A 72,089-nucleotide genomic window follows, 5' to 3' on the forward strand; every position below is an offset into this window, starting at 1 on the left:
GAAGAGCCCCCATCTTCAAAGCAGCTCATGGATGTGGATGAGTGGCATCTGAGTGGCTCAGTAGCCCTTCACGTGCTTTTACCGTGCCTAGGGTGTGCTATCCACTAGATAGACGTAACACTCCTTGGGAGATGATGTGACATATGTGATCATGGCCACGCTGACTCTTTTTCTTTCAACAGTGTTTTGGGTTTACAAGGCAAGGTTTTGGTAGTGGGGGGCCTCTGTGAGCAGAGCCCATCAGCTGCCCCATGTCAAATCAGAGCCAGCTCCAGCTGGCTCCAAAAGGGACCTGCTGCTGGTCAGAGCCAAGCCAGGGAGTGACACTGGGTGGGCCTCTGGGAGAGCAGGTTTAATGGAAGGGAAAAACAACAACAACAACCTTCTGTGCAACAGAAGCTGGGAGAGAAGCGTGAGAAAAACTGAGAGAAGCAGCCCTGCAGTCCCCCAGGCCAGTGCAGCAGGAGGGCAGGAGGTGCTCCAGGCAGGCAGCAGCAGTTCCCCTGCGGCCTGTGGAGAGGCCCCTGGTGGAGCAGGCTGTCCCCCTGCAGCCCATGGGTCCCACATGGAGCAGATCTCCACGCTGCAGCCCCTGGAGGAGCCCCCGCAGGAGCAGGTGGATGTGGCCTGGAGGAGGCTGCAGCCCATGGAGAGCCCCAGCAGGAGCAGGCCCCGGGCCAGAGCTGCAGCCCGTGGAGAGGAGCCCACGCAGGAGCAGGGGTCTGGGGGGAGCTGCCACCCGTGGGGGACCCGTGCTGGGGCAGTTTGCTCCTGGGGGATGGACCCCGTGGTACGGAGCCGTGTGGGAGCTGGTCTTGAGCTGCTGCCTGTGGGCAGCCCCCACAGGCTCAGTTGGGGAAGGACAGCATCTACGTGGGAGGGACCCCAATAAATTATATGAATTTGCCTATACTGAGTTTGTTTTGCCCATGATGATAATTATTGAGTGATCTCCCTGTCATTATGTCAACCCTTGAGTCCTTTTCCATCATATTTTCTCCCCCTTTTCCTTTGATGAAGGGGAGTGAGAGAATGGTTGTGGTAGCGTTTGGATGTCCATGAGGGTGAAACCACCACAAAGAGTCATGTCAGAAGTGGGTTTGAGAAGAAAAGAAGCACCAGCTGCAAGGAGGGATGTGGCACCTTGTGGTGAAGAGAAAGCTTGTACAGAAGAGAGCTGAGGCTGACACAGGCAGAATGGCAGGGTCTGAATGCAACATGAGTTACCTGTGCAGGTATGGGTACAGGATCCTAAAGGGGAAGACAGAAGGGTTGATTTTAATGTGGAAGAAAAGGAACAACAGATGTAGGGTACAGAAGAAGGTTGACAAAATAAAAATTGCAGGTAAAATAACATTTGAAGAGTATGTCTTCTGAGGAGGCCAGCTGGTTGATGGGTGAGGTCTTCAGGGTTATGGGTATATGAACTCACTGCAAAGCACTGTCTGCTTTCTAAGAGAGAATATTCCCTGAAGATCTGGAGCACATGCAAGAGAGAGTAAAAACTGGCAGATACCAACACCCATGACCACAAGAATCTTGATAACAGCACTGAAACCAGGGCTGAGATGGGAGGAGAGCGTGGAGCCTTGTTCCAGCAGGACCACATTAAATTTGGGATTAGAGGGAGTCAGAAATCCAAAGGTGGATTGGGGGTGCAAATGTAGTAGGAAACAGTACCCACTGAGAGTATGCAGCCTGCTGTAGAGAGTGGGGATTGATGTGGAGAGAAACCTTTCAAGACAGACAGGAAGAAAGGTAGGAAGAGAACTGAGCAAGGGGACCATCAGGGAAAATACGACTTTGAGGAGAAAAGACGTTTCAGAGAGGCTAAGGTGGATGTTGGGTGAAGGTCATGGGTGTTTCATGAAGAGCTTGCTGGGAGGAGCTTGCATTGCAGGGCATAGTGTGGCTGCGCCCAGTCCAGGACAGGGATGAATGAGTAATTGCCACGGACAAGAAGTCTATGTTCAGGAAATGTCTCCAAACCTTTTGTAAAATCAGCAAATACTTAATACAAAGAAAAATAAAAAAGCTTGCCAAATAATGGTGCCAGACTAGCAAAGGTTTTTATTTCCATCAGATAACAGGTAATTTCTGGTCAAGTTAAATTGTTATATGTAAACAGTACTTTAAACTGTTCCTGACTTTGTGCGTGTGGAAAATGTACAGGACATCTTCATTAGTCTAGTGGCATTTGTTAGAAAACATAGCTCTGTGTTTAGCTAATGACTTAATTAGAAAAGCAGTAGTCAGCTGGCAGTGAATGGTGAGTCTTTATTTAACAGGGAAGCACGAAAATTAGCCAGCCATCTGTTTTTTCCTGTTAATTACCTCTAAATATTAAATCTAAACACAGTCTTCAACCTGACACTGATGGGTGGTTTGAGTGATAATAGTGCAGATCAGATAGCAGAAGGACTGCTAGAAACGAAAATAATGCAGCCCCTCTATTTTACAGCTTTCATACCTGTCTGAAATATGTCTACCTACCTGCAGCAGCTTCTACGGAGATCATGCTCATCACTTCTGGTCCTTCAACCATTTTTTCCCTAATAGCGTAAGTACTCCGTGAAGCTGCTTTGGGAGTTACACAGATGGGCAGGGTCAGGCCACTACTCCCAGCTTCAGCTGACAGTTTCCATCTCCAGCAAGTTGAGAAAGGGAAAAACCATTATGGATCTCTGGGCTTCCACATTGGAAGACATTCTCAGTGGTTGGGATGATTGTTTTTTTCCCTCTTTTTAGTTATTAATAATAATTAGTAGGGAACCCAAAGGCAGATGGGGAAGACAGCAGTGATGACAGCTTCAGAAGGGCAGCTGGAGATAAGCCTCCTAAATCTAGGCATGGGAAACTTGTAGTCCTTGAAGCAGAGTCCCACTGAATGTGGGTAAGCAGTAGGTCACACTTTTGTCACCTTCAGATTTGATTTACACTCGGCTTGCAGAACTGCATCTTTCCAACTGAACGCTTTCCTTCAGAAATAAGGATGTAATTTCTCAGCTCCATCTGGAGTTTATTACTCATGTTACTTACACTTCCTTGACTCTTGATAAGAAAAATGATCGTTGTGCTGTAAATTTTCAAAACATTTTTCAGGGCTGGCTTCCAGTGCTGTTACAACATTTCTGCTACCTCTAATATTTGTTTTGATGGATTTGGAGCTGCCATGCTGTAGTTCACTGTTATTGCATGTCAGCTTGATATATGTGATATTTTCTATATGGTATATTGGTTTAATTCAAAAAGAATTTGTCCAGAAAAATGGGCAGAGGAGAAGATTATGGTGCAAGATAAGTAATCAATACCTAAGCAGTATTTAGGATATACCAATGGACAGTACCAGATTCTTAGTTTTGATTTTGTCTCTTCCCAGCCTGATTTCCAAAATGTTTGAACCAGGGCATTTTAACATCCATAAGCACAGAAGACAGCATACAAAGGATTCTGTCTTTGTCTGGACAAGGGAAGAAACTCCTTGGTGGACTGCCAAAACAAGAAATTCTGCTAGAGGACTTGATCATAGGTTAAGTTTCAAGAATGCCATTGTGAATTGTAAGATGAAGATAATACAGACATGCATACTGCTGTTTTAAAGTTCTAAGTTTTAAAAAGTTCTTTTCCCTATCTTTTTTTTTTTTTCTTTATTTATTTTTCTGCTGATGCTGTTCAAATAGAAAGTAATTAGTTTTTTTTTAGATGATATTTCTGAACACCATACATTACTGGCCTTCTGAGAAGGCACACGTCTCTCTGAGTCTGTGGGGTAAGGTTGCTCGATCCATGGGGTTGTGCACTGCAAGGTCCACAGGAAGTGGGGAAAAACTGAATAATTACCACCCCACAGGTGTCACCCACCAAGGCACAAGGCTTGAGCCCTGAAGAAATGCCGTAATTAATAGCAGTATTAAAAGGTGACCAGTCAGATGTGCAGCTGGTCGTACAAGCATGACACCTGATAGTTGCGTTTTCTCAGTTGTTAAACAAACTTCAGACTCTGTCCAATACTTTTAACATAAATCAGGCAACGTGCACAATAAAAAGAGCCACTTAAATGATTATTTTGGACTACAAAATGGGATCTGCTTTTAGAAGACATGAACTGAACTTTGTTTTTTGTTTTGGCAGTGTATTTCTGTGGGGCTAAGAAGAATAGAATGGTTTATTTTGCTGTAATCTGTTCTGGAAATGGTGGCTTCTGTCCTAAAAAAACTGTTACAGTTTTTTTTCAAAATGCCACAGTAAAGATTTTTTTGTTAGATGTTATGACCATGAAGTGTTTATTAATTTTTGAATGCATATATATGGGATTCAGTTTATAAGTCTTCATATTACTACAGTGCATGTTAAGTTAGACATTCACTTCTTAAATTAAAAAAGTATAAAAGAAATGTGAATATTGTTGTTTTCTTCTCAAGTCGTTGATTACACAGAATGCCGTAAACATGACTATCTAATGTTTTGTTTGTTTCATTGCTAAAAAATCTGTTTCTTTGTAGAATAAATTTATTCAAATTCTTTACCGTGAATAACACCAGAGGTAAAAAAAACAGCAAAACAAATTTACAGGCTAAAGAGAAGTCGAGCAAAGAGGCAAACACAAACATCCCTTTTTCCCTTTGTCAAGGGAAATGACAGTAGTCAAATTATTTTTCTCATTCTTAAGGCCAGGAGTAGTGTCATCATCATCATCTCCCAGTACTTTTAAGAATGTTCTCGACACCTGATGAGCTTTCTGAAGGCCAGTTTGAAATCTTCATTAAAGCTAGTGTACAGCAAAGGGTTGATAAGGGAGTTGACATATCCAAGCCAGGTCAAGAAATCTGCTACTTCTGGAGACACAGTGCAAACGTGGAGGCCCACCAGCAGCTCCTTGATGAAAAAGGGCAACCAGGACAAAATGAAAGCACCCAAGATCAGTCCCAAAATGCGAGCAGCCTTTCGCTCCCGTGTGGTGGAAATCTGCTGCCGGTCACCAGCCAGGTCCAGGTCATTCTCAAAAGGAGGGATCCTCACGGACGCGTTGATTTTATCAAACTCCGTGGTTGGGTCGGAGGTGGAGAAGTCCGAGACGCAGAACGTCTGTGTGAGCTTACAGCTGGCAAAAGAGTTTTGGCTGTCGGTGCTCCTGTTGCTGAGGTGGCGGCTCGAACCCCGCTTCTGGTAAAGGCTCTTTGCAGCGTGGTAGATCCTGTAGTACAGAATCAGGATCAAAGTCAAAGGTATATAAAATGCCCCGAATGTGGAATAAATAGTGTAGATGACGTGATCGTGCTGAATGCGGCACTCACTGGGAATATTGACGCTGTGGTGATTTCTCCAAAACAAAGGGGGCATGGATATGAAAATGGAGATAGTCCACACGGTGACTATCATCAGCCCAGCCCTTTTGGCTGTTCTTTTCCTGGCATATTCGATGGCATCTGTGATTGCCCAGTACCTGTCCAGAGCAATGACACACAGGTGAAGAATCGAACACGTGCAACAGGTCATGTCGACGCTAAGCCAGATCTCACAGATGAAGTATCCCAAAGTCCATTTGTCTATCATTATGTAAGTGATACTCAAGGGCATGACAAGGACAGCAACAAGGAGATCTGTCACAGCTAGCGAACATATTAAATAATTTGCTGGCTGGTGGAGCTTCTTGGTTGTGGAGATTGCTGCAATCACAGCAGAATTCAGCAGCATAGTCAGGGTTGTGATTGTGGCCAAGGTCAGGGTAACAAGCATCTTTTCAGTTACAGTTTTTGGCTTTGCAGCCACGTTGGCTTCAGTGGTGCAATTTGTGAAATTCATTTTGCCCCCGCAGGATGCACAGTGAAGGAAGTGGCTGCTGCAGGTAGCGGGTAGTTCCAGCTTCAGATGTCACCCATTGGAAAGAGGGACAGAGATGCTCCAGGTACAAAAGTTTTTATATCTCCATATTCAACAGCACAGCAAAAAGCTTCCAGGTTTTCTCCTGCTCATTGTTTTCCTAGAAGACAAAAATACATGCTTTAGCAAATCTATGTTTTAGCAAATCTCACTTTTTGGCAAAAATCTCACACTTCTAATATTAGCACCTCAAATAAGAATTTTGCTCATTTTTCCTCCTTCTCTTCTCTCTTTCCTTTTCTTCCCCTTTTCCTCTCCTTTATTTCTTTCTCATTTCTAAAGGGCATTTTGGGCCAGATTTTCCTGCTGGTGTGAAGTGTTTATTTCTCCTTTGACTCTGAAGATCTCAGCTGAAGTGGGAGGTTAGACTAGAAGACCTCCAGAGATCCCTTCCAACAAACATTTCTGTGATCTCTGTTAATTATTGATACCAGCAGCTAGTCTTTGCCTGCTTGTCAAATAGGCTCCAGCAGATGAAGAGTTTAGGAAATCTGCCTTTTCACTTTAATTGCTGTATGAAAGAGATCAAATCCTTCTATATATCACCTGTGAAAAAGAGAAACAGAGCAGCCTACATCAGCAAAGACATGCCAGAATTTCATAGTTTTCTATTCTGCTTTTTCTTATCCATGACTTTATTAATATCTTGGAAACAGTACTTAAAAATTACTCAGGTTACCTTTAACATGCAGCTTTCAAGCAATGTTTAAAGCTTTATGGTGAACACTTAGTTTTACACAGCACATTGGTGTTGCTAGGAGCTTATATAGTTTTGGCTAATTATTCCTGACATTTCACATATCCCACTGTGTGTGTCTTTGGAGGAGACAGACAAAAAGCTTTTGCATTTGCTTTGAGATTTCTATTGAATTTTGCTGCCTGTCAGGCAGTCCACCACAGTGCAATATACAAATAATATATATATACACATTTAAAAAGGTTTACTTTTGTTTCAGGTGTTTATTTTGTGAAAACATGTGAGTCCTCTCCATGCATCCCAAATGCTGACTGAGGCCAGAGTTAGCAACCTGTGGGATGCACCTTGAGATACCTTCCAGCGCCTTGCGTTCTTGTTTGTAATTTATCTCCTCATAAAAGGTGTAGTAGACTGAAAGCCTGAATTGTTTACCGTTAAAATAAACCACAAGATTCCTTTCCCTGGCTTCACTTATCCAAAAGTAAGGCGTCCTCTAGGCTAATTGTGTAGGCTCCCTTGATGAGGAGTAGATTGAGATAGCTGCTGCCAGAAACATATTTGTCCCCTCTCCAGACAAGTCTGTAAAGCAGATGGTATGAATCACCCCCTGGAAACATTGATCTTTCTCAATTTTGACTACAAGTGGCTCTTCCATACTTGCTCTTAGAATACATGCCTGATTTTTAGATGGCTAAATTTGATAGGTAAAACCCATTCTCATTGACACCAGTGGGACTTGGGTTAGGCTCTGAGAGAGAGTTTGCATATGCAAGCTAATGAGGAATTAAGAGTCTGAATGAGAAATTATGAATGTAAATGTAGTCAGCTGCTTCGGTCTGTACATACACTCTTATTCAGAAATTGGAGTGCCATCTTCTCAATGAGCCGAATGAGGAACAATCAAAAATAGAAACTTAAAAAAAAAAAAAGCAAGAAAAAAGCGCTGTACTTTGCAGATCAGCCCTAGGAAAGAAGATCTGCTTCATTGCACCATTGCAGACTGTAGGCAAGCAGAACGTGAGTTGAAAATCCCCAGATGGCCTTTCATACCAACATAACCTTTCTGAGCTCTGCCCTCCCTTTTTGCACCACCACAAAGATACTCTGAAAAAAATAAATTGTTTTCTTCCTTAATGAACTTGTCTTTAAACAAAACCCATCACACTTTGTCAGGCTCAAGTGCAGTGGTTTCCATTAGAAAAAAGGATGCTGCTGATTGCATGGGGGAGTTTGTTTAAGTCTGCTCACTGCTCAGCAGGTATGATTTTTTTTTTTCCCCTTGGAAAATCACTGCAATAATTAAAGTCAGGGTAGAAATATAAACAAAGCATCCTCCTTGCAGAAGAAAAGCTTGCAGGTACCTCAGACCAGGCAGTCGCAGCGTGCCATGTCAAAGACCAACACAGAAGAGTTATTTGATTTTAATTCCCACATTCTTTATAGGAAACGAGCCCTTAGCAATTCAGACAATATAAACACCACAGACAAGAACTGGATTAAACCAATGTTATTAGGGAAGTATTTTTAAATGCTGAAAAATCTGGAGATGTCAGGCTAAAGATTTCCTCTATGGCTCAAGTCTGCCCCTCTTCTCATCCCTTTCACACGTTATGAGGCATTCTTACGGTGTGGGCATTTCTACTCATGGTAGAGGCACATCAGAGAGGTCCTGGCCTGGTGCAGACAGGTCCTGGCATCACCAGCCAGTTCTCACCAAGGTGAGGGCACAGCAGACAGTTTTTTGGCTGAGTCAGAGCGTTTGGAACTGTTGCACAGGTTGCTCAGGGTGGTGGCAAAGCTGGAGGCACTGGTGAGCTCCCATCCTCAGGACAGACCAGCACTACTTTGCTTAGACCGAGTGCTTCCCACCACACTCCCAGTGGGATGGAGCAACAGAAATGTTCTTTCTCCTGCTGCTAAGCCCCTTGCTGCTCCCCATTTTCCAAGCCATCTTTGTTGGATGCAAGCATCCTACAGAATCTAATCACAACCCCTGCCTCCCAGAGCATGTGCAGTCCCTTAGCCCTCAGCTCCCTGTGCCAGACCAGCCTGAGACTCCCCTGACCTTCTGCTGCAGCCTCAGCCTCTACCTTCAGCAGTTCAGCCAGGTTCAGTGTGCATACCCCATCCCTCACTGTCCTCGCTTGTCCAGCTTTCATCTCTTTGCCTTTGAATTAGAAGGCACCCTATACAAAGTATCTTGGCCCAGAAAAGAGGTGGGGTTCTAAATTGGGAAGTGACTTTTCTAGATGGCAGAGACTGACCTTGCTTATTAACATAGGGCAGGATTAAATGCTACTTATCATTAATCTTTAAAAATGCAGGTGTGATTGTGGTCACACATTTTGTAGATCTCGTATTTTAATTCTTTGTTTGCTGTCTTTTGAGGTACCTGTCAACCCCTGACCAGTGCCAGGGACCACATAGTTGCTATATATAGTATTACTATCACTACAGTGATCGACTGTGGGTTTATAAGTCACTTCTGGGAAGCGTCATTAATAACATAGTTATCTTATTTAAAGTCCTCTCACTAAAAGCACTGCCATGCTTATGGCTTGTGCTTGTATCCCTTCAGGCTGTCAGTCATCTCACACAGAGACTGATTTTACTGGTTTGGTGGGAGAAGCTTGTGGGAGTTCCTCCAAATGAGAATCAATCACATTGCGTATTAGCTGATTATTGGTAATGGCACTGAGTGCTGTCTGGGAGGGAGAAGGGGAGAAAAGGATGATTAATTGTTCCCTAAAAACAACAGGACAGGTTTAAGCTGTGAGATGGCAATGTCCATGTCTGCTCTTGCCAGGAAATATCTCCATCATCTCAACAGAGAAATAATATTTTGCCACATGGCGGAATACTCGGAATTTCTAATAGACAAGTGGATGAGCTGACTCCAACTCCTTGCCCACTGAACTTTTCACTGTTTCATGAGAAATAGAATAATATCACTTGCAGAGAACAGGGAGAGTTAGCATTGCATGTGTGCATGTACCTGTGTGCATGTGCATGCACATGTGTGTGCAGAAGGGTTAGTTCCTTTATATCCATGACCTTACACTGCCTTTAAGCAATTCAGGCACTGTGCAGTTATGGTACTTCATGCTTTTGGCAGCAATAGATCAATATGACTTTGTTACACTCTGAATTGGTCTGAGTGCTTTTCACTTTCAGTATTTCCATTTTCATAGTTGTGAAGAGCAAGACCTGTGATGTGCTTTGTGAAACAGGTGGTTAGCTTATGGGAAATATTACTTAGCACATTTATGATAATGTTGATATTTCAAGCTATGGAAAGATGTTAAACTTCCAATATTCCGTCTTATTATCTCAAAGAGGTTGGCTCTTCCAAGTTCAACACAAAAAGCACTGAAATCCAAGCATTTCACTTTGAAGATAGATTACAAGATTTTGCAACTCTCCAGATCATTCTTGTACTTCACTCTTGTAAAGTCAAGACTTTCTGGACTCCTTCATAGCCAACTGATAGAGCTGATTTTAATTGAGGATTATAGGTTCCAAGTACCTTGTATTGTATTCTGGCATGCTGTTTTTTCTCTGGGTTTCTGAGGACCTCAGTGCTGCAGAGGTAATGCTACAGCAGCAGTCTTAATTAACTACAATTTATATAGCCACTTGATGCTGATTATAACATCATATTGCAAAAAGTGGTACCCCAGAGCTGACCAAATGGAGGTGGTCAGAATCACACCAACCCGTGGAAGGACTGCCAGCAAGATAAAATTCTGCAGTCACCAACAGCTCGTATTCACACTCACAGCATGAGGTTTCTGATGCTGACTGTATTGAAGGTAAACTATCAGAAGGTGGGCTGAGACTGCCTCACAGCAGAGTAAACCGAGATAGATAGGAGAATAAATGAAGTGGCTGTTTTTGTGCTAGATCAGAAATTTTCAGCCTGTCTATGGGAAGTTCCTAGCTGCATTATGGGCCTCAGGTTTAGGGATGCAGCTTTCTTCAACGCAGACTGAATAAGGCCCAGAACAAAATTACTATAACATTTGTATGAACTGCAGTGGTGACCTGAGCAGCATGCAGTTTCGTCAGAGGGGCTCAGCACCAAGCAAGGTATGTGGAGGCTTGGCTATTTGTCTATTTGTCTCTCTGACTATCTGACTAATGCTGATATATATACTCACCCTGACATAAATAACCAGGGTGCAGTACATTACAATCAAGGCTATAATGGCCTGCAGCCTGTTCTCCAGCACCCTTCTGTAGTGAAGATTTCTAGGGCTGTGGGGACCCTTAGGAGTCCACAGCCTTGCAAGATCCACAGCAGCTTGGTCACCACATCACTAACTGAACGTATGGCTGAGCTGTTCTACGAAACTGTATCAGAAATACCAGATTTGGGTGTGGATGTTGCCAAACTGGGACCAAGGTGCAGAAGGTAATTCAGGCAGGGTTGTCCATATTGGAGGAGACTGGGATGGAGGAAAGGACGTTCAAGGCTTGTGAAAAGGAGGGACAGGAAGTGGGAGAAGATATAACAAGTATAAAAGGGGCACATATTGCTTGCCCACAGTCACAATTGATAAGCCAAGCTGTTGCTCAGAACAGAGCATGTGAGTCAAACCCACCTCTATGGGCCAGCCTGGCGACCTGGGGGTGGAGGAATCCAGCACCCTGGTGTCATGGTGTCAATGTCTGCACCAGACCTGGTGGCACTGGCAGCTAGTGACCACCTCCTCAAAGTGACGAGGTGCTGACCATGGCCTCTTGCCGGTCAAAGGGCAAAACCAAGTGCTCATACAGGCCATTTGGGGGTGTGCATGCTTTCTCCAAGGGCAAGGTATGCAGCTTTCTACAGACTCTTCCCAACCACATCATAAATGCTTGTGTCATATTGGCAATGCTCAAGATCAAGATATTTTGAAAACAATTGCACTCTAGCCTGAAATACTGACTATATGAAACTGTTAGTCAAATACCTTAGGGTGGGCTTATTCATTTGTTTTCAACAGGTCATAAACCTACTTAAGTCAAATTGATGTACACCGGTTTTAAGCTCATTCATGAATCTCCAGGATGAGTTTTACAGTGACGTTTGAAAATGCACCCTCTTGCCTAATCATTGCAAATCAGGGCCTGAATCAATCCGATCTGTAGTCAATGAAAGACCCCAGGCAGGGAGATTTGCGAGGCAATTTTTAAAGAAATCCTTTCAGGATCACACTTCAGAGCTAAGGTTTTCTGGTGTAGATCTTGGCACATGCAAATGAGAAACAATAATGAGTGACGATCGTCAAACCATGCTTCCTCCCACAAGCAGCAGTATAATTATCATTCAGAGATGACTACTCATTTTTATCTACTTTTAATACAAAAATTACTCAATCTTAGGCAGTGCAAGCTCATAAGACGGTGCTGAGCTGCAATCTGATACCAACTAACCGACTCAATGTGGATTTCATCGTGTCTTTAGTTAAATATATGTAAAATCCTCTGTGCAGGTAAAATACCCAGATTTCTCATGAACATCTCGAGGAGATGCCTCAGTTGGAATAATTTGCTTTAAAGAGACTATCAAATTAAAAAAAATGACTTTAAAACTCATCACCACTTGTCATAACACTTTAGACTCTTAACACTGTACATTTAAGACTTTTTTTTTTTTTTTTTTTTTACTGTACACAAAATACTTACTTAAGTTTCAGCTCATTCATTGCAGCTGACTTCATGTTCCCCTTTCCTGCACTAACTTAAATCCTGAGTTGTTTAACCCTATGAACACCACAGGCTGTATCTCCCCATATGCTGGAGCCAGGAGACATGGGTAGCTGGATCCTGCAAACTTTTTTTTGGACAGAATTTGTAATAATCAGTTGCATAAGCGTATATTGCCAAAACTTTAAAGTGCTGCCTTTCATGTTAAGCTGTGGCAGAGAGACCTCATTATGTCTCTGCTTTCTTGAAAGATGAGTTATGGATATTTGGAGCTGCTATTTGGCACAAGGAGCAGGACCGAGGAAGTAAAAATTGGTGTAAATGATGAGAAACAGCCCTGTCATGTGAACTAACCTGATGAAAGCTAGCTGACAAGCCCTTCCCTGGTACACAGGGCATCTGTTAGCAGAAGCACACCAGCTTGTTTTGATTGCCCTAAGGCAACAGCCTTCAGAGCTGTGCTTATCAGCAGATCTTGCCTCAGTGCAGAGAAGGGGCTCTTGATCCTTGCTGACTTCCTAATTTAGTAGATAGCTATAGCCAGGAGACATGTAACCTGCACACTTAACCTCTCGTCTGGGAAAGAAAAATACGGTCTGTGCAGGTTGCTGACTCTTGCAATGTTCACACCTAGCTGTTACTCTCACACAGACAGGTTGTTCTCTGATTTATTTATTTATTTATAGAAACCCTCTGGTTTAGACCATCTTACCTACATTTCTAAATGTTTTTCATCACTAAAGAAGCCCTTTTCTCTGAATTTTCCGTTTTACCTCTCTTTGTGCATGCATCTTTAAAATATTCTGGGTTGCCAACATTCCTTCTCCTGTGTTTTTTAATTATTTTTTTGACACTGTTTAACTTTTTTCCCTTATGTTGTTTCATAAGACTGACCACGGCACTGATCTCTGAGTGGTTTTACTGAATGGCGTAGAAGGACACATACACATGCAGAAGGAAAGAGCGCCCATGCTGAGCATTGGTGGATCTGTGGGGCCCTCCACAACCCGTCCTCCTACTGCTCCAACTTCCATTCAGACTGTTTATTCATTGACTGCATGACTAAGATCAGCAATCAGATAAAATACAGGTGGGAGGACAGCTCAGATAATGAGATGCCACGTTAGACATTGCCAGCTAAGTGTAATTCGTGGAAGGGAGGGAAGAGGACCGTGCCATTTCCAGCACCTACAGCCCTCCTTAGGGAGGCAGCAGCTAGGATGCAGCTCCATCCACGAGTCCCAGCAACATTTTCCCAAAGACAAATGAAATGCAATCACATTTGCCTTCAAAAACCATAGCCAAAGATGCTAACTGTTGGGGCTATGCTGTCATGAAACTGGAAGGCCACTGGAAGAGATCCCCATTTCCTAGCTGGGAAGAGGCTAGACAGTGTCTTGGTGTTTTGGGGAAACAGAGTATGATGCATCAAGGAGCTGGAGGACTTGGGAGGAGAGGAGTTCACTTTATTATTTTCTGGAAACAAACAAACAAACAAACAAACAAAAACCACAACTTCAAAAAATAGACCCAGGGACAAAATATTTCAGTGTCCCCTTGGTCACTAGCAGATTAATCTCTCTAAGCAAGAAATCTTTTTCTCCCTTTCAAATGGACTTACAAAAAGAAAATCCAGTATTTAAAACCTTTTGATTAATGACTTACTCTTTTTTCTTAATTCTTAGCCAGTTTTCTGGAGAATGGAAGCTCATCCATAGAGCTTCAGGAACCATAACTTTTTAAATAATGAGTGATTTTGAAGGTTAGTATTCTTTGAACTAATGCAATGTTTTGTTTGTTTTGTAACTAGAAGCAGAACTGTCTAGCTGTGACTCTCCTCCCATAGCCCTTTTGGAACAAAAGTCATGCATTGTAAAATTGTTGTAAATAAAGCCAATTTTGCTAGGGAAAAATCCTATGAGGGAAAAAAAAGTATATATATATATTTTAAATCCTTTGTTAGAAAGAAGCTTGTTTCATTTGAAAACTATTAAAGCACCACACTGGAACATCTTAAAAAAGTGCCCTGAGGCATAAGAGAACTACAGCTAATATAGCTAGGAAAAGTCATTGAAGGATCTACAGCTGGGTTTTTTCCCCAGATGACAATCCTTTCTCTTACTCCTTGAGTTGAAGCTCCTGATGAGGCTTGCAAGCCTAATGCTTCACCTACTGCCCACAAGCTGTTGTAAGGATGAGGGGACTGACCCGTCCTGCAGCCCCTCATGCCCGAATGCTGAGTGAGCACTGGAAATTCAGCTGCAACATAGCCCCTTGATGAACTGTGCTCCTGTTGTCCTGTCTGAAATCCTACTTCATCCTCAGTGGTTTATAGCCTTTCTTAAAGAGAACGTAGATTTCTGACACTGCACCTCTTAGGGAACAGTTGCTGGCTATGGTGCACAGTTGTCAGTTGTCACCTAGCCACCTTCCCTGTGTCACCTGTGGTTTTAAGGTCTCTGTTGCCATCAGCTGGACTTCAGTCTTTTCCCTCCTACCTACAGGGTCTGAGTCTGTGCACTCATTCACAAAAACTCAGACTCCTAGAATGGTTGAGGCTGGCAGGGCCCTCTGGAGGCCACCTGCTCCAACCCCTGCCCAAGCAGGGCCACCCAGAGCAGGCTGCCCAGGGCCACGTCCAGGTGGCTTCTGAAGGTCCCAAGGATGGAGACTCCACAACCTCTCTGGGCAACCTGTGCCAGCACTCTGTTACCCTCACAGTCAAGGAATGTTTCCTGATGTTCAAAAGGAATCTCCTGTGCTCCAGTTTGTGCCCATTGCCTCTTGTCCTGGCACTGGGCAACACTGAAAAAAGAGCCTGGCTCCATCCTTTTTGCTTCCTCCCCTCAGGTATTTATAGACATTTGTAAGATCCCCTGAAGCCTCCTCTTCTCCAGGCTGAGGAGTCCCAGCTCTCTCAGCCTCTCCTCACAGTAAAGGTGCTCCAGTCCCTTCATCATCTTAGTGGCCTTCTGCTGAAGACTCTTTCCAGTCTGTCCAGGTCTGTCTTGTACTGAGGGGCCCAGAACTGGACCCAGTACTCCAGGTGTGGCCTCACCAATGCTGAGTAGAGTGGAAGGACCACCTTCCTTGACCTGCTCACAATGCTTTGTCTCATACAGAACTTCCTCTTACAGAGGAATAAGCCCATTATACAAGAGTTACATTGTTAAAGGTGCCTAAGTCACTTAACTCCAATTGAGAAGAAACCCTGGTCCATGAAAACCCTAACTCTCATAGAAAGATTGTGAAACACTGGCTGGTGGGTGCATAAATCCTTTCTGAAAACAGGAACGAAGCCTCTGAATTACTTGGATGCTTTAGGTTTTCTACCTGAGGAGTGTTTCCAGGCTTGCAGCTTGCAGTATAACACAGCATGAGTGGTGGGATCAGGAAACTTTTGGCAGGAGCCTATTATGCCATGGTCTGTTGTAATTTTGTTATGTCACATTTCAACCAATATCTAGGAAATGAAGCATCTGCTTATCGAGGTCTCCCAAATGCGTTGAGAAAAACTGTGAGGAAAAAAAAAATCTACACTGAATTCTCACCTGCAAATGCATTTTCGATCTCAATTTATCATCTTGCTGCTTAGAGATATGTCAGAGACACACAAATATTTGCTGATGAATATCATTTATTCAGCTCTGGGGAAATGGTGCTATTTGTATTTATATGGAGACAATCACTTTATTCAAGCTAGATGTCACTGTAAATGCATTGTTTTTCAAGTCATTATTTGCTTCTTGCTGCTATTCCTGTCAGGAGACTGATGTCAATGCGTTTATTTGATCTCCACGTGACTTGGTTCTGTACACATCTGTTCTGCAGTCCATAATGGCCCAAATGAAGAAACCTGGCAGACTAAAACTTAATGGTGTATTAAAGATGTTGAAGATTGATCCAAGGCCCTGTGAAATCAATGGAAATGTTTCTGCTGTGAGCAAAAGATTTCAAATTAAGCCTTAGTGAATATATGTCCGATTTCTAGCTGATTAAAAAAAAAAGCAAATGACTCATACAATGGCTCCAGACTTGCTTTGGAAGGAAAATTTTGTGACAGAACAAATAGTTTTATCATAGCAGAAGGCAACTGCGAGTCCTTCCTAACATTGAATAATGTCTCGTGACGGTGAGAGCTTTGTGCTAGTGGCACGAGACTGCTGCTGGGGGCTGCCAGCGTGGGATTTCCATCTGGCCGGCACGCTCGCTGCAAGTGCAGGAGAAATGAATTACTGACAGCCCACCTGGTGTACAACACCCAGCAGGTCAAGGACAGGCTCCTGCTTAGTATGACACTGCTGCAGCAAAATTGCTGGCGATGGCCATGGAACCTTGGGAGGAGGCAGTTTTTCATCATATTTGCCAAGTGCGGGTCAGCAGGGCCAGGTTTCCTGTACTGGAGCATCATGGTGAAGTCTGCGTATTCACTGAGTGGAGTCAGACAGAGTGGGGAAGCGGTGTCCCTAGCAATATGCCTAGCTAAGAACAGGAATCACCAGCTAAACCCGGTCAATAGCGCCAGAGAAATCATATGAAAAAGAGAATTGCTTTTGTTTCCAAACTTTGTTGTTGTTGGGAACCAATAGATCAGATATTCATTGAGCTGACAGCACATAGGGAGAATGTTTTGGTTAACAATATGATACAGTGACTATTGTCATACGTTACGTTATTTGGAGTCCTAGCAGTAACTAGTTCTAGCTGTAGCTTTCATACGAAGACCCTTCAATACCTACAACCAAACTAACGTGCTTAATTTTGTCCATTGCCTGGGATAATCCATATCTTTGCTTTTGGAAACTTTTAACTTTGTCTAAGCTCACATAACTGGCACTGTAACTACATGTCTGGATCAATTACCAGGTAGGTACAGGATAAGTAAAATATAGCATTATGAAACTAATTCAATATCAGACATGTCATTATATGAATTAGTGGCAATTAGCTGTCAAAACCCATAAGCGCTATATAATTAACCCACAAATACAACATAAATACAGAGTAATTATGAAAGTTCATCCACTGCAAAGACTGAGTTGTCTTTTAACAGGTGTAATGAAATGTGATGAACGAAACTCTGCTGGAAGTAACGTATATTTTGACAGCAGGTGTTTGCGTGTGTGTTGGAGAAACAGAAAGACAGAGAGGAGGACAGCATTTGGCTGTCATTCTCTATGAAGTGCCATGGGAAGACATGCATTTTTCAGCTATGTGCTACATATACCATATTTCCATTTTCCCTGTTTGTAGTAGATTGGTTATGATGAGTACAGAAGACTGTGGGTCACACTCAAAACATCCGATGACTACTGCTACATCACATCCCTCTATTAAACAGAAGACTCCTAATGTGGATGTTTGTCCTGCCCTTGGTTGGGTTTTGCTGCAGCAGCTAATAGTCTTAATAAATAAGAAGTCTTAACATTGTGCTAACAAAGGAAATGTCACAAACAGACACATACACACCAAAAAATGACAAAAAAATATATATAAAAAATCAACCATAGTCTCCTCTACTGCTCCCCCCAGGTGCCTGTCTCAGTGGCAGAAGACTGATTTAAAAGGCAAGATAGATTTCATACCTACTGTGTGCATTTCAAATATGTTTTTCTCATTAAGAACAATATTAAATTCTGGAATAAACCAGAGTGCTTTAATCATCACCATAAGCAAAGCCTTGATTTATGCTGCCTCAGAAAACGAATGAGATGATGAGGGGGTAGAAGATGAAAAGTGCATGCCTCATTCACTTTACCAGACGTCTGCTTCAGCAAGCTACAGATGCTTGCTTGGGTAGAACTCACTGTGGGATCAGAGGTGACTCTAACGAAGCAAAGTGTTTTAAAATTCATCAGTTGTATAAAATTCAAACAGCATATATTCTTTAAGTCATACATGGGCTGAAAATGTGCATGTGCATGTGCATGCACAAATACCATGAGACTGTATAAAACAGTATGCTATTCCTTAAAATCTTGTTGAAAGTTTGAGGAGTTTTGACAAATGCCACCACTGTACTGACTCACCTACCTCGGAAGCGATAAAAGCAAAGGAGCTGACACTGCGCGACTTGTATCACCCAGCGAGAGCTGAACGACACTTTCTTGGTGTTTGAGGCTTCCTCATCCCACATGGTAAGTCTTGCTGGCTCCCTTTCTGGATCATGTCAGCTTTGCAGCTGAAACCCAGCCCAGCATTGCTTGCAGTGAGAGATGCTGGGCAGCATCCAGCTGTAGAGTGCTGATCCTTTTCAGACAGGCTGCTAGGCCTGACTCCTCTCCTGTTCTCTTAAACGTGGACATTGCCCACCAGGAAACACTCCTCTGTCTCTAAACTGAGCTCATACAGGCCTGAGGGACATCAGCTGGAAGGAGAGTTTCTGAGGGACTATCCTGAAAACCTACCAGACCAAGTAAATTTTTCTCTGTCAAAAGCTGTGCAAGGTAAATATTCCTATTTCATTTAGTTGAGACTGTGGGACACTAACAATGCAAAAGAGCAGAGCTTGGGGTAGGAGAAGGGGCTGCTGTAGTTCTGTGTCACTGTTATGCAAGTTTATTTCTGGGCTGACGTGATACTAATCATCATGAGGAATTCAGAATTTGATAATCAAGAAACAGAATAGATCCAAAGGAATGGTATAGGAAATAAACAGAAATACCTGTTCCCAAACAGAAATCCTCTTTGATGGCAGTTTAATTACAGGTATAGAAGAACCAGATCCCCAGAATTTATGAGCGAGTTTATTTTCTAAATTAATATTCAGAGGAGTAGTGAGAGAAACCTTTGCAGAAAATACAGGGCTAAGTAGCTAAGAGATTAATTTCTCTCCTACCTGTTTACCTGTGGTGGTCTGGTGGATGGTCTGAATTTGGGCTCTTCAGATAAGGAGAGGAATTGGTCTGGCTTGGCCTAGGTATTTTTTATGGATACTGGTCAAGAACAAGCAGCCTGTCTGTCTGGGCCTCTACACCTTCAGGCTAGAGTAATAGATAAATCTGGCAGGGTCCAGCAATCTAATATCATTTCTGAGGATATCCAAACCACCACTAAGTTGTACACACAGGTTCTGGAGGAAGTGAAGATCATCTTCTGAAGATCATCATAACCTAGCAAGGAGCAGAAACATTCCTCAACACTCAACAGCATCACTGAGGTGAATGACTGCTCTGAGGGTCATGACTGGGAGGAGAACAGGACCAACATTTCTTTTTATAGAAGGACAAGCTCAGTGTCAGAGAGGTGAAGTGCTTCTGCAGTCACGCAAAGCGCTCCTGGAAGAGTTGGGCTGGAAGGCCAGGTTTTCTACTTCCGTTGCTCTACCTGATCCTCACAATCATGTACAGCCAGGAAATTTGGCCAGTGAGAGCTACATCATCAAGTATGCAATGTACAATTTTATTCTCAATATTAAAGTTACTGGGTTCAGACAAAGCAAGCTTTATTGATAGGCACATAAAGTAGTTCCCACCATTACCTCCTACCAGGCTTTAGCAAGCTCTGGTTTAAGCTTCTAGTCTAAGCTTGCCACCAAAGCTCCTTCTATAGTCAAAGACAAGACAGAGATCTCTCTGGAGGGCAATTTCTCCTTCCTGCCTTCCATCACTTCTGAGCTGTGCAAGTGCTTGCACCATGTGGGAGAAATTAAACTTCTTCCCTACTAGCAAAACAGCAGGAGCTGATGTTCTTGCTCAGACTTAAAAACAGTCACATGGAGGCTGAAACATGGGAATTCTCAGCCTACAGGGGAAATACGAGTAGCTGCAGAGGGTGAGGTCTGACTGACAGGAGGTCAGACCTTGTCCACAGCAATAATCTTCATAATCAGGTGTTGACTCTTGCCCCTAATGGCACCATTGCTTTGGACAGCACAGTGCAGAAGTGCTAAGGAGTCAATGAGTGGAAAAAGCAAAAATGGAACATTTTTGATCCTACACACCTGCTCTCTGTCAACATGCCACAACAGTCACCTCTGGCCCGCAAATCCCACTGCTGATGTACACAGTGAAAGATTTATAATGGAAGCATCCAAAAGGTGTAATCTTTTATCTTTTAGCATCATTTTAGCATTTTTTTTTTTTTATCACGAACTTCATATATCCATTTCTTTACTCTGTGTAGAAGTAGACTGCATTTATGAAATACAACCTAAAAATGCTGCTTGTGCGTACTTCTGTGTTGTGACCTCACAAGAAAGAGCTCTATGAAAATCTGACTTACATGGAAAACCTTTTATTTTAGTGCCACCACTTTTGTCATCTTTGGTGCTGAAAATCAGTGGCACACAAACAAATGTATGTCTACAGCTGTGGAACACAAAACATCTTTCTTCTATCACTTCTGAGTACAGATTAATTAAACTTCCAGATACCCTCAGACATGCTGGTTTCATTCATTCTCACTCTGCGTTACCTGCCAGATAATGCAGATAATGCACAGGAGTGCATTATTCTGACTGCTACTATGAATGAGAAAAGTTAATTTGCAAGACTATCTAGTTCTCAGGGTATAGTAGCTCCATAAACTCACTACCAATACATAGTATCCCCCAGTTGGTGTAACAATCATGCTACACCATGATCGTTACAGTCAGCTAAAGATCAGACTGGAAAGCAGATTGAAGTCCTCATTCGTTCCCCTCTTGACCCTGGGCTTCTTATGTATATTTAGATAAAATCTAACTTAGGATCTCTAATACATCATTCTCAGTTTACATTTTCCATGCTATCCCTAACTGTACAGCAGCAATCAAGACCCTACCATGTCCTGTACTGGCAGCCAGTAACCAAACCTGTGAATGAGCCAACACACTCTCACAGCAGCTAATGTTGAATCTTACTGCACCAAAAATGCTCTTCTTGTTCTAGAGCTCAGGACACTGTAAATGTTTCCAGCTGCTGCCTCCATAGTCCCGCCAGCCCCATGCTGTGCCCATACTGCAGTGCCCGATGCTGAATTTCTCAGGTAGGTCTATTCCTTTCATCTTTCATCCCCTGCCCCGCTGCAGCCACTTGCCAAGTGCTGAGGCACATGGTGCCATGTCCCTCCGAGCAAGGCTGGGAAGCCAGACCCAAGACCTGTGACTCCCCAGCCCCTCAAGAAGCCACCTCTCACCATCCTGGGGGGACCAGTGAATCCCTGCTCTAGCACTAAAACACCATCATGGGGCACAGATGGCATAGTGTGCTAGTGAATCACATCCCTCCCAAACCACAAAACAGGACAGGAGGTTGTGTCTGGAGAAAGCCCGCTGAGATGCACCAACCTGCTGCGCAGCCCAAGCGCTCCCAAAGTTCTTGCCCCAGAGGCGGTCACTCGGTCTTTGTGGGGACAGCCAGGCCCCGGGGTGCCTCCTGCCTCTCCCCACGGCAGTTTCAGATGCCCAGTAAAAGGTGAGGGACCCTCTGAAAGCTCTGAAGGCATCACACTGCTCTGTCAGTGCTGAGGTGCTGGTGACGCAGGGACCCCGTGGCTGGGACAGCATCTCTCAGGGTTGTGAGAGGGAGGCTGAAACAGCTTGGATGGCTGTAGGTTGCTTCAGCAAATGATATATGACGAAACACAGTAGACAGTTTTATATGCTCTATTCACTGTATTAGACCTCCTAATCAGAATAAAGTATCACTGGATTCCACACCGCAGATGTGAAGGGCCAAACCTCCTCTGGTTCAGGTCCTTTCCATAGGCCTTTGGTAGTAGATACATCCAGTTCGAGTTACCAGGAGGTGGAATTTAATCTGGAGGCTATCCCAGCATTAACAAGGAGAATGAAATTGTCTGTTTCTCACCACACTTTGCCCAGTTTGAATACTGCCCGGGACCGCCAGGCTGCCTCACGGAGGTGAGGCCTGCAGAAGCCGATGAGCAGTGGAGAAGCAGCTGGAGCCCTTACTCCTCATTCTCTTCTGCCACGTTGGCACTGCCTGCGCTCTGGGTAGGAAATACCCGATCCAAAATGGTGTTGCAGTTCGCTGGAGCCTGTCCATCACCTCTTCATCTCAGTGACCACATGAGAGGTATTCCATATTACAAACCAGGTCGAACTGCTTTTCACCTAGCACTGGTTGAGAAGATGGTCTCCCACTGACTGTTGCACCTACTCAGCCTGGTGGAGTCACTGCCAGCTTCATCCATTGCTGAGCGGTGGCAAACACGCCCCTGGGCTGACAGTCTGCAGCAGGAAAATGAGGGAATTCAGGAGACTATCTGCACATATCCCGTGCCTCTTGCAGCGGCTGCAGGCAGGAATGTTGTGCTGCTCCTCACGCTCCTCTGCATCAGGATATGGAGATGCTCACCTCTGATGGATGATTACTGCTGGATGAGCTTGCTAATGGCTCCAGTTCTGTCATTCTTGAAGCTGATCTTTGCGATTCCTGAAAGACCCCATTAACACTGCATTAGAATCCTGATGGCTTTCACTTGCTGAATTATTTAATTACTTAAATTTTTTAAACATTTCAGAATACCTTCCAAGCAAAACGTGACCTCTTGGTCTTCCATGAGGGGGGCTGACCTTGAGTGCGCTTCAATGCGCTGTTGCAGCCTCGCTTTTCTCTTCACACACACTCTCCCTACAGCACTCAGCCTTGTACCTTCAGAAAAAGGTGTTATTGAGGGAAGCAGCTTGCTAAGTGGTTTTCTTTTTTGTGATTTATCCAAGTGCCTGTTTGCTCCCACATGCTGTGAGTGGATAATAGCAGTTCTCAATCAAAGTTAAAATTACTAATGCTCTTGTCTGTGGAAAATTTAGTGCAGCTACAAAAAAAAAAAAAAAGAAAGAAAAAAAAAAAGAAAAAAAAAAGGTTAATGATGCTGCTATACTACTGATTGTACTATGGCTTGTCATATCTTCATGGTGCACCCTCGTGCAGCATTATTTTGTTTGCTGTTTATTCCAGTCCAGATCTCCACTGAAACTGGTATGAGACAACTGTATCTGATATCTGATACTCTGCTATAATGGTGAAAGTAGTGTAAAAAACCACCATGTGAAAAACAACAGAAAAATAGTGGTTTTTTAGACATTATGTACACTATCTGGTGACACTGACAATTCAACAGGATGCTGACAACGATTAGCACAGAGCATTACTCTGTCCTCCTCTTGAATATATGTTTATAGCAACAAATTTTGGCTACGTATTTCATCACAACTGGAAGCTGTTGAAATTATTTTTGCATGGGATGTTGAAGCAGTCTGAAAAAAACTGAGCAACAACAGCAAACTCTCTTGCTTCAAGTTACTGGCACTTCAGTGGTTGCCTGCAGTTCAGACATACAGAGACAATATACCACTAATTCTCTTTTTCTAATTGTGTTCACTCAAGGGTCTTTTGTGACTCACAAGTTATTATTAGTTTTTAGTTGTAGTCTACTATGATTTTTTGTCAGTCTAAAAGGGCAGAGAGCTGATTCCTTTCACTTATATATTCCCAGCTTTCTACTGAACACATTTATTTTATGGAAACCGAGGGACTAGAAAACGGGACAGCATTAAAGTTTCATATATTCATGTACAAGGTCATTGGTGGTTGAGATAGATGAACTCTGATGGATCATGCAGGGTCAAATTTTATGCCTGTGCCTGACACTGATGTAGTGATGGAGTGGTTTGGCCATGTCACTGTAGGATCATTATCTGAATAGGTCTTGTATTAGGCATCTGAAACCATTCTCAGGTACTTAATCAAAACCAGTCTGGTTTGCAGGGTTGGTCAGCATGCATGGGTCACTGCCTAAATTACTCCCTCTGTATGGGGATAACTGACATAATAACTGACATGACTGCTTGTTAGGTGGTCTGGGATCAAGTCACCCTTTAGCGGAGTGTGTGGTCTCTGAGACACCACAGACTTCAGTGGATGGGTGAAATTATCCTTTGGGTGCCTCAGGTCTGATCAGAGCCCCATCAGATACTGCTAGATCCTTGTGACTCTGCAGAGAAACATCAGCAAACTGCAAAATTTACTCTTAAGATATAGTTCTGCCCTAGGGTTGTCCTGTTTAGTTCCCTGTGAATCAACCTCCACAACCATCAGCCAACAGCCAGCATGGGCATGGGCTCAGGGATTAAGGCCATGAGCCAAGCATGCAAGGTGCTGCCCTAACAGGTACAAGACCTGGCCCTTTCCCTGACACCTTACAGTTCTGGGCGTGTTGCCTTAGGAGCAAAAGGAGAGCTAACTTAATGCATTTGATCAGGCCCCTCTAAGACACTTCTTGTTTTAATTGTATTTGCACAGGAATAAAATCGAGCAGAATGAAAACTCCACTATCATCAGCACAGTTTGACATTCCCAGTGCATTAGCACATGAAATGATCTGGTGACAGAGTAAATAAGACTTGAATTACTGTTAAAAAGCTTTTGCAACAAATGCTAAGATGCTTCCATCTCAACGGTGACCTGTAATTGTTAACAATTTGCAAAGAGAACCACATAAATGAAGATGAGGTTTGCAATGCTATTATTACAAATGCTTCAAATAATCAAGTTAAAGTACTCAGCACAACTGACTTCAAATACGCCTTTTCATTTCCAGCTAAGGCCCTCTGACAACTGGGCTGGCTGGGTGCTCGCAGCCAGCAGCAAATGTCTCTGCGGGAGCCCTCTGCTTTTGCACAGCTTGCACAGCTTCACTGCCGAGCTCAGCAGTTCTTGTGAGTCCCTCGGAGATGCCCAACACCCTAACCCTTCTGAACATCCCCTGCTCTGAAGCTGGGGGGATGCTGGTTCAAGGCAGCTACTGCAGTCAGGTCTGCTGGCAACAGCACATGCTTGTCCCGTTGCATTCTGGATGAGGGCTTCAACATCTTGATGGGATTTTAAATAGCTTTTATTGCCAGCCTCATATTATACCCACCACAGCCAGCGATTTATTTAATTTAGAACAGCTTTATTCAGAGATGTTTACCCACAGAGTGTCCCAGTCTGGCGGTGCAGGAAAGGAGGTCACTTACAATTTATTTAATTCTTTTTCTGTTTATTTTCAGCATTCCTCTATTCAAAATAACTTGGAGCTGTGCATAGAGGCTGATTATCAAACCTATCTAGGAGATGCAGTCACCCAGCTGTGCATCTAAGTCTTCTCAACTGTGTTTCAACAGCCTCAAACACGTGATGTTAAACTGGAGATGGGACTTTGGATGATAGATGGGGAAATGGAAGGGAGAGCAATTAAACACAGGTATGACTTGCACAGGGCAACTCAGGGCTGGGGTTGGACTATGAATGGTGGCACGGAGAAAGGATCTCCTTGGCCTGAAAAAAACTAATAGCATAGGCTGTACCAGGCTTTGTTAAACTCTCAGAGAAGTGTGTGCCAGGACAGCAGCTCAGCTCTTAAAAATACAGCATATTTTTCCCCTGGGCACTTTTGCATTTGCCCGTTTTATACTGTTGGAAGCACCTGAGGATGGCACACGTTGCTTTTGGAAAAATTGTCTTGACCTAAAAGAACAGAGACCCAGTGCTGACATAATTTCCTTACTAAGGTGAAATCCACACAGTGGAGCTATCCTTTCTCCCCCCCAAACCCAGCCTCTCAGATTATTTTGACATGTTTTCTCCACCCTGAGGGTTTTAACTTCAATAGTAACGCTAGCTTTTAATCTGGAAACATTGCTGCTTTTCTCTGCAGACTCTAGCCAAAAATTTGGGGGGTGGAGGTTGGGTGGGGGGCGGTGAAGAAGGAAGAGCTGATTTCCAGACACTTACGAGTACTGGAATTGTTCACGTGCTGAAGTCAATGCAAGCAGTATCAGCTGATAAGTGGGAGGCTGAAATATTAAAAATCTCAGTGCAGCAAGACAACGATTTGAAGAGGCCTTCTCTCTTCCGATTACTACTGAGAAAGGATGATATTACAATGAACCTTGTTAAGATGTAATATTCCCACTGGAGAATAATTGATGCTAAGCTGGTGTCAAATTGAAGATCTGAAAGGGACTAATTACTTTTTCTGCTAGGAAGAACTTTCCATTTTGTCACTGCTTCGATACCTGAGCAATTCCGTTAATATCAGATGTCTGAATCCCAGCTCCCATGCTTAATTTCTACTGGGAATTGAGGGAAACCGCAAAAACAGCCATACCAGAACTTACAGTAACTGAACGTGATGTACTTAAGTCAGAAGAAGGCGTCAGATTGTAACTCTGGACAATCTCTTTAAATTCATTTTTAAGGAGCATGCAGGTAGAAGAAGGTGAGTCCAGCTTTGTCTTTCATGTAGGAAACCATTCCTGGTTCTTCTGCATGCCCTGCCCATAAGCACTTCCATGGCTAACATCTCCTCTTAGTGTCAGCAGTCCGATGCCCCAGTGGGTTGGCACACCAGCTGGAAACAACAGTGCACAGTGCATCCCTCCTGCCAGGGAGCAGGGTGTCTCCCCGTGGGTGCTGGTTTGGGTATGCACTGCTGGGATGGGGAGCAAGGATCCTACCCGCAGGCTCCTGCATGGTGTGCGCCTTCCCTGATTATCGTGCAAAGAATGAGAGAGAAGTTGGATGAACAGTTTTCAGACAACATGCCACTCTGCGAGAATTTTGCCAGACTGTTTAAAATCAGCAAGATGAAATAAGTTTAATTGCTAAGAGCTTAGAGGAGGGACATTAAACAACATTTCATTATTCTCCATAATAAAATGAGAGCTTTGCTAGCCTCCTTTGAAGAGTGTGAAGATGCTACTTATGTGATGCTTTAAAAATCCAGGAGCTAAATCACATTAGAAGCACCATGCTGGAAGGGAGCTCAGGAGTTGATGTGACCTGGCCCCTCCATGAAACAAGGTTATCCAGAGCAGCCCTAGTGTGGGAATGCAGTGCTGTGTTAGCCCATGTCTTCTCTTACCAAGGGCTGGGTTTTCAGGACCAGTGCACATGGCGGTAAGTGGCCCTCCTGCTTGTCTGCAAAGAGTGACCAGGCACCATAGGACTAGGGGAAAATGAGAAAGATCCCACTTTTTCAATACTGGGGTCATTCAAAGTCCCACCAAAGTTAGAAATCTATAAAGGGGCTGGAAAACCGGAACAGATCTAGATTTACACTCTGTCTTGGCATCCTGGAAAGACTCATGGCTCTGAGGCACCTAGGGAGTAGAAGAGGGCTGGTTCAACTGAAGGCCACCAGCAAGAGCTCCTACCAAACCCAGACCCTTTCCTTGGGTGTAGACCCAGAAGCAATTTGCACAAGAGAAACACTTTATAGTAACTAGAGAAAAGAGGTGCTCTGGACAACAGAACCCACATTTGAGCCCTATCAGAACCAGAAGAAAGGGCTTTCTCCTCAGCAAGATTATGTCTGGAATGAGACATCAGGAAAATGCAACTTTTTTGGTGCTATAGGAAGCATATACATTTGGCTGGATGATATTGGCTTCGCAAAAGAGCCTACAGATGACTCTGTAGAGGTCTCTGCATGATCAGAGGTGCTTCGATTATTTCCAAAGTTGCTGGCTACATCCACACCTACTCGTGAATTCAGTGCAAAGGGTAATGCACCTGGGGACAAGTGTTGGCACAAGAAGATTAACACTACAGGTAGGCAACTGTTTCAAGATACCTGCCCAAATAGATAAGGAAGGACTGAAAGTGCCCTGGAAATGCCTTCAGGGGAAGTTTGTGCCTAAACAAGCTGTCAAAATAAGCAATTTGGGATGTTTTTTTTGTTGCACACCTGACAGGTACAAAACAGAAATTTAATACAAATTTTGAGAGGACAAAGAAACGAGGTTAAGAGATACCATTTCTGAGATCCACTAGTAGCTAGCTGTCCAGGGTTGTTTCTAAAGACAAAGCTGGTTCAACAAGAAACAAAGATGATCTCTGTGTGTTGGAGCTTCAGTACAGAGTCAGATGCCATCAATGAATGGTTGGCAATTTAATTCCATCATATTAGGGATGGGTAGATGGACAGGATGAAGCACCTATCAGTGGGCATAGCCTGTTGACAAATTTCTTCCCATCTTCTGGCTTCAGTGTCCATGGCAGGCTTTTACATATATTGCACATTTCAAGCTCTTTTGACAGCCTAACATTTTTTTTTTTTTTTAAATATATCTCTATCTGCCGAAAAATGTTCCAGTATAATTGAAAATTCAGAATGATTGATTTTCAGGATCATTTTCAAGATCACGCAGTATTGCTCAGCCTTGTGCTGCACACAGTTTCAACCACATATGCAAGAATTCTTGCCTCATGGAACATCTTAAAATGTTCTATTTAATATGGCCCCAAATTAGATCAATGTTGGTACTGCTGTACTAGATAGTGAAATTATTTAAATGCTGTTACTTGAAAAGGTCCATTAAGATATTTATTGTTGAATGAACAATGTAAAATCATTATGCTTAAAATAGTCAAAATAAAATTACTTGCATGCTTTGCCTGTTGAAGAAAATACTTTTAAAAAACAGTTCCAGAGAGAAAGCGTATTTTTCTGAAAATAGACTATCATATCAACAATATCAGGAAATAAATACAGAAGTAGGAGAGATATTCTGTGCAGCCAAAGTATAATTTCTGAAAGAACTATAATATATATTTTTTCTCTTGAACCATTCCCACTGCATGCCTGGGTAGAAAACAATAGCTTGGTTATGAAATAATGGAAATTTTATCCATGTAAATGCCACCCTCACATTAAAATCATCACACAGCTCACAGCCTGCAACCTTCTCAGGTATAAAGTTAGCAATAACTAGGGACTATTTTGCTATGGCTCTTAACCTCACAGGAACATCTTATTAAATGATTGTTTAGAATGTGCTGTATGCTATCAAACAAAAAAAAGAGAAGATCAGATTAGGCTGCACTGTAAAAATTAAACCAAGAGAAGAGGTAAATGCCAGCCTTTGTATTTTTATCCTACTTTTATGTTTACATTTGAAGTCCAAGTGCCAAAGGCTGCACAATAGCATCTCTACTGCTTGCTCCTTGCTGTTGTGCAACATGGTTGTGGCAAAGGTGCTGGTCACAGCCCAGGGTGCTCAGAAAGCTGGGAAGGAAGATGCAATTTGTTTTAATTCATTTTGGTAAGCTGTTTTAGTCAAGGATGCAAATCCTCAGTTTGATCCCCATCATCTGGCTCTGGCTGCTCAGGAACCACCCTTGCAATCCCCGCACTTTTCCAGTCCTCCTCTGGTACTCGGACAGAAGTACCAGCAAGGGGCAGCTAGGACAGATACGACCCTGGAAAATCTCATTCACATATAAATAGGTTAGGAAGGAGCTTGTCTTGGCTATATTCACATCTGCTGAATTCCCCAAAGTACAGAGAAACAAGGATAATAGCATAAATAACGGTTCCTTAAGAAAACTTCCTCAGCAAACAAAAGAAATTAGACTTCAGAAAAGCCAACTCTTACACAAGGCGTGGAAGACATTGAAGTAATATTTTATCCCTTATCTGACAGCTTATTAATAATTTATTTATGTTCTTAGCAGTTCCCAGACATCGATTGGCTCCAGTGAAGTCTACAGTGCCTAAGGGATGTGCACAAAACCCCAAAGCACATGCAGTGATTGGACCAAGTCCTTACTTCTCCCCTGGACCTGGCATCTGGACTTGCCCACACTCTAGATTTAAGCTTTCCCAGTAACGCAAAGCAATGCTGTTATAATAGTAAGCTATTATAACACAAGAACCTCAGCCTCCGCTCCCCCTCTGAGCTTGGCTGTCCCTAGGGCTTGGCCAGGACTTTCTCACCTCATTTCTGCACTCCTTCATTTGGCTGCACATCAGCAGTGTAAGGCAGGGTTCTCTGCTAGCACTTATTAACAGGAACACTTAGCAGAAAAGGCACCAGAGTAAGTTTCCAAACACCCATGAAGTGCTTTTTAACAGCACAATGCTATGGGCCCAAGCTGAAAAAGTTGCAAACACCTCCACCAGAAAATCCTAATATACTTATCTCTTGCCCAGCCATAATTTGCTTCAAAGGCGGCTGTGCACAAACCCTTTGTGTATGGCTGATCTGATTTTATTTATGATTTAATTTTTCCTCCTCTATCAGATATTTCAAATATTTTCCTTTTTTATTATTTTTTTAGCAGAGCGTTCAAAAATAGTTCTTCTTTCATCAGATAGTTGCAAAAATATGCATGCTTTATTTTTTTAGCATGCGTTTCCCTTTAGCAGCTTAGTATGTATGTTAAATCATAAGCTGGAGCCTATAAAGAACTATTTATGCTAAATACTGTATCTTTTTCAAAGTGACAATTGTATTATGTTGTCATTAAAAAGTGTTAAGTCCGGCACCCACTGCTATCAATGGAAGATTTTTACCTGTCTTGCTAACGCTTCTTTGCCTACAGAAGAGAAAGTTCACATCAGGCTCTTCAGGACACAGACCTTCACAACCATCAGGTGAAATGCAGGGCTTGTCCCACTTCTTCAACAATAACGTGATAATTACACTCCCTGAGGTCTGGCTCCAAACGTCTCCACAGGTGGGAGCAGTTATGGCCCTACCCCATCCCCACACCCCCAGTTGTGGTTGCAGCGTTTCGGACCCCCCGGCCCACCTCTGCGCAGCCAGGCAGCGCATGCCGACCATGGGAGATCTTCACACAGCGGGCTCCAGGCCTAAATTGTAGTCCTTTGGGATTTCTTGTGCTACAGTAAGAATTTCCTATTTCTTCCTTTCACGTTGTTTTATTCTCACCTGTAAGAGGGGGGCTTTTCCTTTTGTGGCCATGCATTACCTGACACAACTGGACAGCATCCACGAAGGAGACCTGCCCACCCCTCTACCCTGTGTCTTCTGGGGGCCTGCGGGAGGAATGCAAATGTGGGCATGATGGCTGCTGTTTTTCAGAGGAACACTGTGTATTTTAATGGCCTGACAGCCCTCCTAAGGCTCAACCAGCAGGCGCTGTGGGAGATGCAGCCCAGAGAAAGGCTGGTACATGCACTGCTAGGATGTGCTCTTATAACCCCTTAGGTGAGCAGTTCATTCCTAGCAGACCCTACTGCATAACATGTCAAACTATTCAGGAGTTTCTGATTTTTTTCAGCTCAGAGATCAAAACCAGTGTCAATTCATGCTTTTAATTCAGCAAGATAATGCTCAGCATAATTTGATTTTTAGCTGTATCTTACAGCATTGAATTCACGCTCACGCTGTACAAAGCCCCAGCCAGCAGCCTCATCAAATATTTACAGCTCCGTGAGGCCTCTTGACTAGTCTGTGCTCTCCTGTGAAATGCAACAGCAACAAAACCATTAGTCGTGGCAAAAAGTGAAAGGTGGACACTTGACTTGCACAGCTCATGAAGGTGTGAATCGCATGGACACCTGCCTGAGCATCGCAGCGAGCTGCCTCGAGCAGAGAGGGTGCACCCAGCCGGACCACTTCATCCTGGTAAGGGCAGGCACGTGCTGCTCTGACCCTCAGAGGTTTGGAATAATTGGCTGGAAGATACCTGGTAAAGAAACAGCGCATGCGCCTGTTTGTGTGAACCTTTTCAGACCTTGCTCTTAGTTTCCAAATTGAGTGCTAATTACCGAACCTTTTTCAACAGCATGAGAAGCACTTCGTTACGTTATTTCAGTGTTATAATGAAGTGTCTCAGTATATGGATCAAGATTAATTTATTGGCTGTATAAATATGTGTGAATCATGCCTGTGTACCATCACCCGCTCCCATGATTGGTCTTGCTGGGCATTCACCTCTGGTTTTGTGCAAAGGGCCAAGGATGTGAAGTTAAGGCACAGCACAGATATTAAGTTTCATGCAAAACTTCACACATACGAGGAGAAATGATATCACTCTAAAGCACTCCTGCAAGAACACAGTGGTGTTGATATGAAGCTGTCCATTTTGGAATTAAGATATCACACATTTGACTGGCAGTTGCTGCATGTTTGCAACTCAGGGAGACGTGGTTACAGTTAGGCTGTCTACAAAGCTCTTTTTAGGAGAAAACTGAAAGATTTTCATCAAGAAAACACTTGAAGCAAGGCACAAAACATTCAATTCGGTGAAACACAGAATAGTGGAATTATACTGGCAATTTACATGTGAGCTCTGAGTCAGTGCTTTCAGGCAGGCAGTAATTCCACATAAGCATCCCTGATGAAACAGGATCATAAATCTCTTTCTGAATGGTATCTTTCAACTGATGTGCTCGGCTTCAATCTCTTCTCCTACAGGAAAGACACTCAGAGACAGAATAAGAACAGGACCCAACCCACAGAGCACGTTTCAAGAGTGTTTTGCTACGTTGGCCCCCACTTGCATGCTTTTCTTTATTAAAAGCTAGTCTGAACTGATGCTTCGATATTTCAAAATGTGAAGAAAAGAGAAAGAATATATAATGTAACAATCACTGTCTGTGATAGCAGATACCCTGGCCTGCCTGGAAAGAAAAAGTACATCAGAACCAATAGTAACTTAATGGGAAAAGCTATCTTGTGGAGAGGAGTAAGTTTAGCTGAAAATAAACAAATTTGTATGTTGTTAGTTCCATAAATGTATTTTATTTTTTTTTCTTTTGCTGCTTGTATTGTAAATATAAAATAACACCTGCTTCCCAAACAGAGAAAAAAGATGTGGAGCTGGGCAGTGCGTTTGGACTGGACTCGAGTGCAGAACCGACACCACATGGGGAATGGCAAGGAGCCCAAAGACACGAAGAGGGTGTCTGAAGGGACAGGAGAGGGTCAGAGGGCTCAGGTGGCCATGCTGGGGAGAGCAGCTGTCCGACCCAGGGGACCAGGTAGTTGCTGCTCATCCCCTCCAAACAGCCCATCTTGTCTGAGATGTGGATTCAGGAATGGGAGGCCTTGCCGGGCTTCTGTGACTTCCAGCTCTTAAATCAGCATAAAGTGATAAATCAATCAATCAATAAAAAAATGGAATAATTAGAAGCAATCAACACGAAATCCCTTCAGGACATCCAAACCTGGGAAGTCTTACAGGCACAGAGGGAGAGCTGCATTGTCTTGGGAGCCCCTGGAGAGTGCCTGGTGATGGGTGGGAGCTTGCGGGTGGTGGACGGGTGGTGGGGCCAGGAGGAGCTTTTCCTGCGGCCTGAGGGGAGTAGGCAGACGTGGTGCAGGCCAAGAAGCTGCCAGATGGGAGAAAGGGTCCACCCAGAAGAAGCAGCAGAGGGGGAACTGCAGCTCAGAGAGCCCCAGGCAACAGCCACAGCTTTCATGACGGCCATGTGTCAGACCACAGCTCGCCTTTTAGAGGATGGCCTTACTTTTGGCCCCTTGTTCCCCTGCTGGTTGTGAAGGAACATCAATGAAAACTGTTAATTCCCTGTGAGCAGACATTAGATGTTGGGGCTGATCAATGTGCTTCAGGGGTTTCCAAGCAATTTACAGCTCCAAACAGTTCTGCTCTGACTTTGCTGACTGTAGGACTAAGGAAAAATCTCCCTTTGTCACAGCAGCTTCTTGTCACCTGTGCCAATTCCCACCCAAAGCCAGGAAGTCTTACAACCTCCTGTGACTCTTTCAGGGCTGCTGAGTGCCCCAGCCAAGCCTGGACCCCATAGCCAAGTGCTCCTGCCAAGACCTCGGTAGCACTGAGCTGCAGAACCTAAGCACTTCACACGCTTTGTAGGGTCAGATCCTACAAGCTCCCTTTTGCAGCCCTGTGAGATGTCTGCCTTGAGAGAGTGTGATGCAGTCATCTGAGAATACTACCCCTGAGAGCTGCTTCCCCTCCTATAGCTGTGCCGTTGATTATTCTCAGCTCAGAGCAGTGCTTCCTACCTGGCCTTCTGCTCATCACATCTCCAGTTCATCTCAGCTGTGTTTAAATTCTGCCTCTGCCAAATTTCCCATCTCAACATCCCCCACAGACCCCACACTGCCACAACCATCAAGAGCACCAAATTAACTGTGAGAAGAGGTTCAGAAGGACTAATTCACTGGCTACTTGCAGAACTAAAACCCCAGGCAGGTGGTCGACCTTACACAGGCCAAACCTGTGGGCCGCTCGCATGGGGGCCGCTCGCATGGGGGCATATTTACACACTTGAGCGTGTGGACAACAGGTGCCAGCCTGTTTAATACACTGGTCACTCGATTAAAAAGAACCGGCATAACATTTTCCATCAAGATAGGCCAGGGATTAGTTTGACAGACTTAATGTAATTACATGGAGATGAGTTTGGCCTGGTGACCTTTTTCTTTATCATCATGTCTTCCCAGTGTTTGATCAATGACTTCAAATGGCTTTGAACTGATTTAAGGCTTTCCTCACTGTTTGCTTTGAGATCTTGTTCTCCATTTTTAATAAATAAGACTGCTCCCTTTTTGTTCTGGAAGGGACCTTCATGTCTTAACATATCAGTTTTGCAGGGAGGTTATGCTAAATCCAAACCCCTCCACGAGAAGAGCTGCGATTGCCTGGTTCCCCTTCTACATCCTCATGCAATTGCCTGGATATCTGCTTTCAGCAAAAGTCTAGGATCACAAGAGTTAAAACAAGTATCCACTGTCCTTAGGTGGCCACTTGGTGAAGCTGGTGGCTTTTAGAGGAGAAAAACCCAAAGCTTCAAGGCTTCAACAGCACCAACCTCAAGCTCAGAGCTGCTGAACCAACACTGCCTCTGCAGTGCCTGATCGTTCCCGAGGCTGTTAAAATAGCAGTACAAGCAGAAGTGCTTCGGAACTTTTCTTGGAGCTCTTAAGTACAAACCCAGGCATCATTATCTACTTTCTGAAAAAAAAGAAAGCTACTTGAGAGTCCAGGTGATTTCAGCATGTGCAGGACTTCCTCAGGAGGGGAAAAACAGGGAACAGTTAAGCACAATTTTCTCTAATTTTTAAAGGAATCAAAGAGTTCCTTGCAGAATAATCAAGCTATTTAGAATAACTCTTTGGACATCATAATTACATAACGTTCTCTTTTATTAATGCTTGAAAGTGCTTTGGTTCCTGACAATCACCTATGTATTCAGTGATTGTAAAATAATTGCAGATCATTATTTTACTGAATAAGAGATTCTTTGGGCATTTTTTTTTAATTTTTTATTTTTAAGTTGGGTGGCTCATGTAGGAGTTGCCCTCCTAGGTCCCAAAGTTTGAGAGAAGACTGAAATGCAAAGATAGGCTACAGCTCATGATCACGGAGGGCTGCTGGCTCCTATGAGGATGTTGTCTGCATTTCCAGGAAAAACCCAAGGCACTGGTGATTTCCTAGCTCCTGTGCAGGGGGGCTGGTGATGCCATTCAGTCCATGCTTCCCTGACTCGGTCTGCACTGAACTCCTGCACGAGCTTGATTCATCCGAGCGAATGCTTTTCAAACAGGACTTAAGCCCTGGTTCGGGAAAGCACGAAAGCACATGTTCGCCTTGAGCCACTGAATAATTCCACTGAAGCCAATGGCACCTAAGCCCTCACCAGCATTAAACACAGGCTTTGTTGGCCAGAAGCCATATGTACGTGTTTCTCTAAGGGAAAGTAGTGCAGTTCTCATACCATCAGAGTTGCAATATTTTTTTATTTTTATTTTTTTATTTATTCTTTCACCTGAAGCCCTGGGTTTTTGGAGTGTATGAGTGCATACCCATTCCAGCTTTGCTCTTTTAAAACTGAAAATTTCTGAAAATAGGATTCCCAAGCAAAAGGAAATATAAAAATGCAGATGAAATGTCCTGTGCTTTCAATAGATGATTACTTAGAGGGGGAGAGGGGGTGTGGACCCAAATCGAGGATTTTGAGCATGAGGTTAATGGCAAATGCTAAAACAAATGAGCTCTGTTCTCTGCCCCATACATACACTCAAGGACCCCCCACCCCGTCTGTGACCAAGGGAAGATCCCTGCTCCACCTGCTGCACATCTGGGGCCACGGGGACTAACAGGTAGGCAGGCAGCCCAACAGCTGTATTTCACTTTCCCGGAGCTCCAGCCCTGAAGTGAGGAGCACGATGCCCCTTGCTCAGCGCCGGGAATCACCGACACTTCCCACGCCCTGTGCATCTCCCAGCCACTCAGCCCCCAGCTGCAGACGCGAGGGCAGGGAGCTGCCCTTTCCATGCACTGAAAGAAAAGGGCGATGCATCTCAGCGATAGACAAACAGCACCGCGAACAGTGAGCAGGGATGCCTGGACAGCCCGACAGACCCCCACAGAAGCGCTGGGTACCGAGGATGCTCTGCTGGATGCTCACCACCACCTGCCCCATGCCGGGACCCCAGTGGGAACCATCTCAAGCCCACGGAGGAAAACTCGGCAATAAGTACACTGTCAGAAGGGGGCTGTTCCCCTGCAGTGCCCCCCGGCTACCCCACAACCTCTCACCCCTACACTCCTACACCCCACAACCTCCCACCCCTACACCCCCAGGCACTCACCTGTGCTCCAGCGGCAGCTCCGGTCCCCCCCCGGTCGGGGGTCTCTCCCGGAGGGGAGGGGGGATTTTTTTGGGGGGGTGGGGGACAGGCAGGGGGTGTCCCCCCGCTTGCCCTCAGCCCGGCAGCCGCGAGTGCGGCGCAGCCCCCCCGGCAGTGGGATTTATCGGCGGGCGGAGGAGGGGGCCGGCACGCCGCGCACGGCCGCTTCGGGGCGGGGGGACGCGGGCAGGGGGCCGGGCTGCGGGGAGCCTGCGGCTGCTCCGCACCCGCTCCGCACCCGCTCCGCACCCGCTGCGCTCCGCCGGGGGCACGGCGCCGCCCCCAGCCCCTCCGCGCCCGCCAGGGGGCACCGCCGCCCGCTGCCGGGGCCGGGGTCGCGGGGAGCGAGTTGGGTGCCGGGGGGTTTTGGGGAAGGTTCCCGGCAGAGCGAGGGGTTGGGGTGGGAATGAGACGGGAGCGCTGAAAGGCTGCCGGTTTTCTGTGTGAGGGTGGGTGAGCGGGGTGCCAGGAAAATGAGGAGTGGAGAGCGGAGGTGAAAGCACCTCTGCTTTGTCTAGGGAAGTTGTCTCTATCCAGGGATTGTGTCATTTCCCACAGGTTTAGAAATATTTATATATATATTTTTTGAATGTGGAGTGGTGCTGATTTAAAACCCATTCACAAAGCCTCTGTTCCCGTCTCTCCTGCCTTACCTCAGGAAGAAGGAGGTCTTCTGCTCCGCTGCTTTCTGGTGAAACGTGTCTGAGGCTGCTGGAGGGCTCCCTGGTCTGGAATGGGAGTGGAAGATGACACGGAGCAAAAATCCCCAGGTCTCTGTAACCATGGCTTTCAAATCCTCCACAAATTTTGAACAACAAGGGAATGAAATTCTCAAGCATTTTTTTATGGTCATCATTTCTGGAGAGAATTTCTGCCCAGGACCTCCTCTAGAGTTCCCGAGGTCTCCCACTTGTGTTTAGGGGAAGGCTGCTGTGTGTTCACGCAGTACCAGCCATAACAGGGCCATAAACCTCAGTGGAGCCATCATCATGATGGTAAGACAAACAAAACCTGTTAGCTGTAGTATTTATTCTGACACGTCCACGGCTGAATAAAACAAGCTATGGCACAGCTCCGTGCTGGTGCATGGCCCAGGCAGTGACCCCGCATCCCACCAGGCGCCCTGACCACACCACAGCCGCAGGTAGGACAAACCTCCAGCAGCAGGGGGTGGCTGCATCCATCACGTTCACATGGAGAGCCCTCCGGCCAGGGGGCCTGGCAATATAAACGTAGATGTGAAAAACAAAAGCAACATTATGCAAATACGAAGCATGGAAGGAAGGATTTAAAGGGAGACAATGGTCCCTTAATGAAAGGCACAAACATCAGTCACTCACAGCTGAATGAGTACAAACTGATCCGAAGCTGAGTGGAGTGACAGCCCAGAAAGCTTCATATTAAGTCAATTAAATCCCATTATTCTTTAATTTTTTTAAATAATTAAATTAATTTCATGTGACTGTGAAGGGAGATGGAATGACTGCCAAAAACTGTTTTGTCACAGGCTACAGAGGCAGGATTAGTCAGTAATCATGGCACCAGGCTGCTGCCTGGGAGAGGTGGGTTCTGCTTTTCGCCATGCGTGGTCCAGTTTGAGTCCTGTAAGCTCTCTGTGCCTCAGCTGCCCAGCTCTGAACAGCAATAAAAGGGCTCTGCATGCCCCCAGAGGTGTGCGGGGCAGGGAGGTGTCACCACAACTGGACCATCCCTTGCAGGATTCCTCAGACCTTGTCTGTGGTTTCCTGGGCATACCTGTAAGTGCATGACAGAGGGCACATTGAGTTGCTTCCTTTTGGATAGTCCTGTAGGCATCGCCATGAAAATGGAGCTGTGTTTCTGATGAGCTTTTACTTGCATGTGCTCGCTCAGCCAGCCACACTTCCATCACAGCAAAGCTGCAGACACGGGAGGAGAGGCAGTGTGCGGCAGTCTTTTTGTGGGTTTGTCACAGTCTCCCTTACTTCACTTCAGGAGCATTCAGATATAACTGGTCTTATCGAGCCATGCCTCTTCAGACAGGAAAAATCCATCAGGAATTGCTGGCTGGTTGCTACCTGCACACACATACCTACTCTTTCTTTGACGTATTGCCCTTTCCCAATCCTTTCTCTGCAGTCAGGATGCTGCTTCTTTCCTAGGAGATCATTGGAAATGTCACCAGGTATGTCTCTGCAGAGCTGGAAGGAGCCACTGGAGTGGCTGTTGGCAGCGTGCTCCATAATCCCCTCCCTTCTGTCTGCGGGGCTGAGTGCTCAAATGGTAATGCCCTGCACGTGGGATTTGTCTGCCTTGAGCTTTTGACGTTGTAAGTTAATCATCTGCATGCAAACTTGTCACCTAAGGCTCTCCATATAGTTAATGGAGAGAAATAGACACCTCCAGAAGGCAACTCACCTCATCCATCTTGGACATCTACGTGGAGATGGAATGAGCTGCCTTTTGGAGGTGCCCATTTCTCTCCAGCGAGTCTGAAGCGAGCCCAGGGTGACTGGCTTAGATGGAGGTGATTAACGTTCAGATGTGTACAGTGAGGTGAAATTAATCTCACCCCTTTTGAGTAATCCTCCTAGTCATGACCTAGCTGTGATTGAGAACCTCTTTTCTGCATACCCTATCAGATCCTAGCTAGGGGAAAATCTGAGCTGCTTTACTGTTTTCTAGCAAATAAAAGCACTGCTGCTCAGTCAGATTGATCCCTGTGCAGAAGGTTTAGAAAGGAGCAAAGAAATGTTGTAGAAGCAGGTTCCAGAGGTGCCATTTCTCTCCATGCTGCTCCCACCCAGCCACCCATCTCTACACCATGTCTCTACATCACTCACAAACAGGTGACCCCAGATTTACTTTTGCCTGCACTGAAGCAAGTTCTTCAGCAGAAAAGGGATCCAAACACTCTCTCTCAGGGCTCTTGCAGCTCCCTGAAGCACCTTGAGCTGGCTACAGGCAAATGATGAGGTGCTGTAGGAGGTGACCACCGGGCTCACTGTAGTCCTTCTCTCAAAGTTACCTCTTTGCCCAGCTCAGGATGCAGTCCATCCTCCTAAGGACATAATCCTTTTTTGTCTTCTATGAAAAAGTGATCTATTGTGCTGTTGTGCCCAGTAATTGCCTTGCTATTACTCTTCAAAAGCATTTTTTTTTTTTTTTTTTTTTTAAGAAAAACACTGACAACAGTATCCTCATTTAATTTGGATTAAACTCTGCAGTTAAGAGCTGATAGAAGATACCAAAAATGCGTGTATAAATGCTGTGTATTTTTATGTTTGAGCTTCTCAGAATTGCTGCCAGGCTGATGTTTGCCATGGGTGGTCCCCGGTCAGAAGTAGTGCTAGGGCCCTGAAGGATAAACAGATGATACTTTTGCAGGGAAAGGCATAGCTGCCCTTTTCAAAAATACCATCCTAATAAAAGCTGCTGAAATTCAAAGCTTGGCAGGATCTTATTCCTCAGCAAGAATAAGGCAGCAACGGGTCACTGCTGTACTGTGGCTCTGGGGTCCTCACTTGTCCCCGCATTGATGCTGCACCCTCCGGTGCCTTGGTGCCATCAGCGTCATCTTTCTTTGAACAAAATGACAGTGACATGGCACAGGCACAGCCTTCTGGCTCTGCTGGGCTGGGGCAAAGCTCCTCTGAGACTTGTTCATTTGCACAGTGGTCAAAATAATTATGCATCAGCTTACAGGCGTGCCCTGCTCTGGGTGCTTTCTTTCCATCTCCATCAGCAGCACTGGTAAATGCTCAGCAAATGTCAGCCTTACTCCGTCGCTGTTGGTCTGCTGTTTTGCAGGCTCGTTCATCGTGTAGCCCTCTCCCAGCCTCAGCAGCTCATGCTTGTGCAGGCAGTTCATTTACTGCTCATGGCTGGTAGGGGATCTGCTTTGGTTAATGCTTCAGCGACGTCTTAGTATGATATATCCCAACCGAGGCTTCACGAAGGCTGACATTTGTCACAGGCTTTTGACTTGGTTGCAGCCAGGCTGGTTGCATTGCACTCTACTGTACCCAAGCTCCAACTCCCCTGAATCACACCTTTGGGATTCACACCTCCACACTGGGGGCGTGGAGGGCTTTCTAGAAGAGATGGGAAGTTGATGGACCATTATACATATTTTCCTGGCACTTGGATTTGGAAAAAGATGTGAAATATATATACTTGTAGTTAAGGGTCTTCTGAATTCCACAAGAATGCACTTGAAATTTGGATTTTCAATAGCATGAGTGTTATCACAGAAGAAGTTTTTAGGATACCTTTCTGAAATTTATAAAAGTGCCTGATGTTGATTAAAATGTGATCATGCACACAACACAGAGTACTCCTGATGGAGGACTATATATTTCTTATTTAACTGGCATCTAAAATTAATTCGTAGGGTCCTAGAATCATAGAATATCCTGAGGAGGAAGGGACCCACAAGGACCATCGAGTCCAACTCCTGGGGCCCCAAAGGACCACCCAAAAATCAGACCCTCTGTCTGAGAGCATTGTCCAAGCGCTTCTTGAACTCCAGCAGGCTCAGTGCTGTGACCGCTGCCCTGGGGAGCCTGTCCCAGTGCCTGACCACACATTTGTATATTACTTTAATTATAAAATTATATTTTAATTTTGCTACAAATAACCTGAGAATGAAAAGGCAAGCTTAAATTTAGCCTACATTTTTATGGCAATAAATTAACTGGAGCAAGATCTCTCTTACAAACCCTTGTTTTATGATGACTGTCCTTTTCTGGAATATTTATTCCTCTTAAACCGAAGAGTCAATAAACTCCAGGCTTGTTATCAATTAATTCAAATTTCATACCAAATTTCTTCAATGGCTTTATATGTGTGGAGAGATTCCAGTGTAGTGATCACTGTATCTGAGCATACTCAGAACTCTGCTAAAGTAGGTGTGTGCTTAAGTATAATATTTAGTCATATTGTACAGTGATGGAATAACTTCTTTTAAACTTTATTTTTCTGAAAATCAGTGATATTTTTACAAACCACTACAAAGAAATTCTTCTAGGTGACTTTCATACTGCAAGATATGGAAGACACCAAACAGCATCTTAAAAACTTGAAAGTCTGTATTTTATCAGCCTGATTAAAAAAAAAATAAAATAAAATGTGGAGACACTGAGCAAATGGTTGTAGTCTGCTATAATTCAAACTTTAAATGCACAGAAGTTACATAGAAAAGAAAATAATGTGTTTGAAGTGGTGAGATAACACATCAGTTTCACACTGACCACACAAAACAAAGCATGTGTAAAGCTGATTGTAGGCAATAGCTATAGCTTATAAAATCTTCCAGGATAAAAGCCTTATATAATTGATATATATATATATCTATATATATTTCAAAAAACTACTGCAAAAGTTTGACACATTTTGGCAACACCTTGCAGCTTATCTATAATATCTTTTGTATCTATCCCGGCTACTGAAGGCACGCCTGTGATGACTGCAAATTTTACACTGCAGTGTGCTCTGTTACTGTGGATTAAATATTTACTTCAGCTGTTATTCGGGCATGTTGTATGGTTCTTAGCCTGGCTGTAACAGGGATACATCACTGGCTCGGGATGCGTTTTGATAACTCTCCTATTGCCAATGCCAAATGGTTTAACAGTGATGTTGAACTGGGTGATAAAGGGAGGTGGGGACAATGCGATCCCTTAATAGGGATGTATCTCAGCATGGGTTTACGAGAATATAAAAAGAAGATGATATTCAACTACTACAATTTTGTTTCAGTCTGACATTCTATTCAGTCACCTCAACTTGATTTAAGTCTTTTCAGACACTTTTATGGCATGATTTTCCGTTGCACCCAAAGCCTGCTGAAGTTGATGAGAAAACTTTCCTGATGTGTGCTGCATCACACTCTTGTGCAGAGCATCTCTGGTCAGACATGCTCTCTTCGATTCCTACCCTTTCTTTAGCAAATACTTAATAGCATTTCCCATTATCTACCTGGAACACAGTAAAGGTGTCAATGCCCAGTGACAGGCTCACTAAATAACAGGATTTTATTACTAACGATCAAAGATGCATTAGGATCTAAACATGCAGGAAAGTTTATGGGCCAAGGAGGTAAGCGGAGTTTTAGAGAATGTGTTTTAGGACAACAGCCGCAAGCAATTAAGTGAATAAATCCTTCACGTCCTTACAGCTCTGGCTAGCCAGATAGGTAACTTCTCCACCACTGGGTCACACAAGAAGCCACTGCTGTCCTACCTGATGGCACTGCCCCAGCCGGTGAAGCCAATTCTCTCTCTGCATAAACTATTTGATGTGGCAGACCCTATTTTGAATATGCTGCTGTTAGGAACAGTGGTTTTTATGGGTTGTGTCTTTCTCGAGCGTGCGTGGCACATTTGCTTTGCACAGCACTTGTTGCTGGTGGTCGCCCAGTTCCCTGTCAGGTGCATTCCAGCTGCTGAGGGTGGCTGCTCGGTCACATCACTGGCAGGATGACAGCTTTGTCTCCTTCTCAGGGCCCTCATGTGGTCCCTTGGTCTTACTCCCCTCTATTCCTAGAGAAAACAGAGTGTGTAATTTATAATTAGAATTTATGGGCTTGTGGGATTGTTCAATACAACACGTGGGTGAATGATACAACCCAGGCATCCTCATGAGAAGAGGTGCTATGGGATCACAGGGGGAGAAGCAGACAAGCCTTCTTCATAACACCAGCCCAGGCTAAAATCTAATGAAATGGGTAGGACATTTATGCATGGCATCCTGCAGCTATTGCACACCCCTTCACTACCGAGCAGTATTTTCTTCTAGCCTGTATTCCTTTAGGCTCATCTCATTTGGTCTGTTATTTTATAGAGGAGGCAGGTGGAGAATTCCCGGTGAGAGGAATAATATAAATGGAAATAAACTTCTCTGTGCAATCAAGTTAAAGCATCTGGATATAATCCAAACACATTTGTTGCATGAGAAATTCCAGGTACGAGTATGTACTACCCAGCTCTCCATATTCTCCTTATCTAATGCATCATTTTGTTCTTTTTCCCCAAAACCTGCCCCTATTTCTAGTGGCAATTTGTAATGACAGGACATTTTCAGTCTCTCTGACAACATAGCTAACAGTACTTGAAAGGTACTGTGTAGTGTCCACTAGTTTTTTTCTTTCCCACATTATTAAATCTGTTTACCCCAATCTTCTGAAATCCCGTGCTGGTCCATTCCTTCTAGAGCCTCCAACTTCCTTTATTTTTGTTTAAATTCACACCCTTCTGATGGATAAAAACAACAAAGGTTCTGTCTGCTGACATGAGGGCCATCGGTAAGACAGGATTTGTTCAGTGCCTCTTTCGCGGAAAGGTTGCCCCACACATCCTTCTGGAAAAGCACTGCTCAGAAAGAGGTGAGCTGCGGAAGGAACTGAGGTGCTTTTTAATTACGTAAATGCCTTTGTCTGCACCTTACGCCTCCAAAAGCTCAATGGAGGACTGGCTCAGGCTGCGATGGTCCTGAAGCACTTTTCCATAATGGATCTAGATGCACGGTAGTGCAACCTGACATTTCATTATTTTTAATAGTGTTATTGCTGGAAGGACCTGCTGATGTGAGAGCACATTCCAGCAGCAGGCGGGGTATTAATGTGGAATCACGGCAGCAAGTGCTGAAAGATATGTGGCCGGGAGAAAAGGCAGTGCCACCGGCAGGATACAGTACATCAAGTAAGATTCAATTACACAATATTTATAGTTCCATACCTTCTGTTTCAGTGGTGTGCAGCTGCAAAGAAGGAAGAATAAACCTCTTCTCCTATGATTGCCTCCATGGGGCACCCAGCAGCTCATTAGCAGCAGCACTTTCCCGGCCAAGGAGAGAAAGGACTGCCCTGTGTGCTAATTTTTGTGTCAGAGACCAAAGTTGCTTCTGATGTGAACGCTGCTGGGAGCAAAACCTTGCGACACCATATCAGTAACTGAATATTACTGCTGAGCTTGCCTACTGTACTGTATCAGATACACCAGATTTGGTTATAGATGTTGCCAAACTGGGACCAAGGGGCAGGAGGCAATTCAGACAGGGATGCCCATCTGGGAGGAGATGAATGGAAAATGGAGGTTCAAGACTGGTGAAAAGGAGGGACAAGAAATGGGAGAAGTGATAACAAGGACAAAGGGGTGTGCATCACTTGCCTACAGCTGAAATCAGGTCAGTAAGCCAACTTTGTGCTCAGACATGAGCACTTGAGTCAAACCTGCGGCTCTGTGGCTGGGTGCGTTCCCTGGCCAGCTTGGGGACTTGGGGGTGGAGGAACCCAGCACCCTGGTCCCAGCTTCAGGTGCTGTTACACAGTTGTGGTGAGTACTGTCAGATGTCCTCCGCAGCCAGGGTCATGCATTCATGGACCACACGAGTTTCCCATCAGTCTCTTGCCTTTACATGGCACCAGAAGGTCCTAACTCCATCTCAGGTGCAATCACAAATGGCCTAAAATGGTCCTGAGACCTCTGTCCTAAAACACAAAGTCAGCATCAGGAGATAGGAAGAGTGATTTCAATGCCAGTGGCCAAATGCAGTGTGGCAACACTTAAAACCTGGGCAGCAGAATGTGTCAGAAGTGCTCTGTAGAAGCAGGAGCAGCTCATGGCTGTCAGCTTTTAATGTATTTATCTGCCGTGGTCCAAACACCAGCCTGAAAACAGCATGAGACATTGACATCTCAGTCCAGGAGGGAGAGCATGAGCTGAGGTGTGCAGGAGCTGGCAGAAAATCATCCCAGTGAGCACCTCCACAGCTCAGATCTCCCCGGGGCTCACAGGAGAGGGGGGAGCCCCAGGAAGCAGGGGAGATGGAGGAGGCCACCGCTTCTTATTTCAAGTGATCAAATCTCAAAGCTGCCTGATTCTTCAGTGAACTGCAAAAACATTTCTATGTACACAGGGGCCTAAGCGGGAAAAATTCTGCAATGGGCACCAAGTGCGCAATGGTGGATGACTCTAATATGGCAAACATGCAAGAGAGATAATCTCCCCTTATCTCTGAAATATATTTTAGATACTTTTAGTACTTTATATTCTCCTTTGTTTGCAGAGTGGTGTAATCCCTCAGCATACTCATATAACTTGACCCTCTGCTAACCCCCCAACTGACTCCAATGTTTAGTTTTTCTAAAACAAACAAACAAACAAGAAGAGCAATTGCTTAACTTTGTATAAATATTTAGGAGGATTTTTTAAGCCCCCCCCCTCCTGCTCCTGACTGTCTGATGGTTATATGCCAGCTGTGATATCAGAGTCAAAGTGCCAAAACCACTGGCCAGGATTACATTACAGAGGGTTTTGTGTGCTGCTGGAAATGGGGAATATTTAATTACTGCAAACTCCCTCGAGAGAGGATGGGATGGGTCATATGAACACCATAATCTGTCTGCTGCAGGTAAGCAAGTCATGAATAAAAACGTACTCCAATTTAGGAATGTAAATAGAGGGATGCCTGCTTTGAAGCACTGAGGTCTGAACATTTTAAGCACCATTGTACAAATAAGGCAGGCAATTTTGTACAGCAGTTTGGGCTCAGAATGGGCCTTAGCTAAATCCACTTTCCCATAGTGAGATTTCAGGGGACATTTAATGATGTTGCAAACAGCACTGCGCAAAGCACAACAACCAGTTACTTCCTTTTAAGTTACAGCAGCATTTTTAACTTCAAACAAACAAACAAACAAACAAAAAACAAACAATAATAAATAAAAGTTATATACACATTGTTCAGATTTTGGCTCTAGAAACAGCACTTCCAGTTAGCTTTGCATGATGGCTAACCCAAATTCACAGCCTATATCTCGTTTAATATCACCTGCTACTTTGGGAGGATGTGTTAGCCAGTTACTCACTTTGATTTGATGACGCCTAAGTAGGAAGGGTAAAAGCCCTGGGGATGGGTTTTCCATATGGGCCTGGCTGCCTCACTGGGATGGAGGCGCAGACTTTGGCTTAGAGTCCCCGCAGCGCCGGCGTTCTCGCTGTGTGAGCACAGCTTCACCCAGGATGAGTCTTTCCTCATCCTCTCTTTTGCTGGTAGAGGCATTTCATATGCAGGTTTACCTTCTCTCCCTGCTCCACTGGGTGGGAACGGCCTAGGGATTCAGCTCAGCCCTCCTTTTGGGAGGAACGGTGAAGAAATGGATTCTTACGACATAGGCAAAGATGTCAGCTGCTGTGGCACATCCTGAAGGAGCATGTTAAAATGTAGTAAATCCTTGGGTATGAGTAACAGAACATTTTAAGGAGTAGTGCTGCAGAACAGAAGGAGAAGTGAGCGTGCCTTCACGGCCATCTCAGGCCATTCCGACGCAGATGCACTCAGCTTTCAGATCCACCCACGGATGCCTCCTTCTGCAGGCTCTGAAAGGATCTGCTGCTAGTGGGAGAACAAAGAGCAGGAGGGGGAGAGGGATGCTCTCAGGAAGACAATTGCAAGCCAAGGAGAGGTCTCTGAAGGAGGCCCGTAGCTACGTGCCCATCACGGCTAGCAAACAATAGGAGTAGTGTCAACGCAATGATTTGTGATTATATACATGCACTTCAGGCTTCATCTTTCTACCTGGATGTGGGTTTTAATTTTAATTTTAATTTTTTTTTTTAATTCCAAAAATGTTTTTTCCATCCATGAACACAAGCTCAGCTGGTGAGTAATGAAATTGCAGAGCTAATGTGAGTAGTTTTCTCTAGTGTTACCAACCAAGTTCTGGATCTCTTGAGCTTTTATGTGGGAAAGTGGTTAAAAATTAGTTATTTTCACTCTATCCATTTCAGCTTTGTTGGCATGGCACAAAACATCGCTCATAGAAACAAAAGAAAATCAAAGAGAAATGTTCAAGAAAATCTTTTTTTTTCTCCTCCATGCCTTTGCAGGGGTACTGGTAAGAAGTTAAGATACTTAGCAAGTGGGCTTAAGATGCCCACGCAAAGCATTGCCATGTATTTAGCAAATAGCCACAGAAGTCCACTGTGAGCAAAACTGGGTCTTGCTCGTTATGTTCCCTGAGGATTATTTTTCCTTTTTCCTTTTTAAATACCTCCAAAATTCACCCACAGCCAGCTCTTTCACATGGTACAGCCAACGATACAACCTCCTCTGCAATGACTGATGTGCCTATACAGACAAGGAGATAGATGCATAAGCAACCTTAGTAACATTCATAGGTGCCTAGCAGGAGACTTTGCTCTAAAGGCTGCACCAATTAGTATTTTACAGTTGCCTAAATGGTAATCAGAAAACAAATAAACAAAACAAACAAATTCTTAGAGGTTAATGTTTATTTTTTGTGCCTACCTGGCTACTTACTTATTTATTCATTCATATTTAAGCAGGATCATCACTTGCCTTTGCTTTAATGTGATACTACAGAGGTGTTGCTGATCATTTAGCAATCTCAGTTAAAGCAGAGAGAATAACTTCCCTTTTAACGTGCAGGGGGATCTCACCCCGCAAGTAAAATATATGGGGCACAAGTCGGGATGGATGGGGAGGGCTTGTCTCTCATGCAAGTTGATTTTGTTTCCTTCTTCATGCCACTCTGTCACCCACTCTGCATTTCCCACGTATGTTTTCAGCAGAGTCCACATAGCTTTCAGGTGCATGCTGCTGCTACTTCCTTGCTCAACTACAATTAGTTATTTTCTGCAACTTTTACAAGACTTGAACAGGACATCCATGTTCTGTACCTTTGTGACCATCTCCGACTCTGTCATCCCCTTCTGTTCAGAAGGCAGATCCACCTAATAATGTGATATTTATTTATTTATTTATTTATTTTGCATTTCACTCTTCATGTTACTTACAAATAGCTGTGAATTGCCAGTGCAGCCCTTTCAGCTCCATGCTGCCAACCAAGCTTTCCTCTGCCAAGTTCAAGATGAGCTTCTTGAGATCAGGAACTTGGCTAGAAGGTGATATATGGTGATATAGAAGGTTGATATAGAAGGTGATATAGAAGGTTGATATATGACATGAATATGTCAAACCATGGGGTTTTGGCTACTCCAGCAGGAAAATCCAAATACTGGCACCATTTTGCTCTCATTCACTCAGCAGATTGCTCACAAGGCAGCTAGTGCTGGTGTCAAATCACACACTTCTTTTAACAGCAGGAATGGAGCCAGAGGTGCGACAAAGCCATTGCTTGTGTATCGTGCTATGCAGCCATCTTTCGTGGTGCTGTGCCCTTGGGGTGTCCTTGGGGTATGTGCTCGGTGGTTGCCATCCTCACCAGCTAGTGGTGGATCCCTAAAATCGTGCTGCCTCAGCTGCCACCGCAATGGCACACTACCTGAGCAGTATCTGGGCTGACAAAGCTGGGGGCAGTGTCAGCCAAAGATAACTTACATGTAGAAGCTGGTAATGGAAGAGAAGTTTTCCTACAATGATCTCTCAGGCCCTTCCTCGACTGATCCGTGCTCTGTAGCTCATTGGAATCCAAGATATGTCCCTTTTGTCTCCCACTTCTTAGCACTGGGATTTGTGAGTGTAGCACGGTGGGGATAATGAAGGCTTGGTGTGCATCTGACAATCAGCATGGGTAGCAGAAAGTTGCTTTGCATTAGCAGTGTGTTACGGTTATATCTGGAGTGAGAAAAATAGCTCACAACATCTCGCAAGCCCGAGAACCCCCATACTTTAATTTGCATGTTTTTCACTTAGTAAATAGAGGCATTTGCTTTTTATTTATTTATTTATTTATTTATTTTTAAAGTCACCAATATTGCTGGGAGTGATGTAATGCTATGGCATTTATTTATTTATTTTTGTCTAATAAATATGTTTGAAAAGTCCCAAACAAGGCATCCTTTAAATGAAACCCTGAGTGACCATGTTTGCCAAGGAGATGTGTGACAGGAAGAAGGACAATTCTCCTGACCGATTTGGCTTTCCTCAGTCTCTCTCTGCTGTCCTGCTTGGACTTCACCCCCCTCACCTCAGGGGTGGTTCCGTGCTGGGGCTGTGACTGTGTGAGCTCTCTTTCTGCACAAACCTCGGCAGGGACATGACACACCCCCTGTGCTGCAAGGAGCCCAGTTTTCTGCTCTCCACCTGGAGCTCACTGCTCCTTTATAGTCGGTATTTCAGTGCACTGGGGACAGGGATACTCATCAGCATGCGTGAGCAAAACCGAGGCATTTAAGTCGTAAGCGAAGCTTTACAGCCTCTGCTCACAAGCGCGCTGAGGGCTGGGACACTCTCTCTCAGGATCTGGCATAACAGGGCTCATGAATAATTATGGCCTCTCTTTACTGCTCATACAAATTGAATAGATAACGGGGTAGTGGGTTTGTGCGGAAGAAAAGGAGCAGAAATGACAGCTCCATAGGATTTCTTATCTCTTTGGAAAGTCACTTGCAGAGAGGTGTGCATACATAAGCTTCCCAAGGTGTGCACAGGGGAGTGTGGGGCTCTGTCTGGCTGAGGTGCTGGGGAAACAGTTCACAGGTGAAACTTCTGTATAAAGCTAGGGCTGAGACCCTAGGTGAGGAGGATCTTGAGGGAGGACACCGAGGGTAACATTGGGATGCACCAGCACAAGAAGCAGTGAATTGAGCCCGAAACAGCTTAGTGAGCTGTGAACTGAGTGAGTAAAAGATCAGAAGTAAGGGTTGTTGCTTTTTTTTGCCTGAATCTGCCAAAAGCTGGGCCTCAAATGCTGGCATTCACTAGCTGCTTTAAGGCGAGGCTTATTTTTCTCCTGGTATTTGTTGATGTTAATAACTTTGGCAGGGTCTTGGCCTCATCCTGATAAAAATGGCAGGGACAAAATAAAAAAAATAAAAAAAATAAAAAAAAAAAAAAACAACCTGAAAACTCAGAAAATGTTTTTCAGGGCAGGAAACTCATTTGGTTAATGCTAAAAGGATTTTCTAATACAACACAACTCTACAGTAGGGACACTTAATTCCTCTCAGAGCTGGGCTCAAATTTGTGCTTACACTGAAAATGTATTAAATTAACATTTAAAAACACATTTTAAAAACAACCTAATATATCCTGTCATGTTCTATCTCAGTGCAAATGCATACTGAGAAGTTATGATAAATGCCTATTTATACCAGAAATACCAATAGGCCTTTAACTATAGCAATGCAAATGATGCCACTCTAATTAAAATTGGTAAATGGGTATATTCAGTTTTTAATGAAAATATTCTTCCATGCACTGCCAATCTCTAGTAGCACTGCATTTTGTCCGTAGAGGACAAGGAATTAATTACTTCAATTGGAATTTTAATCCCCATGAATACACTGGTAATCAAAGACTTCTTCTATCAGCACTTCGATGAGCTTTTCAGCAACAAACAGACTGGTGGAGAGCTGCTCTAACTGACAAGTTGGTTTTGCTTAGGAAGTTGGACTGAATAAGTGTTAGGTAGTTATGAGTATCCACCAGCTGGACTGGGTAGTTCGGGCTTTGCAGGGGGTTAGCTACATCCTGAGTAAGGATGTAGCTAACACCCTAGCAAGACATCCTGAGTTAACCTAATTAAGGAAAGCAATGAGGTGCTTTCAGAAATGTTATTAGGTGGAGCATTTTATTTATTTATTTATTTATTTTTGTAATCAAAGCATGGAAATGACTGGTCCTCTCCCAGAAATAATAGAAGAGCAAGAGAGGGAACAGCTCTGCACTACATGGTTCCTTTGAATAGGAGGCCAGCTGAAGGGAAATGGAGGAAAAATCAGATGGGAGAACTACAGAAAACCTGTGGACAAGGCTTTCCTTGACTGCTGTCATTGCTGGGTTTATGCCAGCCAGCCCTGTGCCCTTTTCTATCAGTGGAGGGATGGCATGGAGCCCACAAGGGGGTATTTCAGCTGTCTGGGACATCTGCCTTTAGGTGAGAGGATTCATTGTTTGGAGGTGCCTCTTTGTCTATCAGCTGGTCATTGGGCATGGATTGCCACGGTAGATGAGGGAGCTCCCCATAACGGTCTGTAGTCACATTTCTGAACTTTCTTGTGCAAAAATCTTGGCCTTTCTCTTGTTCATCTTTGACTTGATGTAATACCCAGGGTTTAAAATACTGGAATTTGTTGGGGGATACAATTTCCCATTTTCACTCAGCATTTTGTGTGACATTTCTACATAAACCCCACAGAATAGTTGAATAACATCAGACTTCATAGCCCTCCCTCTTCTTACTAGGTTTAATATTCTGGTGATGTTTTTGTAGAACTCACCTTCCAGAAAATAACATCCCTCTTCAGCTGCTAATACTGATAGAAAACAAAGGCAGAGAGAGCATCCCTTGTGATCTGGGACATGCAGCAATCCATTTTTCCAAGTGCTCCAAGAGGAAACCAGTGCCATTGTGCACTTCAATTCTTTCTCCATGAGAAAGAATATATATATAAGATATCCTCCATCATGCCAGCACTGCATATAGCCATGGTGGTACCTCCGATCACCCACATGGAGACCATCCTGCATGGTGCTGGGTGGCCAAGCACCCTGGCGTGGGACCAGCCCAACTCCCAGGCTGTCTTCTGGGCATCCTTCTCTGATGAGGCATGTCCCAGTTTGCCTCCTAAAGCTCAATGTCCCTGTGACCAAGGGAATGACAACATCTCATGGGTGGTGCTCCAGGCTGGGCCTTGGCAGGAGCTGCAGTACCTTCGGAGTAAAACAAGGCAAATTGAGGAAAATTGGGATCAGACCTTCAAAGGCTCAGTACGAACTGCCCAAGATTCAACCTCCCCCATTTACAGCAGGTTGTTGTTTTCAGCTCACTGTCAGCTTTATTCATCTGCACTGGAAAGTCTTGACTGATGTTCAAGGAAAGATGCTTTGTTGATTCTGCTATAAAACAAGGACTTCTTGTTTTACCTCTCAGCAAATTGGACAGCTTCCCTTCACAACTGATCCTGGTACTTGCTTTATTTCATGCTATATGGTCTATTGTTTCAGTGAAAGAGATGATGTGTGGATTGATAGGTGGAAAGTGTTATCTTCTAATTGTGTTTGTGGGAAGGCCGGGATCCTGGTTCCTTCTGGGGCCACAAGACATCACTAGACTGACAGCTCCACGTTACATGCAGCACAGATAGCAATTATATAGATGTCGGAAGGAAAGGAGTCACTAGCTTAGAGCAGAACAGTGTTAATGCCTTAGTATTTGAAATTTGAAATAATATTTAACTGTGCCTCTAGGTTCATCAGTATCATTCATTGGGGAAGAACTCATTAAAATCACCCTAAGTCATTTTACCTTATTACACACACCAACATAAAGGTTCAGTGTCAGAAAATCTCTGGATTTTCTGGAGCTCGGTATTGCCATACTGCTCACCCCTCTCCTGCTCTGTTTGCATCTGTTCTTGACAGCACTCAGCCAGGATAATGGGCTCCACAGACCAGACACTCTTGTGATCTTTGTGGCCTGGCTGGAGGGTTTAGCCTGATCTCAAGTGGTACTTGCAAAGGAACACAGACTCACTGCAACAAGCCCCTTTCTTATAACACTCCCAAGAGCAGAAATGCAGAGTAAATCTATGTCCAAAGCAATTGAAGTAATAAAGAGATTTTTTTTTCCTTTCTCATAATATGATTTATTTCCCAAGAAACATCATGTTCCACTTGCTCTACTCCTGCATTTAGTAAACTTTTAAATGAAGTTACCCATTTCGGTCAGCTTCTGCAGACTTTCTGTATATGCTGTGTTGCCATAGGAAAAATATTGTGTTCTGTCTGAATGTTTTCCTGACTGTGATGAATTTTTTCTGTAGCTTATTCACTATTTGCTAAGCAGTGTGTATATTCTATTAAACAACTTTATTTTAGCCATGCTACTAATATCCTTTCTCTTTCTGAAAGTAAACATGTCCTGGTAAACAGTACTGACTCCAAAGTCTTGAAAAAATAAAGATATTTCATGTAGTTTTTAATTTGACTTTAATTAAGTTTGTTTCTATCACTTTTTCAAAGGCCCCATCTGACTGTTACAGCTGCTCCTTTTGCTGAAATACTTTAACCAGCAATGCAGCTAGGAAAACTATTTTCTTTTCCCCTGACATGAGATTGTTTTTGAAGATAGAGTTCTGGGTTTGTTAGAAAGCTCAGGGATAAATACCTCCTCCTGTTCCCAGCCTTATTAGGGACGTGTTGATGCATTTTCACAACACGCCCATTGAAGTTAGTGGGAGATGAAGGCTCGCAGTCACTCACAGGAACAGAGGCCTCGGTAAAAGAAGAGCAAGAACTGGAAAAGAAAAACATGTTTGGTATGAAGTTAAAAAAAAAAATGTGTTCATTAGAAAATCTTCTAAATGCTTGCACTTTACAGTTGGTTGGAGAGAGATGCAGGCATTACAACCAACTTTTCTCACAGCAAGGAGGATCTTGTTGCACATTAATTACTCCAGGAGGGTTTTTGATGGTCATTTTTGGGTTAGCACAATCAACAATATCAATTTGGTAGAAATATGAAGGGGAAAGAAAGCCTGATGATCTGCTGAGAAATGGAATTTCACTGAATGTAAATTGTCTGAGCAATTGTCTAGGAGTAGACATGACACAGCCCAATGTTTTACTTAAGGAAAATCCCCTTAAGAAGTTTGTCAGGACGAAGCTGATGTAAAGAGATGAGTTCAGAGATAATACTGAGCATTCATAGAAAAGTGCTGACTGACTAAAGACTAGGGTTTATTGGAAATCAGGATGTGGAGGGCTGTGTACTTGAAATCCAGAGACTGCCATCTGAATATGATGAAAAGATGCAGACTGAGCTGAGAGGAAAAGGATCAATGTGGGGTATTTGCAAGAAGTGTCTGTTGAGGAGGGGTAGAGAACAACAGGCAAATCTCATAATGTCACAGTGACCTCCTTGCCTGAAAACAAAAAAAACACTTCCGCACCTTTCTCCTTCCTCCTGCATAGCCCATCTCCCTGTTCCCTTCCTGGAAGGAAGTGAGAAAACAGATATTCCTTTAGGTGCCAAGCACAAAGAATTCATTCAAGGGGAAACTAAGCAAGAATAAATGTGAAAAGAAAGCAGAATTTGCTGGGTGACTGGAGACATGGTGGAAGAAGAGCTAAATATTTCAAGGAATAGTTCCTGAGAGATAGAAAAGACAGACTTTATCTATGAAAATGAATAAAGGGAAGCAGAAGAGCAAAACAAGGTGGCGAGGTATGTTCTGCTGCATGGTGTGATGAAGATGATATTAAGGCTTCAATTGACAGAGAAATTAAAAACGTGCCAAAACCCTGCAGCCTCGAAGACCAAAAAATCTAAAAATCATGCTTGGGGTCTTCTGCAAGGTCACAGACAGATAAGTTCACAATTAACATGCCTGTGCAGGGGCTAGTGCATGAAAATTGTCCAGTCCCCACCAAGAGGCAGGCAACACTCAACTGTTTGCCGTACGTGGGTTGGCACAGATGAGCTTTCCCCACCGATGGAGCCGTGTCTGCATGGAGTGGCTCTATGGGCACAAGGCCAGCCTGGCTGGTGGGACTGGATAAGAGTGAGATGCCGATAACTCCACCAGCACACTGAAATATGTGTCTGTACAGTAATCCGCTCACCCAGGCCTGCCCAAAGGGTGTTATTAGGATGAGGCTTCTCATGATGCATCAGCTGCTTCACTGGAACTTATTGTAACCTGCCAAGACCCGTCAGAGATGCTGGACTTTGGGACTGAGACCACTGCTCTTGGAGATGCCTGGGACCTCCCAGCAATGAAACACTGCTGTTGGGCGTCCACAGGGTTGAAGCCACACTATTTGTGAAAAATAAGGGGGAGCCCAAGTGTGTTGTTAGCTATAAGGACAAAATCATAGAATTATAGAATCATTAGGGTTGGAAAAGACCTCCAAGATCATCTGGTCCAAACATCACCCTACTACCAATGTCACTCACTAAACCATGTCCCTAAGTTCCAGGTCTAACCTTTAAATCCCTTAGCTCTTTCTCCCTGAAATGAAAGCCTGATGCTGCAGTTTTTAAAGCATGCCCCATTAGCATCATGGGCAAAATGGAGCTGCTGGAAGGTGAAAGGGTTGCAGTGAGGGGACAGCACCATGCGTATATTTATGACTAAGCATCTGGTTATTTGTAGGTGACACAGCACCAGAGAATTTTTAGTAACATTCAAATTCTGTGCTTTTCTCCAAACTACCCAACATAAAAGACTAACTGAGTTTGTCTCAGGATGTGATAGAAGATTAATGCAGGATGCAAAGGAAATCTGAATATAGCTCTAGCTCCACGAAGCTCACAGGCTGCATATTTCTAGTTTAATTCACTGAGGCACCTTCAGGTTACTGGCTGTGACAAATACTAATTAAGCAAAGAGAATGCTTGACCTATTGAACAGTGTTCTGCAGTTATAATCATTTAGTGCAATAAAAACATAAATCAATAACATTGGGAATTTAGTGTTCATTGCAAGATTTACTTTGGATCATCTGAATAATTTCAAATGCATCTGAGTGAGAGCGGTAGGTCAAATACATTATACAGCACAAAATTAGCCTACTCTGACATTTTCACAATGGATGAACTTCCAAGAGTAGAGGGGATGATAACAATAGCTTGTATCCCTTGTGATCAGTACATTGTCTAGTAGCATAGCTGGCCCTGAAAATCCCTGTTTAACGTGCTATGAAATATTTAACAAATCAGAGGAAATATAGCAAAGGCTGCAAATCCTTAAATAAAGAATAAAGCCTGATTTACTTCTCAGTCTTTTCTGATTGCTCTTTGGCAGCCGTTCAGCTGAGCAGGTCGATCACTTGATGCCTGTGCAGAGCAGTGATGGTGCCCTGCGGCAAGGTCCGGGTGCTAGGCCGGGCTGAATGCTGAGCAGGGCACAGCACATGAGGGAGCAGCCAAGCAGCACGTTCCAGCCTGAAGCCCTCGTACCGTGTGCCTTTTCCCATGTTGTGCATCCTCACTCCTGCGTGGGCTTTCGGCATTCTCCTCAGCCCTACGAAGCTTGCAGCAGATTGTTTCTGATTCAGATCCCACCCACTGAAAAGCACACACATTTTTTGGTACGCTGTAAATACACATCCACCACACGCCACCCGATGCCAGGCAGTCCCGTAACATGCTTAGTGTGTGCGATGGGGTTCAAGGCCTGGAAGGATCACTGTGATCATCTCATCTGTCATGCTAACTGCATCGTCTGAATTATTGGGCAGGACTGAGACAGGCACTTAATATTTTCTTTAAAAATTCTGGTCACGGAGCGGGTGCCATCAGCACTATTAACATGCTATAGTACTTAACTCCTCTTAGCAGTAAATTTGTGCATTTTTATGCTCTATCTGGCCAAATTTAGACTAAAAATAGGTGTTTATTTTGAGTGTCCTTTCTCTGATTAAGTAAGGAAAGCTTGTGACAAAGTCAGTGCTTAACCTCAGTTTAACAACCTGAGGACTCCCAGAGCGTCTTGACATTTTCCATACTGCCAACACTCACACTTCACTGTGGACCTGGTCCAATTTTTCATTCTTCTCTTCCATTTGTAGATCCAAATGTCACACATCCATCTTTGCCTCATCCTGAGAGCTAAGTTCAGCTGTTGGTCACCACCATCCATCCACACAACTTTCTCAAAGTCACAACCATAACAAGTTTTCTCTGAACATATATCTTCTCCTCTCCTCACCATAGGTGCACATGAAGACTATGGGCTTGCTTGGAGAAGAAGCTCAAACCCTACAAGAAGCCAGGTCTCCACCACTCTGTGTCCTTTTTCCACTGAAATATTCCTTGGCTCTCCACAGCCAAAGCAGACTGGTTTCTATCCTCACTCCCTCCTCTTACTTGCATGTGTTAATTCTGAGAGAATCATGAATTGCATGATGCTGACTATGACAATGCTCCTCATCCTAGCCTAAGAAGAATGAAAATTTTGGGGGATACTCAACCTGCCACTGCCACCTGGCTTCTGTCCAGAACAATTTTAATTTAAAATAGACAGGCAATGGAAATGGAAGATATTTTCCCACCCCCTTTTTTTTCCGTGGTAAAAATGCCAGGAGATCAGCTGTTCGCACTCTATCCTTAATTAAGTATCAAAGGAACATCCTGTTCCCACAATATTTTACATAATGGCCAGCCAAGAGGATAAATTAATGCAGGAACAGACAGGGAACAAAGCTGGGGAAAAATGATAGAAGATGGTGAAACAAAGGAAAGCTGTGCCATGCAGGACAGAGAAAATGAGAAAGATGGCAGATGAGAAAGGTGCCAGGAAATAAGAATACCGAGCAGAAACACATACTTCAGGCTACAGGGAGAAGCAGAATGATGCAGTGGAAAGGAAGAAAGACTCCAACATATGCAGAAGCATCCAGCAGTTTCCATCTCCATGTCTGTTCCTGTATCTTCTGCCTACAGGGGTCAGTGAAGGGTTCTTCATCTTCCCAACAGCTGCACAGTTTTTGCCTGTCCATGTCCTGGTGCATCCAGTGGTGCCCACCATCTTCCGCCTCCCACCTTCTTGAGCAACTATCTGGCTCGTGACCCTTGCTCATGTGCCTGGCGTCCTGTGAGTAATTCTGCTTGCATCCTGAGAAATTAAAAAACAATAGGCTCGATTTATTTGCTGAAGGCCTCATATCACCTACACGGAGAAGCTGTGCTTAGACACCTTGTCTCAAGTCTTTTAGACTTTTTTTTTTTTTGGTTTGTTTTATCTTTTAGTTGATAGACTACAAGTTCTGCTTCAGGGTGCACCAAAGGGGACAGGAAATAATCCTCAGTACCATTTTGACTTGATTTGTCTCTTGCAAATTAGATAGTGTGGGTACAGAGGGACACTGGGCTGGCAGCTCTGTGTAGGGGCAGTGTTTGAAAACTGCTGACACCAGCTTCCCCAGGTCTCTATTCGGAGTGCCCTGATACCGTAAGCAATGCATAGAACCTCTGCCATCATTGTCCTCTTTCCTCTGAAAAGCCAGTGACCACAGGCAGCAGAAGACAAGCCCAGCTCCTCTAGCAACAAAACGTGGTTGAGAAAATTACAGCGAAGCTTCTCAGTGCCTGTTAAGAGGAGCTTTAATCTAAAAGCATGGAAACAGACCAAATGGTTTATTTGCCTATGCAAAGCCGATTACTGCCACACAGGAACGTTTGTCTGTGAAACGCCTCAGCTCTTGACGACAGATGCAGTTTTCAGAGTAAGGTAACAGTTGTGATGGCTGCAGTGAATTCAGCGTGGTAGTTCCAGGCAAGGATACAGGAATAGATGTGACAGCGGAAACTGTGGGATACAGTGAGGATGGAAATGCACTGTGCTCCTTACTACATCTACGCTTTTCAGACCAAAGGCAGGAGCACATCCAAACCACGGGGAAGAGGAGGGGCAGGGCAGAACACTGGATCTTGGATGTACTTTGCTTCTCTGGGTTTTCATCTGCATATGCCACAGTCTGTCATCATATGCATCATGCTATTTCTCCCCCTTGTTCAGGTTATGAGTTTTTCTCACTGCTTCTGAACATTATACGAATGCACCTCCACAATTACCTGAAGCAGATGATCCTCCAGCCTTCACTGCTGACGTTTTCAAGCACCATTGCCCATTCTCCACTCAAAGAGCCCTTGGCTACTTGTGAAGCACCTACATGCATTCACACATGTCTGCAGAGGAAAAGACCTGAGAGCCCATCTGCTGGGCAAACAGAGCCTTCAGGTGAAGGGAAAGGAGTGAGCAGCAGTGGCTGAGACAAAGGCAAAGAAACACTTTAACAAATCTGTGCTTAACAGAGCTCCTGCAATATCGGCTGATTGTTTGGCTTGGTTGTGCTGCTTTGTGCTGGCTTCAGACTGATCTGGGCATGGAAACCTGGGAGGGACTTTGTACCTCAGAGGGTGTTTGTCATCAGATAGTCCTTGCCAATGTTGACTGTGAGGCTGGACTGAGACTAGATCAAGTTTAATTGTTACTTTTGCTGGATATGACTAATTATCATTAACAGGATAGCACTTTGCAGGCTCTTGAAAGCAGAATTTGAAGGTCAGTGGTTAAATTCTTTATTGCTCACATGAAAGATGAATTATTTTGAAGCAAAGACTTGCAAGCAGTTTCTTATCCTCTTTGTATTCATCACCTTCTTGGACTGGGAGAAAAAAAATGACCTGCTGACATAGAAGACATGACCTGGAGCAATCTTCAAATACTAATTTCTTAAACACACCATTTCTTATAGAAAACATTTAATTTGTATCCATATTTGCATATATTTCCCATTAAATTATTCCACTGGTCAGTTCTGTTACTTCACTGACCCCATCCTGTTTTTGTAGCAACATTTGGGTCACAAATGCAGTAACTGAAGAACAAGCAGTTGCCCTGATTCTGGCTCTAATGCAATGTGTTATGTCCTGATGGAGCTGCTGCAACAAGGGTGCACGACACACGTGCTATTTTAATAATATATTTTCAGTCCTGCACATTCCACACCCCCTCCCTTCATTTGCTGAGTGACCACAGGCAACAAAAGAAGGACTCAAGACCTTCAGCAATAAAACAATGTGCCAAAAACTGGAACAATGCTTCTGCACCCTTCGATAAACATCTCAGCTTCAGGCCATGGGGTCAAATGCTGTGCGTCCTTGTGCCTACCTGGCTGCTGCTGGTCACCAGCCTTTGCCTCCGAAATGTCTTGACTCCTGATGAGAGATGCAGTTTTTGGAATTGGGCAAAAATTCCAATTATTTAAATTAATTTAGTATGCTATTAAAGACAGGATCTAACTACTTGTGGTTATTCAGGTTTATTTCTTCTCAGAGCAAATCCAGCGAAATTACTGATTTTTTGTTATCTCCTGTTTTATGCTGATAAAATTACATTTCAGAAAAAGCTGGAAAACATGGAAACAGTTGATTACCTTTTTTTGCTGAGCCCAAGTACTATGTTACATTATTGAACATGAATAATGTGATTAAATTCACAAATGACTGTATACCTTTGCAGAGCTTTTCTCATTCAAAACACTATTAAAATGTTAATTAATTTATCCTACTTCCACTCTCGCATGCTAATATTATTATATTTGTAACACACAAACAGTGAAAATGAACAAGAGAAACGAAAGGACTCAGATAATAGCTACCACTAGTTTTCTGAATTTCCACTTGCCAACATTCATGGTTAGTCTTTACACCAGAGAGAAAATCCAGGAAAAATGTTAACTGCCTGAAAAAGGGCCAAGAGCCAGCCACTGAATCTCACAAGATCCTCTGTTGCACACAGTCCGTTGCTGGTATAAGGTGAAGAGATGAATGTGAAAGAACCTTTCCAATGTATTTATATTTGTCTCTCCTGGACAGAAATAGAACAAGGAACAGGTAAGATTGTGTTAGATGTGGAAAAAAAAAAAAAAAAAAAAAAAAAAAAAAATATTATTTAATTTTAAAAAAAAAAAAAAAAAAAAAAAAAAAAAAAAGCAGGATCTAAGGTTAAAAAGAAAAAAAAATAAAGTATCGATGCACTGCAGTGCTTTATTTGATCCTGAAAAAAAAGTTTTTAACTTACTATCCTGACTTTCTACTGGTTACTCTGCTTTCTAATCCATATCACTGCCTGTGAAGGGCTCTGAAGGCTGTTGTGGCCACGAACAAAGCAGCACGGAGTTTGCCTCTTTTGGGCGAGTGTCCTTTGTCCGGTGGCAGTGCTGTGGAAGTTGTGACGAGCCATACAGCACGATGCCTCTGTGCAAGAGGTCGAGCTTGGTTGTCAAGGAGATTGGCTTTTTGTCAGATGAAGCTTTGAAAGTGAAAGGATAATACGATGGAAAAGTATGTGCACTTGTGAAACTTAGGGAAACCTGCTTTTCAAACTCACAAACAAATTGTTTTTTCCTCCTCACATAGATGCAGCAGCGATGGGTTTTTAGTAATTTCTTAGTAGCATGCTCTCAGACTTAATAAAATCAAGTGGCAAATCCTTCTTATCAGCTCCCAGGCAGACAGTACACCATTCTGCACTGGGACTATGAATGGTAGAATTGGTGTTTGGAAGTTGCTGCTGTTTTATGCCTTCTCCCAGACTTCAGGGAGAGCCAACTCAGGGGAAGGTCTGGCCAGTGTCTGGTCTGGCCTTTTGGCCAGTGGGTTTGTGAATAGTCAGATCTTATGTCACCTATTCTGATCCATTTCTGAGCCGTTGTGCAGACCGTACCACTTCCATGTACCTTAGAAGGAGAAGGTTGGAAGGAACCTTCAGGGCTTCTTGGTCCCTTCTCATGCCTCCAGACTGGTACCCATGCCTCCAGACTACACCCCTGCCAGTCCCTGGAGAAGCTTGCTTAGCTTCTTCTTGGGGGTCTCTGAAGATTGTTATTCCTCTGACCTTACCATTTGAAAGTTTTTCCTAATGTCTAGCCTGCCATTTAGGTGTTTCATTTCTTGGTCCCCTTCACAGGACACAAAGAACAGATCATTCCTTTCATTTTCACTTTGGCATTAGAACTGTGGTTGGTATCCTACTTCCCCTTCAGTTTTTTGTTCTAAATCTTTCTTGATATGCAGGTTTTGGGATCTCCTGCCATGCTCACAGCTATCTTCTGGTCTTTCTTCAAGTGGCTGACATATCTGTTGGTCTTCTACAATGGGTTTACAGTATTAGTCAATAAGAGAAGAGCAACAGACATCATGTACTTGGGCTTGTGCAAAGCATTTGGCACTGCCCCCTGTGAAATCCTTATCTCTAAATTGGAGAGACATGGGTTCAATGGATGGAGGACTCAGTGGATAAGGAATTGGCTGGATGGTTGCACACAAGGAGTTGTGTGCAAGGGGAGATTTAGATTAGATATAAGAAAGTTCTTCACTCAGAGGGTGGTGAGGCCCTGGCACAGGTTGCCCAGAGAAGCTGTGGATGTCCCATCCCTGGGAGTGTTCAAGGCCAGGCTGGATGGGGCTGTGGGCAACCTGGTCTGGTGGGAGGTGTCCCTGCTCACGGCAGGGGGGTGGAATGAGATGTTCTTTAAAGTCCCTTCCAACCGAAACCATTCTGTGATTCTATGTTTTTCCTGAAGCACAGGGAACCAGACCAAGTGTGATACTTCAGGTGAGGCATTACCAGAGCCAAGAAGAGCTGAAGGATTATCTCACATGCTGAATTCCAGTTTGCACATTCAGTGGTGTGGTTGCTTTTCTTTCTTTCTTTTTTTTTTTTTTTTCAACAAGGAGTCACTTTGGGATTTTTTGTCCATCTCTTGCCTAATGCCCACCTCCCACTAGCTCATTTTTTCCCCAGCACTCATTTCTTCACCAGCAGCACCAGCTGTTTCCCTCTGTGCACCATGCCCTTCGGATTCACATCTGTTGCACGGTGCCTAATAGAGACAAGGATCATTACCACACCAGGTGAATTCCCACCCCTTCATTTTGAAATAAAATTTTGGATAGCAAGCTCTCTGGATCAGGGCATGCACTCTATTTTGCATTCATCTCTTAACCATTTTTCCTTACCTTTTTAATGAGAACATAATTGAAACAGCACCAAGAAACTTTAATAACATCACATTGTGATATCTCCATCTCCACCCCTATTCACAAGAACAGTTACTAAGTTGTAGGAGATAATTTAATTGATTTGACACAGTTTGCTCTAAGGTATAAAGCTCAGCTACGTGTCTCTTAAAACAGAAGTCGTTTGGTGTAGTTCTGAGGACTTATATCCTACATTACAATGAAAAAATCTTTAATAAATGTTCCAAAACTCAGGTTACTAAGGTGTATTTCACTTTGCAACACTCCATATTCAGATTTTTTGTTTAGATCTGTTTTTATTTAATCAATATCCTGGATTCGTAAAACTGAAAATGTGTTTTATTAGAGTACTGAGTATATCTTTATACTGCATGAAATTTCAGTCTGAGCTGTCACTGACAAATGTGCTGGGATTTCAGAAAGTGGTTCCCTGCTGTGCCGAGGATTAGAAATCTTCCCACAATAGATTTTTTCTATTGACACTCTTCAGTCACTTCAAGCTCATTAGGCTATCACAGTGATGACATCCCCTAGTGAGGCTGCAACTTCAGAAGTGCTCTGTATTTTACTGTGTCATTATTTCATTTTACGAAGCATGGGAAGGACAGGAGTGGGAACCACACTTCACCCAGTCCCGCCCCACTTTGTCCTTTCCCCTGTGTCTCTTTTACAGCTGGCTACAAAATCACAAGGCTGATCTAAAGGAAAGCATCATCAGTTTTTATAAGTGCACATCTCTTTTATCTGTTCCATTTTTAATACGTTGCCAAAAGTGATGGCCTGCAGGCATCAAGCACCGGTATTTTTTTCACTTTATTCAAAGACAACTGTTACGGTGGGAATTATTTACTTTGTGTGGCTGTGGAGTGCAAGGGAACAGGCAGGACTAAGATTTTCATTTTAAGGCCGTAAGCCAACAAGTGCTGGTTTAATGACGCCTTCACTCCTGGCAGGCCCGCTGCCTGGCCATTAGCAATTGGCAGCTTCAGAGGAGAGATGGGCTCTGGGAGGCGAACTGCTGTGCTGCAAATGAGCCTGAGGAAGCAGCCCCCACCCTGCCAATGCAGGGAAAAAGTGTTATTGCTTCTCAGGGAGGCTGGTGGTGGTGATGGAACAGGGAAGGCAGGACAGCAGGACGCATGAGGAGGTCAGAGGTGAGGCTGCACAACCAGTCCAGTGACAAGGAGCCTACTTAGGAGGAGTAAGGAGGCTATATGAGAGTAATACACAGTCAGCAAAGATAAAGAATCATTTTTCCTCTTCTATAAGATTAATATATGGACCTAGACCTCTGGGATACAGGTGTCTTCAAAGACAGACTGACTTTGAGCAACACCCATCTGGTACAGACTCACATGGTTCAATGGATTCTTCTTTGTTTATGCAAGGAAAACTGAATCTTTAGTTATCATCACACAACTATGACATCACTTCATAATGAAAAGGATTCTTTTTGTTTGTTTGTTTGTTTTTGTTTTTCATTTTAAATATGGATAAGTTACAATTTCTTTGAAATATTTTTATTTAAACATTCATTAACCATTTCACTTAAACACCTGGGCATATCTTCCTTCGCAGATCCAAGTACTTATCCCTCATTTTCAAACACTATGAGTCTCTGAGTTTTGTGGTTTGTATTTAGGTCTGTAATAAATGTAAACCGTGTTTAAAAGTACTGTTAGCTGGACAGCTTCTTTCTGATTAGAAAACACTTGGTGAACAGAAATGACAGCTTCCTGCATCTGGAGGGATTTTGGAGCTGAAGTCATTCTTCCTAAAACTTTCAAGATCATTTCACTTCGAATCTCACTTTTCCTTGATTGTATGTCGTGACTCAGTGAAAGATGTTACCCGGCTTGCACAGAGCTTTTGGGGAGACAAGGGAGGAAAGAAGCTCCTGGGGAGGATTTGAATACTGTGGTGGTCACAAGACTACATGCAGTGTAATGCTTGGCTGAGACTTGCAGGAGGATGTTGAGACATCAGCTTCACTCCTTTTAACCCAGCAGGCTGTGGAGTGAGAGGAAGGAGCACCCCTCTGCAGCTCCCAGCGGGATGCCCTTTCTCATTCCCATCAGCTTTGTTTGTTGGAGTCTGGCAAGACAAGCAGGCTGAAGCGCCAGGCTCAATGACGTTCAGGGACCAGCAGTACTATTCAGGAGTCTCCAGGAGAAGGTGAAGCCAGAGAGGCTGGTGGATTGGGGTGCTGCTGTTAGACGCAGGAAAGCATCCTTCTTCAGCAGCTGCTTCTGATGTCAGAGACTCCAGTGAACAAGGATTTTGGATACCATCCACTCTTGATTCGCAAATTGTTATGGCAGAGACCGGCACCCATCCACTGGTGGCTCACCATGAAGCTGAGAAAACACCACAAAAACATTGAAATGAAAAAAATGTTTGTTTTATTTATTTTATTTTATTTTTTTCATTTTTTTCACCTCAGACTATGTGCATGTCATTTTCTGTGGACTTTGTTATTGAGTTTCATTTCACCTAGGGAGGAAGTCACATTAAAAACTCCCACTGTGTACACACAGAGGCTGCTCAGCTACAGAACTTTCTTCTTGGAGGTGACTGGCCCCACATAACTCCACTCCCTCTATGAGCAGGTCATGTCCTGATGGCTGAGCTAGGGAATAAATCCCTCCATTGCCACTGGGAGGCCCATGAGCAGAAAAGGCTGAACAATGTCTGGACTACCAGCTGTAACGGGAGCAAATCACTGTTGGGGAATGGAAGGGCAAAAGTGCATCTCCTGCACTGATGCTGACAAAGGACTTGAATTAGTTGTAGAGCCACAAAAAGTGGCCTCCCTTGACCTCTGCGACAGATGGCTGGCTTACGTGTGTCACAGAGATCACAGAACTGCTGGGTCTTATCCAGATTTATACGTTGGAATTCACCCACAACTTACTGAGATTCTTACCTGCCTACAGATATAACAAATGAACAGCAATATGATAAAACAAGTGCAGTTAAAGTGGCACGGCACTCATTTATTAAACATGTGTTTCTCAGGGCCTTTTTTTTTTTTTTTCTTCCAAGACAGAATGGCTTGGTTTTTTTTTTTTTTTTTTTTTTTTTTTTTTAAATATAAATTCTTTTTTTAAAAAAAAAAAAGGCAATTATTTATTGGAAGAAAAAAAAAAAAAAAAAGCCCAGCAACTATGATTTATCTTTTCCAGCCAGTTAGAGTTTTTACAGCCCTTTTTTCAAAAGAAAGATGCATTTCTGAGAAACAGACCGTGAGGAAGAGGATGACTCGGTGAAAGTCTGTGTAGGGCAAGCATAAAGGACATGGCACAGAGAAGTCATGGTGGAGATACCTGGGGCGTTAGAAGACCTAGCCCAGTGGGACGTGAACTTTGTTGGGGTTTTGCAGAACTAGGCGAGTACAAATGATTACTTTCATAATAGAAGGAGAAAAAAATAATTGTATGCTTGGAAACTAAAATTGCCTGAGGAATAAAAACTGCTTAAATGCTGCTGTAGCTGGAAGGAAGTTCCCGGTGGAATTCTTACTGGGTATTTCTGCTGTAGGTTTCTCAAAAGCAGCTGGCTGTCAGATGGAAATGCATGTTTGCTAGAGGGCAAATGTTTGACAAGATTAGACAGCTCTGATTATGTGGAAAGAATTACTAAAAATCTGAATTTACTCAAAATGTTCTTCAAGGCAGTAGAAAGGTGTACTGTTTTCAAGACATTGGTTTTATATTTTGTATTAGTGTACACTGAATCAGTTCTTTTACTACAGTTGTGACAGGCAGCCTGAACCAGATCCCTTCCTGATCTTGGTGTAGGTGTTTTATAAAGAAATGAAGAGTGATTTTAGTCTTATTTTCCCCCTCTCTCTCCTCTCATTCCTTGATCTTTTGAAACTACTCCTTGAAACAAAGAGCATGCAGAGAGGAAACATAAGGTCAAACAATTTATTGATACCTATTAAACACTCCTTTAGCTGTCCTTGGGGTAAGAAGAGGCCATGGCTGTCTTGCTGGTCTTTTAGATGAAACTGTCCGGGTGCCAGGGTTATGCTGAGACACTTTCCCCTGGGAAATTTACCTGAGGAGAGGAGTATCTCTAACAGTTTCACAAATGGCTGGTTTCAGGTTGTTGTTCCTCAGCTCTAAAAAGCACAATTGACCTAATCAGTCAGAGGAACAAATGTCATGAATAAGGCCATGTTCTCGGGGAAGGATTGTGTTTTCCTGGAATAAAGAAAAAATTAGTAAGAAATAAATATGTGATATCAATACGGCTTTACTAATAAGTAGCACAGAGTCCTTATAGTAAACATATCTAGGTTTAATATCATTACAGTTAAAAATAAAGGCAAGACATATTTTGGACAGAAATGTGTAATGCTAAGAGTACTCCAGAGTAGTGAATTTTATCAAGGTAATTTTCAGGGGATTTCAGCAAGAGTAGAGGCATTTTTAATGTTCTTTTCAAATCTCTTCCCATTCATAAGTGACACAGGGATTATTTAATAAACAATAATTTTTAGAATGCAGAGCCACATTTTTACAAATGACCTTGTGAAATGCTGTTTTATCCTGGAGGAGTCCAGGAAAGAAAAGGTCTAATTCTCTCACTGTTCTTGAATCTGAGTAACTTCTCTTTGTTATAGCGTGGAACTTATCTCTACCACTAAATGGTGGCTACGTATCTGGTAGCCATGGAAGCCCTACCTCCCAGCAGCCCTACACCTTCTTATTCCCCTCTCTGCTACTCCTGGTAAAACAAAAAGTTGTGCAGTGATGCTGTGGGAAGCTGGGTATCTTGTGGAAAGACCAGAGGATGGTAGTGATGGGGAGCCGTGTAGGTTTGTGTCTTCTTTCTGAGCTGCATCATTGTCATAAGTGAAAATCTCTTTTTTGTGTGTTTGTCTCTTCTAATTAGTAGTATTACCAAGAAATAACAAGTCATAACAGCTGTGGGTTCCTCTTACCTACTTTTAGTAGTATCCTAGCTAGATGCCTTAACTAAACTTTCCATTTTCCTTTGACAATAGAGTCAAAATCTCTTTTCAAACAGCACAAATCAGTCCTCTTTGTTGACCAGATCATTACTTTAAGGGCAAGGTGCTGAAAGGCTTATACCGTGACTGGTGCCCTGAATGAGCTATGCAAATCAAACAGATGGGTCCCCTTACTCCTGTGCAGGTGATGTTCAGGCCTGTGAGATTCAGTGAAGGAAAGGAACAGTGAGGGGACTGCCCCCACCCTTTCTTGGTGTATCCCTGCCTCACAGGTGGTATTTTGTCTGGACATTAAAGTATGAGCCCTGACTGCAAGAGATCTGTTGGAAGAAGTTTGTGGTGCATGCAGACATTTCTACACATTAACTGGTTCAGCTATTTCACAGAGGTGGTGGTGTTAGTGGTGTTATTTTACCTAGTTGGAACAGAGTATGACATCCATGTCAGGAGCCCTTGGCCACTGCCCATGTGTTCATATTGCTTTTCCTATGCGAAGTGCTGGAGCCCCGCTGCTGCAGAGAACTCCAGCTACAGGGGTCAGTGTCTGTTCCACCAGCAAATGAAGCAGTAGATCTAAAGGATCCTCAGGGATAACAATTCCCCATGAAGCTTTAAAAACTCATTTTATAAAATTAGTTTAAATCTACTGTGATTAAAATTACTTCCTGAGAAGAAAGCTCATGCCTTCTAGGTCTGCTGCACCAAGAAATCCCCAGAGAAATCCATGACTAATATTTACATGTAATGACATCTTCATAAAGGAATCCAGATATCATCTGATATTTGTCCCTGAAAACAGTAGGAATGGTTTATTTTTCTCTATTGATCCCTGCCAGTCTGCATGAGATTTTATGAGCTGATTGGCAGTCTTTGAGTTTACTTCCCCTCCTGCCCCCCCATATATTCCCATCAACAAGCAACAAACTGAACGTGAATCTATCTGAAGACAATTACAATTAGTCACAAAATTATTTTACAGTAAGAAATATTAGCTCATTACATAGTATGTCTGAGGCCTTGCTCAGGTTTTTATTTAGTTTTGAGTAAGCAATCACTCTTCCAAACTAACAGAAAGAGGGCTTCTTGTGCTGCTATGCTAGGACATCTAGGTCCCAGAAAGGTTGTTCAATTCACAATAAATTCACAAAATCAAAGAGGATTCTACTGGATAAATTCTTGCAAACCTGGTTCATGAGACTGTATGTTTTCAATTAACTTTGTTTGTCTTTGTACAGTACTATCATCCTTTGAATCTGCTTAGATAATGGATGTGGTATAGATATGGCTGTAAAGTTTAAACCAATTAGTGGTAATGCAGTATTCAGAAAATGATAATGGAACTATATAATGACAGTTAAATAAGCACTGATATTTTAAATCTTTAATGACAACAGAAATCTCATTATTTTACTACATGTATTTCCCTTATATATAAAAAGAAAAAAAGAAAAAAAAAAAAAAACACTTAAGAAATTGCCACTCAGCATCTAGAATAAATAGATCAGCAAGATCTTTAGCTCCTTTTGAAAAAATGCTGTAGGTGAATAATACTGAAACTCCAGTGAAACACAGCATTGCCCAAGACTGCATTCACTTCCAAGAATACAGAAATGATTGTATTCTAATGTTTATTATTGGTTTATATATAATTATTTGCAGCACACTGATGATGTGCCAGGCATGTCCCAGACTGTTAAAAGGTGTTTCTAACTCTAAGATGGACTAAAATAGAAAGATAGAGGTTATGTTTTCGCTACACCATAATTTATAGCCTTCAGTGAAAAACTTACCAAGATATGTCATAACACAAAATGAATTAAATGTTCCCAGTAACAGATAAGTCTGGGGTAATTTCATGTTTCAACTTCCCTATAAAATACTGAAGATGATTATTTTTGCAATAAATATGGGAGCATACGTGAAAGAATGCACACAGAATTCAGAAAAGCATAATTTCAGCAACTGTGCATTAAAGCCCCAAATGAAGGTCATACAGAAGGGATTTAAGCAATTACAGCAAATCTAGCCCCTTGGCAAGCAACTGAATGCAATGTATTAAACCCAATTGTTTTGCACCAACAAAGACTGGCACCTCCTGAGTGCAAAACATCAATCATGAGTGAAAACAAGTACCATTGAGCTAAAGTCAGCTCCAGAAAATGAATCCACAGAGACAGGTTGGATGAAAATAAAAGAAACTGTATGTAATGGGAGGAAAAAAAGAGGGAACTTGGTGAAGTGTGATGGTTCCTGTGCAGCTTCTCCAAGATGCAGGACAAGACAGCAGGTAGGACCCAGATGATGCAGTGAAAGAGAGCCAGAAAGGGCTTTGTGCCACTCACAATGGCAATGTACAACACTCAGGGAGCCAGTGGTAGAAGTGACATCTGTAGCTCTAACAGCAGTGCTCAGGGCATGAGAGCTGGGCATGCTAAACTGAGCCAACTTGCCGAGCTCCAGAAAGAAGTATTGGGTAGGAGTCCAGGATGGAGATGGAACTACTACCCTGAGAAGGGTGAAAGCATGTCTGCACTAAGAATTCAGGTCTTAAAAGTGTCCCAAAAGTCACTTGAGATGAGGAGCACATTGCAAACAACACCATTAAGACCTTTACATTAAGATGTCTGGAGCACTAAACCTAGCACAAGGCAGGCTGTATTGAGCTGACATTTGGCTTAAAAATACTAGTTCATCCAAGGATGTCAATATGCAAGGCAAAGCCTAGCTTTTTTTTTCAACAGGTTTCTGTGTTACTTTTATAGCACTATCGAACACAATTTAAACTGGAGAAAATATCAAAAGTTCCTAATGCTTTTAGAAAATCTCATATTATCTGCCAGTCTTCTGGGTCAGTCTGGATCATCCTGTTGGTGACCTGATTTCAGAGCACTCTGGGCAGACCCAGATTAGGCAGGATCACCAAGAAAGGATATCATGTTGGTAGAAGTGGCACCAACTCCAGCAAAGTGTCAGTTGTCAAAGGAGATTTTGTCATTGTGGGGGACAGTCAGCATCTGTAAGGCAGCAGGTTAGTCCATGTGGGTGGTGACTCAATTAAAAGGGTTCCAGCAAAGAATAAAACATTTAGAAGCATTGTGTTGGAAGATATCAGAGTTCATGCTCAGTGAGGAAAAGTATGTCATTGGAAAAGATGAAATGGGTACTTGGTATTTGGTGATAATGTTTTCTTGATGGTATTTGCTCACAAGAATGGCAATATTTGCATAAATAACATATTTGCAGAGGAAAATGATCTGGGGGTGCTGACTGATGCTCACCTGAACACGAGCCAGCAGTGTGCCCAGGTGGGCAAGAAGGCCAATGGCATCCTGGCTTGTATCAGGAATAGTGTAGCCAGCAGGACTAGGGAGGTGATCGTCCCCCTGTACTCTGCTCTGGTGAGGCCACACCTTGAGCACTGTGTTCAGTTTTGGACCCCTCAGTACAAGAAGGACATCGGGGTCCTGGAGCATGTCCAGAGAAGGGCTACGAAGCTGGTGAGGGGTCTGGAACACAAGTCCTGTGAGGAGCAACTGAGAGAACTGGGGTAGTTTTGTCTGGAGAAGAGGAGGTTCAGGGGAGGCTTTATTGCTCTCTGCAACTACCAGAAAGGAAGGTGTGGGGAGCTGGGGGTCAGCCTCTGCTCACAGGTAACTAGTGTTAGGACTAGAGGGAATGGCTTCAAATTGCACCAGGGGAGGTTGTGGTTGGAAATGAGGAGACATTTCTTCTCCAAAAGAGCACTCAGGTTGGATATTAGGAAAAACTTCTTTACTGAAAGGGTTGTTAGTCACTGGAATAGGCTGCCCAGGGAAGTGGTTGAGTCACCATCCCTGGAGGTCTTTAAAAGACGTTTAGATGTAGAGCTTAGGTACATGGTTTAGTGGAGGACTTGTTAGCATTAGGTCAGAGGTTGGACTCGGTGATCTTGGAGGTCTCTTCCAACATGAACTATTCTGTGATTCTGTGGCATTGGAACGGGTTGCCTATGGAGGTTGTGGTGTCACCGTTCGTGGGGGTG

At 43.6% G+C, this 72,089-nt stretch overlaps 1 protein-coding gene across 7 annotated transcripts; it reads right to left on the reverse strand.

Annotated features, from left to right (window-relative positions):
- Positions 1–2,050: 2,050 nt before the first annotated feature.
- Positions 2,051–36,843, reverse strand: HTR1E (5-hydroxytryptamine receptor 1E). 7 transcript variants are annotated; one of them, XM_035321812.1, is made up of 4 exons: positions 36,591–36,843; positions 22,570–22,647; positions 21,537–22,442; positions 2,051–5,980 (listed from the first exon to the last, which is right to left on the reverse strand). In XM_035321812.1, exon 4 carries the CDS (start codon positions 5,800–5,802, stop codon positions 4,708–4,710), a length of 1,095 nt encoding a protein of 364 aa, XP_035177703.1. In that variant the 5' UTR covers positions 5,803–5,980; positions 21,537–22,442; positions 22,570–22,647; positions 36,591–36,843; the 3' UTR covers positions 2,051–4,707. The 7 variants fall into 7 exon arrangements, with proteins under 7 accessions (XP_035177703.1, XP_035177700.1, XP_035177702.1 ...); XM_035321809.1 differs by adding an exon at positions 22,741–23,029 and having other exon boundaries at positions 21,537–22,647; XM_035321811.1 differs by having other exon boundaries at positions 22,570–23,029.
- Between the last annotated feature and the right edge of the window lie 35,246 nt (positions 36,844–72,089).

Source organism: Oxyura jamaicensis, chromosome 3, assembly GCF_011077185.1.
Source record: "Oxyura jamaicensis isolate SHBP4307 breed ruddy duck chromosome 3, BPBGC_Ojam_1.0, whole genome shotgun sequence".
NCBI classification, from domain to species: Eukaryota; Metazoa; Chordata; class Aves; order Anseriformes; family Anatidae; genus Oxyura; species Oxyura jamaicensis.

Coding starts and splice junctions, on each gene's coding strand:
- HTR1E (XM_035321813.1), bottom strand. CDS start 5,802: ATGAATTTCACAAATTGCACCACTGAAGCCAACGTGGCTGCAAAGCCA.